At 34.3% G+C, this 72089-nt stretch overlaps 1 pseudogene; it reads right to left on the bottom strand.

Moving 5' to 3' along the window:
• Positions 1 to 14000: 14000 nt before the first annotated feature.
• On the bottom strand, positions 14001 to 70755 carry LOC110197094 (ubiquitin carboxyl-terminal hydrolase 49 pseudogene; annotated as a pseudogene).
• Positions 70756 to 72089: the final 1334 nt, after the last annotated feature.

The raw sequence follows: 72089 nt of genomic DNA, 5'->3' as shown, positions 1-72089 counted from the left end.
GTTCCTCTTAAGTCTTATATTTGAAAGTTCTATTTTCTATTCAGCTCTGGTCTTTTCATTAAGAATGCTTGAAAGTCCTCTATTTCACTGAATGACCATTTTTTCCCCTGAAGGATATATCAGTTTTGCTGGGTAGGTGATTTTGGTTGTAATCCTATCTCCTTTGCCTTCTGGAATATAATATTCCATGCTCTGCGGTCCTTTAATGTAAAAGCCGCTAAATGTTGTGTTATCCTGATTGTGTTCCACAGTACTTGAATTGTTTTTTTTTTTTTTCTGGCAGCTTGTAATATTTTCTCCTTGACCTGGGAACTCTGGAATTTGGCTACAATATTCCTAAGAGTTTTCCTTTGGGGATCTCTTTCAGGAGGATATCGGTGGATCCTTTCAATTTCTATTTTGCCCTCTGGTTCTACTATATCAGGGCAGTTTTCCTTGACAATTTCTTGAAACATGATTCCTAGGCTCTTTTTTTGATCATGGCTTTCAGATAGTCCAATAATTTTTAAATTCTCTCTCCTGATCTATTTTCCAGGTCAGTTGTTTTTCCAATGATATATTTCACATTCTATTCTGTTTTTTCATTATTGCAGATTTGTTTTACAGTGTCTTGATTTCTTATAAAGTCACTAGCCTGCAATTGCTCTATTCTAATATTTAAGGAAGTATTTTCTTCAGTAAGCTTTTGGACCTCCTTTTGTATTTGGCCAATTTTTCTTTTTAAGGCATTCTTCTCCTCATTGGCTTTTTGGACCTCTTTTGCCATTTGGTTAGGATATTTTTTAAGGTGCTATTTTCTTCAGTATTTAGCAAGCTGTTCACATGTTTTTTCATGATTTTCTTGCATCACTCTAATTTCTCTTCCTGGTTTTTTTCTCTGCCTCTCTTACTTGCTTCTCAAAATCCCTTTTGAGATCTTCCTAGGCCTTGGACTGATTGACATATTTCTTAGAGGCTTTGGATGTAGGAGCTCCTACTTTGCTGTCTTTTTCTGGTTGTATATTTTGATCTTCTCTTTCACCAAAGTAAAATAATATACTCTGACTCTTTTTTGTGCTGTTTGCTCATGATCCCAGCCAATTACTTGAGTTTTAAACTCTTTGTTAAGGTAAGAGTCTGCTTCCAATGTGGAAAATGTACCACTCCAAGCTTCAGGGGTTTATATAGCTGTTTTCAGAGACATTTTTAGGGAGATGCAAATTTTCAGTTCTTGCAAGGTGGTATGATAAGTGGTGAGGTGTTTACTCCTTTCCTGACCTGTGCTGTGGTCTGTTAGTGACCACAAGCACTCCTTTCTTTCCTGGAACTGTAAGGAAGGTTTCCTGTCCACAGCCACTACAAACTCCATAGTTTCAGTGCTCCTCCTTACCCCAGGAACACCATCCAGTATTGTGACCCAGATCTAAGCATGGGGAAAGAAAGAGATTCCTGCCTCAGAACCAGCAGAGAGATCCCTGCTATCCTCCTCTGATCAGCCAGTCCATTCCCCCTTAGTCTGTGGGCCGGAAGCTTGGGAAGCAGCTGCCCACCCCATGGCCATTCTCTTGGCTCCTGGGGAACTGGATCTGTGACCCTGCCTTCCTCTCTCAACACCACAGAAACAGACTTTTCCCACTGACCTTCTAAGTTGTTTTTAGCATTCATGGATTGAGAATTCTGAAAACCACCACAGCTGCCCATGATTCAGTCCTCTGAGGCCTGCTTCAGCTTCCATGTGGCCTGTGCGTCCACACCTCTCTGTGCTCCACTCCCAGCGCAGAAAGATATACCTTTCTGATCATTCATCCAGGTTGTCTTGTGCTGGAAATTTGTTTCACTCTGTCTTTTTGTGGGTTCTGCTGCTTTAGAATTTCTTTAGTGCCATTTTTATTGGTATTTGGAGGGGTTTGGGGGAGAGCTCAAGCAAGTTGCTGCTTTCACTGTGCCATCTTGTCTCCATCCTAGTAAGGAGTATTTTAAAATAACAATCTGTCATCAAAGTGCTTGTCAATACCCTTACCAACAATATTCTTCAAGATTTAAGCATACTAAAAAAATAAACATTTTAGAGAATGCAAAATCAAATCCGAACACATCTCAGCGATCTGAGGAAAAAATTACTGTGTGAACTGTTTCTGTGTAATTTTTAGTGGTATTGTAGTGAGATACACTATAATCACAAAGGGAGAGCTTAGTTTCTGGATTATCCATAAAAAGTAATGATTTGTCTTTTGGTTTTAATAATTCCATTACCATGTTGAAAGCTATTTCTAAAAATGCTACTATTGGAACTCTCTCAAAAGTTTGAGGAGTAACCAGAGTTAAAGTGGATGGATACAATGTACATAAAACAGCTAGTATTACTTTTTTAGTACAGAATTAAAGAAAGGCTTTTCTAAAAACATTGAGCTCTTTTAAAGGGAAAGAGTTTTCTATCCTAAGCTGTACATATCCTTTCAGTATTTTCTCAATCCTCAAATTCAAATGAACACTTCTGAAGCTACTTTAAAATAAATCTGAGATTAAAAAATATTTCACAATAGTGTGACATATTTGCTTTACAGGAAGATATTATCAAGATAGATAATTAGTGTTTGTATACACACAAAAATATACATATCTCTGTACATCTTATACTATATTATCTTCATATGCTATAATGGCATAAATATTTGAAGAAATGCACAGGAAATCAGTTACTTACTATGTGAATGGAGGTTTTGCAGATCCTGAATTTACCATTTTCCTTATAAGCGATCCCATATGAAACATAGAAAAGTAAAGACACTTTTAATTAATTTATATTTTCTTATATTTTTTAGGGAAAAAATAGAAAATATATCAAGGCCCACAGAATTTAGAACTGAAAAGGATTTTAGAAATTGTGTGGTCATATTTAATATAGGTAGTAGAAAGAGGGATGGACAATAGACATTTGGTTGTATGTAATTATCACAAAATGCATTTGCCCATTTTTTTTAGAGTAGTAAAGGCATCTTTATTTACTTTACTTTATTTACATTACTCTGAAATGCAAATTCTGGGATTTCTATATTTAATGTGACCTATTATTTTTATGAATGGGTGGACAAACTTTATTTTAACAGATATATTAGCACAATTGTAAACTGCATGAGCAGAATTATGTAAAATAAGACCAAATAAATTTAATTTCTCTGGGGAGTTTCAGATTTTCTGGAATTGCCTATTATGAAAAAAGGATAAAAAAATTCTGTAATTAGACTGAGGGCTGCTTCTCTACTCCTACATGCACACACACTCAAGAGACACATGCTTTTTATTCAGAAGTGATATGTAAAAGTTGGCATGGCTAGGGGCAAAATGCATTTAAACTCTGTGGTCATGCTGTTTGGAAGAAAAGGAAATCAGCCTTAAAAATGAAGCTCTTAATATAACAATATCTTCCAGTATAGCTTCAACAGTTTTCTCATGCTTTTAACTGCATTTATGGCTACAAATATATAAATCATGAACTTTAAGGATGTTCTATTTGGGATTTTGAAATGAAAGGTGTAAGTAAAATGTAGATTGGGGAAAATGCTTCTGGGGAAAATGCTTCTGCAGTCTGTGATTACAATAATGCTAAAGGAAAACTGGGTTGGCTCTTTTTCAAGATTGTACCTGCTAAATAATTTTCAATGACATGAATTATCTGCTCTTTTAATAGATGTCCTAGGATATAGTGTGGGTAAAAGAATTATGGTATAAATCATTTGTGTCATGCATGATGGGGTGATCATGGAATAAATGAAATATAAAATATTTTGTCTGATTAGATTATCTGTAGCTTCATCACTTTTTCTGTCCAACTTGATTAAAGGCTAGTGTAGAACCTGTTTATTGAAGAAATAAGAGCTCATCTTAAAGACAATTTAAGTAGGTTGACATTCAGAGTCATCAGCAAAGAGTAATTGGTTGGTGATAGAATTTTATAAATTCATTCATTTTACTTAAAATTTTTAATTGGAAAGAATTTTTCAAACTTGGTCTGACATGTATGATATTAGTTTGATGATGGTTAGATGGCAAAGTCATCTAAGAATTTTTAATGTGACCTTCAAAAAGCAGACAGAACCTCTTCAGGCCTCAAATTCTTTACTGATAAATTGAGGGGATTAGACTAGATCAGAACAGTGACAAACACAAAGGCTTAGTTTGGCCCACAATATTGCTGAATGTAGGACTGATCAAGATTAAAATATAATTGAGAAATATTGAATGCAATAAATAAAAAATACAAGAAAAGATAGCTAATATTACATTTTAAACTAAAGTTAATATATGAACTACAGGGGTACTTATGTGCAAATTAATGACACATTTCTCTTCGAGTTTTATACCACTGGACTAGATGACTTCTCTTGTTCCCATGTAGCTGTTGATCATTATTTTATGTCACTACCCATTTGTGATTACTGGATAGCTACACCTACAATTTTAGCTGTTCTAAATCAGTTTGGGATGGGCCTGTTATGATAAGGAACAAATGAATGAAGGATGAATTTGTAGTGATGAAATCATTCAAGGTAAGGCATGGAGTTCAAAAGCTATTTGATTCAGAAGTAGCTTACCACATGTTTTAATAGTTTTTGAGTTGGTAAAGAGGTTTGGGGAAACTTGGAGTGATCGGACTCTACCTTGAGGCTCTTAAGGGATGCAATGGCAGGCTATTAAAACTTCTGTTTATAAATGCTTTGGTTGCCTATGGGTTGCAGTACAGTTCAGATGAATAAAACTCTAATTTCTCAAATAATCATCATGCAAGGAAACTTCAGTGAATGGTAATTTAAAAAGTTCATAGCATCATAGTGTCATGTATTTCCCTTTAAGCAGCATTTCTTAAACTTTTTGTGTCACAAATCTCTCTGGCAGGCTAATGAAGCCAACTGACATATTCTCAGAATGACATTTTTAAATGTATAAAATAAATACCATAGTATTACCAAAAAAAATTATGTTGAAATAAAAATGTGTTTTTCTTGTCCAACTTCATAGAATTTAAGTTAGGAATCCTTGTTAAATGTTTGTTTCTGGAATGAGCTTACTTAGAGTTTGAAGGCAACATTCTTTCTCTGAGAGACATTCCCTAAAGTAGTAATTCTCTGACGGTTGACTCTACTAATTTGAATATTACAAACTGTAGTGAACTGAGGAGATATAGACCTCAGACTTGTATGATTTCAGAAATTATAAGGGAGAAAATGAAAATTTGACTACTAATCATAAAGTAAGGTCAAGTTGCTCATATCAAGGTTTGAAATGTGAAGGCAAAACAAAATAAGAGAAAGGAGAATGAAAATTGAATGAACAATTTCAGAATTTTATAATTAGCTTTGATAAAGATGTTGGTAAGTTCCGTCAAGTGTAACATCTGAGTGGAAGCTGAAAATAGTAGAAATAACTCAGTAAATCAAGTAAATAGAAATAACCCAGCAGATCAACTAATTTCATTGAGAACTTATGCCCACTGAGGTGATAATCAAATATATTATGGATCAAAGAAACACATTGGCAAAAAAAAAATGTCCAATTAACATAGAAGTCACATTCACTAAGTAATTGTTATGAATACTTCCTGAAATAGAATGAGGTCAAAATTTACAGAATTTTGTCACTTGAGTACATGAGTTTCTGTGTGTTTCCATTTATAAAGCATGAGAGGATAACCCTCACTCTAACAAAACCATTGTTGTTTAGACGAAGGTTCAAAATGGTGACCTAAATAAACACTTAAAATCATTGATTATACTTAACATTTCTAGTGTTTAATGAAAGTTTTAGGAATGTTTCAACATGTCTATGAAAAGCAATGCCAGAATGGAAAACCTGAAGATGTAGCAGTAATAATATCCTACAAAATTTAGAAATTCAATACATATATTTTACCCATACAAAAGTTCCCTCATGTAGTATGTCTTCCATACTTCATGGATCCATACATATTTTCTACAAGCTTGTTAGTGCTCAGAATTTCTTTCTCTCTAATATATATTTTTCCAGTTTGGCAAATCCCCAATATTGTCAACAGTGGAGGATAGCCTAACTAATATGGCATGCTAAACAAGATGGCAGGAGTAGGTGAGAATACCATTAAGATAATGTCCATAGCAGTATAGTTGGTCTTGAGATATATAGCTCATTAGCCTCTGAATGACTGCATTGGGAGGTAGCATAATAGAAAAGAAAGAATGCTGCACAAGAATCCAGGGGATCTAGATTCAAAATCCAGCTCTGCCGCTTATTATTTCTGTGACTTTGTACAAGTCACCTAAACTTATACTCTAACATCCTTTCTGGCTAAATTTATGATTCTGTGACAATGGAAACATTTCATGAATAGGATAACATAGTGCAGGAGACATGCAAGGCATGGTGTATATGAACTGGTAGGATAGACAAAGGACCAGATAAATATTTTTGACATTTTTTCCCAGAAACAGCTGCTGAATCATGATCTTGGATATGATTAGTGAGTAGATCTGAATAGTCAGAATTTATGTCTTGATTCTAGTTGAATATATCAATCATAAGGCTGATCCAGGGGTAATAAGTTACTTTAAACTGTATTAAATAATGGTATTACAGGATGTAAGAGTTTGGAACCTCTGGTATGACAGCTTGCCGTGCTACTCATACACCTTTGTTGTACAACTGCACTGAACTCTCACCTGTAGCTCCAAGAAGTTGTAGCATGCACAGCAGCCACACTTCCAGCAAACCATCTGGGCAGATAGGCTAAATCAGGTTAAGGATAAGTGATGGGCATCTATTGGTGAGTTAGGGAAGCATCTACCTCAAGCATGTAGAAATTTTCTCTGGAAAAATGGATGGATGAGAATAATTTGTTACAAAATCCATGAAGGTAGCTGGAGCAGTGGTTGTGGGTCACTTAGAGCTTACTCATACATCAAAGATGCCAAGTCATCCACTACATTTCAGTCTATTGCCAGTCATCCTGACTTTTGTCATGCCACTGGACTTCAATGACTCTAGAAGAAAGAGTGAAGCTGATGACTTTGTGTAACTCTGCCTCACTTAAATTCAATTCACACACGAGTGTGAATGAAGACATTGGTCCTTTTTGAAATACTAAATCTTTACCATATGCTGGGAGCTGTGCTAAATGCTGGGGATACAAACACAAGCAAGAAAGATAGTCCTTGTCCTCAAGGGGTTTATATTCTAACTTAGGAAGAGAAGATGTATAAGTGAGCTAGAAAGGGAGCTGAGGTGATGGATGTACATATTAGCATAAGGGTCTGGTTATGTTAAATAAAAAAGTTGAAAGCTCACCTATCAAAAACCAGCTTTTCAGGGACAGAATTCACAATTCCAGAGAGAAGATGAGTGCGGTGGCCAAGATATCAACAACAATAAAATTTGTGTAGTATATTTATTTTGAAGATTTTAAAGTCTCATAAAAACTCATTCTCATCTCTCTTCAGCCAGTGTTTTTTCCCTCTGCCTCTGATTTGGAATTAATTAATAACAAGGGATCTCAGTTTTTCATGACAAAATTGATGAATTCTCAGTACCAAAAGTTCTATGTTTTTTTTTTTTGTGAACAGACTACAATTATCAAATTGAAAATTATAAATATATAAAAATGAATATCAGTACTGACAGAAAGATAGAATAAACCACATATTGTTCCTATCTCTAAGTAGTTAAAACTGTGGCTTTACAACAAATACATATAGTAAACTTAAGGCATACCTATAGACAATATTGGCAATGAGGAAAGATATTGCCTGCTGCTGTATTATCTTACACGGATTTTTCAAATCCTTATGTACCAGGAATCCATATTATTCCTTCATTTTTTGAATATAAGCATTCACCCACATAAAATATGATTCTCATAAGCGATAGTATAGTCACTGGAAACATAGACATTCAATTATAATGGATGAAGCATATATATTCATACTATCACAATGATATCATTTTATTAGTAAACTTATGAATGAAGCATGCTGTAACACATGAGAATGCATTTTATCACATGAAATAAAGGGAATGAAATAGAAATTTAGTACTTTTTCAGATGATGGGAATAGTGACATTTGTGACTTTTGGGGATAATTTGATGAATTTAAAATAACAATAACAACAATAATGATTAATGCAAATACTTAACTAAGCTCCGTCAGTGTTGGATTACAAAGAAAACCAACAAAATCCCAAAATTATAAAATAATTTTGATGGATACCACTGATGCAGACTGGTTGTCTAGGCAGTAAGAATTATTGAAATCTGATAAAGTAGCCATTATTAAAGAATTATACTTTATCACAGTTTTAAAAATATTATCAGATATGGGTCTTGTAAGATTTATATTAACAAATATATACTATTCACTTGAAATTAGATTATGAAGTACAGATAGTCATTATTATGATATTTGAACACAATCTGTTCTTTTTAAGGAGTTGAACAATCCCATTTCAATTTGTTTAGAAAACTATTATTTCCTGGAAATTTACCTTTACATATATACATATACATATACACATATATACATATATATATACACACATACATACATATACATATATATACATACATATACATACATATATATACATATATACATACATACACACACAAACACACACAAACACACACAAACACACACACACACACACACACACACACACACACACACACACACATATATATATATATATATAATTTTTCTCTCTAGAATACAATCCAACAAGGTATAATTTAGACCCTGACATATTCTTTCTGTAGACATTTCGGGAGGCAGCTAAGTAATTTGAAGTACCTCAAAAACAAATTTAGGTACTAAGAGAGTGTGCAATACACCTAGGCCACTAAACCTATGAAAAGTATGCTGCCTGGGCCTTGGAGGAAAGAAGAGGCAAAATGTGATATTACCATGATTATATTTGCAAATAGGGAGAGAAATATGCTTATAATGTGTAAGGGGAAATAGCACCTATAAAATCCCTTAGAAGACCTATTTGTAGCCATGATTCACAAGAACCACAATATGCAAAGGTTTCAGAAATAAAATTCTCTGGAACAGTGTTTTTGAACTATGAGACAGATGGGTGAGGGAATTTGGATTCTGAGAACTGATTTCCTAGGAAGAAATAACAGCCATGATCCACTAGGAGTTGAGGGGGAAGGTAGGAAAACATGGACAGATATGAGAAACATCGTAGTGGTAGAAAACAATATTTGGTCACTCATTAGATATGTGAGGTGAAGGAAATTTTAGTGTCAAGAATAATGCAAGCCTGCAAATATCTGTGATTGGAAGGATGGTGATAGTGCCATCAACAAAGAAAATTTCAGAAGATATGCATATTTCAGAAAAAAGGTAATGATTTTTGTTTTGAGTGTATTGGATGTGAGATGTTTAAGGAACATGACAGTTGAAAGGGCAAAAGAGCAATTTGTTATACAGGATAGGGTTCAGAAGATAGAAGAAGACTGGATATGGGAATGGATTCATTGGTGTGTTGGTAAATATTCAGAAATAGACTCTCTGAGGGAAAAAATATTAACAACACATTTTTAAGTTTAATCTACATTATTCATTTTTTTCCATCACATTCTCATGTAAAAAATAAAACAAGTTAAAACTTGATTTGTATCTTGTATTTGTATTTATATTCTTCAATTTGTTGGGTATTAATATATATACTGCAATATTTAACAATATACTCTCATAAACCAATAGAACTTGGTTTAGTATAGTTCTGAATGCATACATGGATCATCTGCATAGGAATGTTAATTACATCCCTAGGAAATGAAAAAAATCATAAAGTGAGATTAGAGAAGGGTGCTTAAGATAGAACTTTGGGGAACACTCTAAATTAGGGTCAAGATATAAGTTATAATTAAAGAAAGAATTCTTTGAAGGAATAAGTAAACAGGTTGGTGGAAAACAAAGAAAAGGCAGCATCAAAACAACCCAGAAAAAAAGTAAACATCCAGGGAAAAAGAATAGTCAAATACTATGTAAAGTTTGAGAAAGACAGAAATGAGAAAAGTTCAGATTCAGAATTTTTTTTAAAAAAGGTAAAATTAAAGAAAAAAATTCAATTGAATGAAGACTCAACACAGACAGTGAGAACTTTGGGAAATGGAAGTTAAGTTCATTCTCTCAGTAGAACGAAGGAAATTTGGAAGGATAGATTTTCAGGGAAATGTACATTTAACTGTAACTCAGCCATGCCTACTTATTTGGTGTTACTCTCATTTAAAAAGTGGTGTGTGTGAGTGCGTGTGCATGTGTGTTGTGTGTGTGTATGTGTGTGTGTGTGTGTGTGTGTGCATGTGATGGTGGGTGCTACTCTCAGGTCACTGCCCTGTAATAGTTACATAGTAATCATGTTACACGGTTGCATAGTAATATAGTTACAGGAAAGTGACCAGTGTCCTGTTATTGTCCACTGAAAAGCACTTATAGAAGCCAAGGAATGATAGAGTAAACAGGGTATGAAGACACTCATGGTAGTAGGCAGGAAAAATTTTGACTATAGGTGTTGTTGGTGTTCAGATTATGCCAAATTAAAACAGGGGCAGGGAAAAATGACTATGAACATGGAAGCCATATGGGGACCAATGATGGGAAAGGGTTGAAGGGGTTGTGTACTTGTGCTAGAGAGAAGACCACGATCAGGTTAGCGAAAGGGAGGAGGGAATATGACCCATATTGCTTTCTTCTAATTGCTTGATAACTTTTTTTGATCTTGTGATTGAATCATGACCCCTGTGGACTCATTCCAGAGTCTCCATTTTGAAAATCCTTGTACTAAAAGAAAATACGAAATATCAGTAACTGGTGCTATATGCTGGACATTTTTGAGGTGAATTGTAGAGGATGAAAGCTGAAGAAAGAGAAAAGATATGAATTACATCTTGTTGGACTACATACTAGATAGGGAAATATAGGTGTTTTCCAAATTTGGTACCTCTGGTAGATGCACTGAAGATCTTTTATGGATGTGAATTTTCTTCAGAGCAAACCTTCTCCAGCCTCAGTCAGGTTTGTGAAAAGTACTAAATAAATGGTTGTTATCAGAATAGCCATAGACATGAGCTTCAAGAAAAAAAAAACTATGTTGCATGTAAAACTAGAAAAACTTCAGAGAGAATTTGGACAATTTCTAGGCACTCTCTTTGTTCTTCATACTGTAAGTAGATGAGTCTGTAGAGTCTTTCAGTGGAAAAGTTACACGTATCAGAATTTTGCCTGAACTTTGACATGGGGTCTATTTGTTTTTCTTGCTCTTTCAAATAATTCTGTTCAATTTTGAAACCTTTTGTATGTATATGCTTGTAAGAGGAGTTTGTGACTACATTCCTGGGGGAGGTATCAGATGCTAAAGATCTAGATTGTTGGTAATAATTAGCTGTACAAATTAGAAGTTCCTTGAAGTATATAATCAATTTTCTTGTCAATAGGAATCTTCTGACACAAATGGTCAGACAAACTTTTAAGGACGTCAGAGAGGAAGATGAGTACTATGCATATATACATACACACATGTGTATGTGCACACACACACACACACATATGAAGACAAAAGAAGAGAAAATGCAATGTTTGGTTGTAATTAAACCATCCCAAATCTGCAAAATTTTCTTATATAACAAGACACAAAACACTTTAGAGTCAGGAAAGAAGTGGCTTATGGAAAATTTTAGGAGGGGAGTTTTAAAAAGAAAAAGACAAATCTGTGAACCTGAGGAAGGAGAGGAAGTGAATAAAAGAAAGTTTAGGAATCCCACTGTGAAAACACTAGTAAGATTACTACAAATTTAAAAGAAAGAACAATGCAAATTTCACAGAACCTTCAGAAAATTAATAGGGCAGAATATTGCAGTTCTTTAATACTTAAATGGATCTGTGAACTCCCTAATGTGGATATTCCTTTCATATGATGCAAATTACAACCCACTGATACCTCTTTACCTGGTGTTCTTATTCTCTCTCAAACTTTTGCAAAGAAGATACATCCTCTGACCTGGAGGCTTTATTCTGAACGTTCCAAGGGTATAAATTTAACACTCTGACTCAGACTACTTTTTTTAAAAATTCTCTTAATCTTGTTATATGAGTAACTCATCTCTAACATATGTATCAAATGACTATGTCAGTACTGTATTCTTTCTAAGAAGATGGATGATTTGGAGCAGGGAGTGAGGAAAGATAAATTTCAATAAAATTGGAGCAAAAGTAATAATGTATTTAAGTAAATGCATAAATTGTCTTATTCTACACTGATAACATTCCCAACATTAGAAAGAAAACACACATATGCACACAGAGACACAGAGACACACACAAACACAGATAAACACCAAACAAACAAAACCCACAAATGCTTCCCACTTTTAAGCGTTTTAATGTATTTTTATTATCAGCAATCCTATATCAATGTGTATGGAAGAAGTTTTCAAATCCTAACCATTTGTTTGGCCTGTTATGTAGAAAACTATAATTTGATTAACACTTACCAAAATAAAGGTTATTTACTTTGCTCACATTTTTATGACTTTCATGGGAAATGTTAATACATATAGGTTTGGGGAATGGTATATTTTAATTATTTGTGTTGGCATCTTTTTTTTAACTGTTTATTGCATTATTAACTTCAGTAATTAACTGTGAAATATTCAAGTGAATCTTTTAAGTAAAATTGGCACTGTATCTGCTGAAACAGATTTTGCCAATAATTGTATAGTGACTTTTTACTTGAACTATCTGTGTCTAACTGCAGCATATTTAAGAAGTATCATATGTGGCATTCCTTTGTGCTGACAGGGGGAGAGAGAATAGAATAATTTAAGAACATTTTATCAACAAAATACATGACTCAGTTTAATATTAAATATAAATAATGCTTCTTTTTACGTAAATGTTTTCAGAACTCGATATGAGTTTTAGAATCCTATTTCTCAAACCATATTAGGATCTAATTATTGCACTCCTTCTAGAAATAAAAAAAAACCAGAAAGACAGTAGGTGTCCATTGATTGGAGAAGGGCTGAAAATACAGTTATATACATGTAATATATTATTATTATAGAGTAAGAAATGACTGAGGAATTTGGAGAAACATGGGGAGATTTGCACTTAATAAAAGAAGTATGAAAAAACCACATATCTGACCCAAACAACATAAAAGAAAAGATCCCTAGCAGTAAGCTAAACTCAATTTTTGGATAACTAATGAAGGTTTCAGAAAATTGTAAATGAAGGACATATCCCTTACAGAGACTAGGGGCTATTACAGCAGATGTATTTGTGGTTAGATAAATCAATCACTCTTTAGTAGTTAGTAAGTTTGGCTTAATTTTGGAAAGAGTGATGTAAGAAGTTATAGCAGATTCTAGTTATCCTAAGAAACTACCCAGGAAAGAAAAAAAAAAGAGTTGGGGATGTCAAGTGAAACTATAATCAATAAACCAAAATGGAAGCATCATTAAAGTCCTCTGTCCAGGCCGGATCTGTATAAGACAGTTAGAAACCTATTGGCACTTGTATTTTAGATCCTCTAAAAAGTTTGAAGCCAGACCACTTGGGGATCAATGAAATTTAGCTAGGGGTTCAAGCATGGTCCCAACTCAAGATTCAATTTCCTGCTCTACATTGGAGTTAAAAACAAGGGCAAGAAGGGAATCTGGGAACTAGCCACCCATCTAGAGCTAATGCAAGGCAGTAATGGAGGTATACAAAACTCAGCAAGGAAAAGACAGGACCCAGCCACCCAGGCAACAGTGTGAAAGAACAAAGAACCTGACACTGACGTAAAGTCCCAATCTAAGACTAGAGATATGAGTAAACAGAAGAAAATCTCTTAAATAACGAATACTAGGAATCAAAGGAAACTGATGAATGGATTTGGATTGAAGTATATGGAAGAAATGAGGCAAGGGGTTTAAAAAATAAAATTAAATTTCTCCAGAAAAAAAATATTAAGAGAATAATCTACTGTTCTAATGGTCACATTCATTCCAGGGCTTCCATCTTTGTGAATTTGGCCAACATCTCCATAACTTGCACTCAGTCTGATTAAAAGGTACAACCCCTTTTTCTATGCAATGAAAACACTCAGAGAATTTCAAAGACAGATCACAGAAGGGTAAAGTGGTAGTGGATTTGAAATTGCATGTTATGCATGTAGCCTGACTAATCAGTTGCCCATGAAACATTGTGCTCATCAGCTTAAAACACAGGTTTGTGAGTGTTCTCTGGGAGAAGACAATGAGAATCCAATTCTTGGTTGGTTTCCTCTAATTCCACTTCCTTCTTTACTTCATCCAGTAGTTCACAGGGAAACTACCGTACATCTTGCTAGTCATGCATAGCCCCAAAAGGTAGCAATCAGGCTCCACACAGAACTGAGCATGGCAAATGTGTCCCCTTCACTTGAATATGTAAGAGAGTGTGTAATTTATGTCAGAGAGAAACGTGCATTGAACTTATCTTCTTCACTTGCATTACTTCTAAACTCTTATTTAGGAAAGACCCACAGTTAAACACAGCGGATGAACCCTGCCTACCGCATGGCTCAGTTCTATCATTTCTAAATGACTCATTGTCAGCAGATCCATTTACTAATTTACTGACATTTGAGACTTCCCATTGCCTGTTTTGGCAAGTAATTCCTCTGTTTCCCAGAGAAGGGTCAAAAAACATTCTCTGAATTTCTGGAGGTGATTGAGCATTTGAAGGATAGATTTCATGGAACAGGTATTATGCAGGTTCCACAGACCAGTCATAGAAGGAGTCATTATTGGCTTGTGGCAGATGGGGAAAAAAAGATTGAATTTGCTGCTTTGCATTCATCTTGAGTAGGGATATTGTTGCTATTTCACTGAACTTCCTAGAAATCAAGTTCTCTTGGTGAATATGAGGCAGAAGACTTTCTCTTTTTTGGGGGAGGGTATTCATTTCCTGACTTCACTGACTTGCAGCATCTTTCCTCTCCTTTAACTCCTCAATTAACTTTCTTTGCTTCAGTTTCAGTTGGCCTCTAGTGCCCTTTTCAAACCAGGTCCTCAGTGCATTAGCCAGTAGACACTGGCACCAATAAGTCAAAGTCATCAATATGTGGAGGTGTCCCTGAGGAGCCTACTAAGCTTGGAACACCTTCTCTACTGAAGCCATTGACTGAAGCTTCCTACCACTTCTCACAGACCAATCCTGCTTCTAGCTTCTAATTGCCAAGATACTACTTCTGACAATTTCAGATCCCCTTCAGGGTTATCATTGAAAACATAGTATTCACAGAGGAAACAACATACAGAGACTATTGATTTCCATAGCAAATATGTATGTAAATATGTATCTGGTTTCTTTGAAGTGTTTAAGTACATGTTCCACAGTGTACCATCCATAGGCCACATGAGAGCACTCCCACATGCCCAGACAGATTTGTATTGCTACTGCATCCAGAAGTACCACTTCTGAGGATTCAAGATAGAATGGTCCTAAGTGAGTCATAATATCTCCATATGCACCTATTCATCTCTTACAGAAGTCTCAACTCCTTTCATTGAATTATATTTGTATATAGTCTTTTTTGTAACCCAGAACGTGGGGTCTGGCAAATCCCTATTTTAACCAATGGCATCTAGCAGGTCTTCAGAAATTTAATTGGTACTGAAATTTTTATTCAATGAAAAACAGCACAGCTTCACAAATTCATCTTTATTTTCTTCCATGTTATTTATATTCGTGGGTTCGTTAGATTTCTTTTAATCTAGAACACATAGCTTAAGATCTCAGAGTATTCCTGGATATCAGTTGTGATTGGGACAGCCACTATGCCAGATAACTGGAGGAAGTCACAGAATTTTGCAATGGTAGAACTATACACTCATATTGGCTTCCTCTGTTGGAGGTCCCTGTGTGATAGGTCTCACAGAATATTCCCTGCTTCTCTGCTCCTAACAGTTACAACTTCCTGGTCATGAACTTCATGTTCTGGTGGACATTCTTAACCTCAGCCACAGAATTCTGATACACACAAGTGACTCCTATGTTGTCAGGTCAGAAAGAGTGTGTATTTTCCAGGATTCTAACTCAGTAGCCTTGCCTCTCCCTCTACTCTGCCCATACAAAATCCCACCTTCAGGCCCCAATGGGTGGTGGTTGGATGAAGAGTTGGGGACTATTTCAAGAAACCTTAAAATTACATGGGTTATTTAGACCTAGAGGGAAAAAATGAAAATTGAGATATGACCTACTTGCATCTTAAAGGAATACACAAATTGAAAATATCCAGAAACATTATAACCAAAATTTGTAAAGAAAAAAGAACAAAAAACTATGGCAATGAGCCAGAAAGAAAGAGTTCATGTGCCAGGGGACTACATCCAGGATCACAGAAACCAGTGGTTCATTTACTATGAAGAAAAGAACTAAAAGGAAAATATACCTAAAACATAAGGCAAACAAATCTTAATAAAATCTCCTTCAAAATTGAATATAATATTATTGGGGAAAATGGATCTTTACTCTCATTACAATATACATAAATTGTCTCAAAAGCCTTATTGCAGTTTTAAGCTTTAATATTAACTAATTGATTTTTTACATAAAATGGTGGAGAAGAGACAGCAGCTCAGTAGAACTCTCCCAATATTGCCTCCAAAGAACTTTAAAGTAACATCTGAAGTGGAATTTTGGGGTGGCTGAGACAACAAAAGTTTGGGGTGAGATATTATTCCAGCCAAAAAAGAATTTAGAATGTCAGCCAAAGAAGTCTATGACATGGATTGAGGGCCAGCCTGGAGCACATGTGTAAGTAAAGGTTTTGAACAACTAGTCAGAAAGAGATCACAGAGGACCCTCTGCTGTCACTGGGCACAGAATCCTCTTGCCTTGCCCATACACAGGTCCTCATCTTAGTTCTGCATCACAGTTCTGTGGTGAAGAGAACCACTAGCACTTGTGGCCTCAGAAGGCTCTGAAACTGGTCACAGTTCCAAGGCAGAAAAGAGTTCTTGTGATCAGTTACCTTGGTCTCAGTCTTAAGTCAGAACATAACACTACTACTTGGAGGCATAGGAAATTGTTGTAGATCTGGTAATAGAAACACAAATTACCCAACAGGGAAGCAGGATGGGAAGTGGATAAGAGATATTTGGATATAAAAGAGAGGGCAGATGAAAGAAGGCAGGGGTCAGAGGCAAAACAGACCTTAAAGGAGGAATAAGATAAAAAGAAATAGAGGTGGATAAACAGGAGAAAATAGGATAGAGAGAAATGCACAGTAAGTAATCTTAACTGTGAATGTGAATGGGAGGAATTCTTCAACAAAAAGGAAAGGATAGCAAATTGAATTGGAAAACAGAGTCCAATAATCATGTTCTTTACAATAAACACACTTGAAGCAGAAAGATATACATAGAATTAAAATAAGGGATTAAAGTAGAATCTATTTTGTTTCAGATGAAGTAGAAAAGACAGGAATAGTGATAATGATCTCAGACAAAGCAAATGGAAAAATAGACCTAATTAAAGGAGAAAAAGCAGGGAAATTTCCTTTCAATAAAAGGTAGCTTAGACAAAAAAGTAATACCAAACTAAACATATATGCGCCAAGTGGCATGGAATTTAAATTATTTTAAAATATTTTTTTAATTCGCTTTAAACACTAAAAATCAAATACACAGTGATAAAAGAAAAAGAAACATTATAAACTGAATTACTAAAATAAATACAAAAATAGGGGAAAAAAGCATTTCATGTGCACAGCACAACATAAAAGGGGATTCAAAATATACAGCAATAAAATTCTGTTCCAAGAAAGCCTCTGTAATAAATACTAAACATTGTGTTCCAAGCTATTCAGCTTTCCTTTGCTTCCTTGTAAGTTTTCTTTTGTTCTCTGCTATGCTCTTTCCTTCCCCATTCCTTCACCTCCCTCCAAGAAGGCTACAATTGACCATGCATATATTTGTATAAGGATAGATAGATAGAAACACATGCATGTACATTTATGTACACATACACACACACACACACACACACACACACATATATACATACACTTGTATACACATACATATGCTTGGATATCTATAATCATACTAATATAGAGACATATACATATATAAGCATCTATGTAAGACTGTGCCATAATTGTTTGTCCTCTGTTTCTCTGGGGGTAGATAGCATCTTACTTCATAGTTTCAAGTCTTTCCATACTTTTCTAAGTCCACCAACTCATTGTTTCCTATTCCACATCAATATTCCAGGCTTATACTGTATAGTTATTTTAAATAGTTTAAAATAACATTGATTAAACTGGCTGACATATAATGTAATTTCCCTATTTTTTCTTTTGATTCAATGTATTTTAGCATTAATTTTGTACGAGATCATGATTACTACCTTTGCTTTTTTCCCTTATATGTTCTACTCTTGATCTTTATTTTATGTTTGTGTGTATCTCTTATTTCTTATCCCTCCTGACTCCTCTGCTTTACTTCTACCCACTAACTTGCCCTCCTGTTATTTAATCTAATCTGCCACCTAAGATCCCTTCCTTACTCTTTCCCCACTACCCTAAAATCCCTCCCTTATCTCTACCCATTCCCTGTACTCTTAGCCTTTTATTTCTTTCTAAATTTAGAAGAAATTTATGCATATACACACACATATATAGGCATATGTATGTGTGTATGCATTGTTCCCTTTTAAAACCATTCCTGATGAGAGTACAGTTCCAGAACTACAAGTCCTGCCTCATCTAATTCCACTGTTTCAGTTCTTCCTCTCCTACCTCATTTTAATAAGATAGTTACTCTTTTTACCTTTTTCCTAAATAGTGTACTTTTTAGTGTCAGATCATACTCTACTCTACCTCAATCTTTCTTTTGAACTACACAATTGTTAAAAATCTTAGACATATGATTTACATTTCCTTATAAAAAAAAGTAAAGAGTCTGTTCTTTTTGATTCATTTATAATTAGTCTTAAATGTTTACCTTATATTTGTCTTGGATCTTGTATGTCAAATTTTATATTAATTTCAGGTTTTTTTGCAACAAAATTTAAAAGTCTGATAATTCATTGAGTTTTCATTTTTTAAAAAAATTCAAGAGCATGCTTAACTTTGCTGGGTATGATATGCATGGCCACAACCTCAGTCCTTTTGCATTTTAATATGTAGTTTTCTAAGACCTGCAGTCTTTTGTGTGGCTGCTAATAGGTCTTGTGTGATTCTAATTGTGGCTTAGCCACATTTGAATTTCTTTTTCTTGTTGTTTGTAATATTCTCTTCTTGAGCTGGGGGTTTCAGAATCTAGCTATGATATTCCAGTAGGTTTTCCTTGCAGTATCTCTTTCAGGTGGTGATCAGTGGGTTTTATTTCCCTACTTCTCCTTTCACCTGTTGTTCTAATACTATAGGACACTTTTCTTTAATTATTTCTTGCTTTATTGTATCAACATTCTTTTTCTGATTTTAGATTTCAGGTAGTCCATTTTTCTTATTTTTTTTTCTTCTTGATCTCTTCTACAGATCAGTAGTTTTTCGTATGAGATATTTCACACTCTTCTATTTTTTTATATTTTTTATAATTTGTTTTATTTCTTGGTCTCTTATAACTTTGCTAGCTTCCTCTTGCCCAATTCTAATTTTCAAGGAGTAACTTTCTTCCTCAAGATTATGGATCTCCTTTTCTAGTGGTTGACTTTCTTTTCATAATCTTTTTGTTTTTCTTGGATTGTTCTTAGTTTTTAATTTTTTTCCCTCAATTTCTCTCATCTGATTTTTAAAGTCTTTTTAAAGTACTTGTATGAATTCTTTTGGGCAGATGATCACCTGCAATTTGACATTACTCTTTTGGATAAGAGAGGCTTTTTTTTTTTGCTTCAATGTCCTGTGAAGAAGAAATCAATTCTTCTCTATTCCAATAATAACTTTTTAGGATTGAGTTCTTTCTCTTTTGCCTGCTCATAGGTTTTTTTTTTAATAGAAGCTTGTTTCACATCTAGTCCTGGGTTAAGGGGAATGGTGTCTCTGACCTCACATCCTCTTTCTGTTCTCCCTTCAAACGTGGAACAAAATGAAAAGTTATGCTCTCCTGTAAATGCCCACAACCAGCAGCATTCCCCTGCCCCACTGCTTTTGTACTCATTCAGGGCCCTGTCTCAGTAGCACAGCTTGGCCTGGCATCCCTTATCAGCAGATTTTCCCTCCATCTTCCCCTGCTCAGAGGCCAACTCCCCACAGTTGCACCACCAATGAAGATAAAACAAAAGTAATTATCGGGAGTTACTTTGCCCAATTGTATTTCAGGAAATCTGATAATCTAAGTGAAATAAATATATGTTAAGGGAAATATACACTGCCCAGATAAAGAGAAGAGGATAAAAAATACTTTAATGATTCTATCTTAAAAAAAGAAATTGAACAAGCCATCAATGAGATTCCTAGATACTACCAAGCAGACTAAAAGATCATATATTATAATAAATGGGATTTAAAAAATAACAATGCAGACTCATTCAATATTAGTATATTTATCAGCGTAGTTATATGGATCAAAACAAACAATAAAAATAATGTGATTATCTCAATAGGTGGAGAGAAAGCTTTTTAAAAAATACAACACTCATTCTTCTGAAAGGCAATTTGGAACTCAAAATTAAAAGAAAACACAGTTAAAATAAATAAATAATTATTTTTTAAAAAAAGTAAATTTATTTTTGCACAACTAAAATCAATGCAGCCAAAATTAGAAGAAAAGCAGAATAATGGGGCAGGGGAAGTATTTGCAATAAGTATCTCTTATACAGGCATCATTCCTCTAATATAGAGAGAACTGAGTTAAACTTAGAAGAATACAAGTAATTTCCAAATTGATCAATGGGATAAATTATGAGAGGAAATGAACAGGTGGCTTTCAGATAAATAAATCAAAGCTATCTATACTCCCATGAAAAAATTCTGTAAGACACTATTGATTAGAGAAATGATAATTAAAACAACTCTGTGTTACCACCTCACATTTATCAGATTGGCTAATATAGAAAAAGAAAAGAAAATGATAAATATTGGAGGGAGTGTGGGAACATTGGGACAGTAAAGCAAGGTTGTTGTTCACAGGAGTTGTGAACTGATCCAATCATTCTGTAGAACAATTTGGAACTATGTATACAGGGTTATAAAACTATGTATAACCTTTGATCTAGTAATGTCACTGCTAGGGGTATATCCCAAGAAGTCATAAAGAAATAATTAAAATATCAAGGAGCCAGTCAGGATTACACAAGACTTAGCAGCTTCTATAGTAAAGGATCAGAGGCTTTGGTATATAATATTCTGGAAAACAAAGGAGCTTGGAATACAAACAAGGATCAACTACCCAGCAAAATTGAACATAATCTTTCATGGGAAAGTGGACAGTCAATGAAATTGGGGGACTACAAAACTTTCCTGATGAAAAGAACAGAGCTGAACAGAAAATTTGATCTTCAAATACAAGATTAAAGACAAGCGTAAAAAGATACAAAGGAAAGGAAAAAAAATGTTATTCCATAAGATTAAACTGTTTACATCTGTACATAGAAAGGTGATACTTGTAACTCTTCATAACTGTATGTCTATTAGGGGAGTTGGAAGGAGTACACTTAGAAAGAAGTTACTGGTGTAAGTCGACTTTGATGTGATGGTATAAAAAATAAGGGTAAAAAGGAATGAACTGGGAGAAGAGGGAAGTGGGAGGTAGAATGGTGTAAATTTTATAACATAAAGAGGTACAAAATAACAATTTCAGTAGAAGGAAAGAAAGAAAGTGTGCAGCATTGTTTAAATATTACTCTCATCAGATTTAGCTGAAAGAGGGAAGAAAATAAACACACAGTTAAGTATTGATATTTATCTTACCCTATAGGGAAGTAGGAGGGGAAAAGGGAAGGGAGGAGTATGAAGATAAGAGGAAAGGCAGAAAGGAGGGTAGTGGTAGAAGGGGAAAGGAGAAAGAAAATGAGGTCTGATAGAATGGAGGGCAGTGGTCAGAAGGAAAGCACTGGGGAGGCAGGACAGGGTGAAAGGAGAGAGAAAAGTATAAATGGGGTGATAGGATTCAGGAAAAAAAGACAGTAAACCATAACAGTAAATGTAAATGGGATGAAATCTCCCATGAGTGGAATTGGATAGCAGAGTGTATTAAAAATCAGAATCTTACCAAGAAAAAATATGTTGCTTACAAAAACAGAAAAACAAAAACAAAAACAAAAACCAAACAAGACAAAAACCAACACACACACACACACACACACACACACACACACACCACACACACACACTCACACAAAATTTGAAGCAGAGAGATACACACAAAGTAAAGGTAAAGGGCAAGAGAAGGGTATGTTATGCTTCAGCTGAAGTAAACAAAAAAGTAGGGGTAGCAATCCTGATTTAAGATAAAGCAAAAGCAAAAATAGATCTAATTTTAAAAGATAAGAAAGGAAACTAAATTTTGCTAAAAGGTACCATAGACAATAAAGTAATATCAACACTAAATATTTATGCACCAGAAGGTATAGCATCTAAATTCATGGAGGAGGAGTTTAGTAAGTTTCAGGAAGAAAGAGACAGGAAAATTATACTAGTGGGGGAACTCAATTTCCTTCTCACAGAACTAGATAAATCTCACCAGAATATAAATAAGAAATAAGTTAAGGAGGTGGATAGAATTTTAGAAAAAAGGTAAATATGAAAGACCTATGGAGAAAACTGAATAGGAATTGAAAGCAATACACTTTTTTTTTTTAATGATACACAACACCTACACAAAAGTTGACATGTGTTAGGACATAAAAACCCCCAATAAAATGAAAAAAAGCGGAAATATCAAATATATTCTTTATGGATCATGATGTAATGAAAACTACATGTCAAAAGGGCCATGGGAAGAGGAAAGTAATTGGAAATTAATAATCTAATCCTAAAGAATCAGACCACACAAGGAATAAATCAATAAATTTAAAAAAAATCAGTTTTATCAAAGGAAACCACAATAATGAGACAAAATACCAACACTTATATGATGAAGCCAAAAACAGCTCATGGTGGAAATTTTATTTCTCTAAATACTTATATGAATGAAATAGATAAAAAGAAATCACTGAACTGAGCATTTAACTAAAAAAGCTGGGAAAAGAACACATTAAAACTCCTCAGTTAAATACCAAATAAGAAATTATGACAATCAAAAAAGAGATTAATAAAATTGAAATTGAGAAAAGTATTGAACTAATAAGTGAAATTAAGAGCTGTTTTTTTTTTAAAGATGGGTCTTTGGTTAATTTCATTTAAAAAAGGAAACAAAAAAATTGTCAATATGAAAAATGAATAGGGTAAATTCACCATTTAATGAAGGGGAAAGTAATACAATAATTAGGAGTTATTTTGTCCAACTGCCAACAAATAAATTTGACAATCTAAGTTAAATGGAGTAATATTTTAATAAAACATAAACTGCCAGGTTAACAGAAGAGGAAATAAAATACTTAACTCTGTTTCAGAAAAAAAGAAATTGAAAAAGCTATCCATCAATTCCCTAAGAAAAATATCTCCAGGGTCAGATGGATTTACAAGTGAATTCTACCAAACATAGAAAGAAAAATTTATTCCAATACTACGCAAACTACTTTTGAAAAATGAGTGAAGAAGGAATCCTACCAAATTCCTTTTATGACACAAATATGTCACTGATACCTAAACCAGGAAAAGCCTGAACAGAGAAAGAAAGTTATAAACCAATTTCCTTAATAAATATTGATTCAGAAATATTAAATAAAATATTAGGAAAGAGATCACAGCAATTTATTACATGTATGATACACCATGACCAAGTGGGATATAGATGAGTAATGAAGGCCTGATTTAACAACACTAACAGTAATCATATGATTATCTCTATAGAAGTAGAAAAAGTGTTTGACAAAATATGGCACCAGTTTTATTGAAAACACTAAAGAGCATAGGAAATAAATGGAGTTGTTTTTAATGATAAGTAGCATATATGTAAAAGCATAAGCTTGAATTATCTGTAATGGGGATAAGCTAGAAGCACTCCAAATAAGATCAAGGGTAAATCAAGGATATTCATTATCACCACTGCTAACCTATACAGAATTACATGAATTTATTTGAGCAGAACCAGGAGAACATTGAAAAAAGTATTGGCAATATTGTAGGATGAAGAACTATGAATGACTTAGCTATTAGCAATATAACAATCCATGACAATTCCCAAGGAATCATGATGAAACATGCTATCTACCTTCAGAGAAAGAAATGATATTGTCTGAATAAAGACTGAAGCATTCTTTGGTTCTTTCATTCTTTTCATTTTTAATGTTCATGTTTTCTTATTCAAAAAGACTAATAAGGAAATGTTTTGCATGATAGCACATGTATTATCTATATTAGATTACTTGCCATAATAGGGAGGGGGAGGGAAGGGATCGATAATATTTGGAAACTAAAACTTTTTTTTCTTTTAAAGATGCTAAGAATTTTTAAACATCTAATTGGGGAGAAATAAAATATTATTTAAAATAGTAACATTTGAATTTTAAAGAATAAGGGCAATTACCCAGCAGATAAATGGTCAAAGGATATGATTATGGAAATTTCAATAGTTATATGATGAAATGTTCCTAATCAATGATGTAATTGAGACTCCATCTCACATCTCTTGGCTTGGAGATGATGATAACACAAGTAATTACAAATGTTAGAGGACTGTGGTAGTACAGGCACACTAATGCACTGTTGGTGAAGCTTTTCTCCTGGAACAGGTATTCTGAAAAACAACTTGCAACTATGCACACAAAAACATTTAAGTGTGAATATCTTTTAATTTAAAAAATTCATTATTAGGCCTCTTCCCCAAGGAAATGAGAGAGTGAGGAAGTTTACTCATATTTGTACCATTATTTATGGTAATTATTTTTGGACTGGCAAAGGAAAAGCATGAGCTAATAAGGACATAATATGAACAAAATACTGAATTTATAAAAATAGAGCAATTTGAAAACTAATAAAATGTGCAAATTTAGCCATTTTTAAAGAGAACATTTACTGAGCACCTATTATGCGGCAGACACGATGCTATGTATTTTACAAGTATTTAAATTGATCTTCACAACAAGATTCAGAGGTAATTACTATTATTATCTCCATTTTCAGGTCGAGAAATATGAAGCCACAAAGGTTATAAAGTTTGCCAAGGTTCAAAAAGCTAGTAAATATTTGAGAGTGAATATAGACTCAGATTTTCCTCATTCCAGGCTCAATTTTCTATTCACTGTACCACTTAATTGCCTCAAGCATCAGAAAAAAAATACTAAAAGAAAAAAAAAGGAGAATTCACAAGAGCTGAAAAGAAAATAAAGTGAACTATTATAAATGATTTTGCCCAAATACATGCCAGCAAATAGATAATTGAATGGCATTGCTGAATATTAACAAAAATAAATAAATCAAAATTAACAGAACAAGAAACAGAAAATTTACAATGGCCAATCTGAAAAAAAGAGAATAAATTGAACAAGTCACAAATGAATTTGAAAAGGGTAGAAATTAGGACCAGATAGATTTACACGTGAATTATATCATTCTTAGAACAATTATCTCTAATATTGTTTTCTTCCAAAACAGAGAAAGAAGTCATCCTATCATTCTCCTTCTATGAGACAAATAAACCCAAAATTAAGAAAGAAAACTACTGACTAATATATCTAATGGGTATTGTTGGAAAACTTATATTAAATAAAATTTTAGCAAAGAGGCTACAGCAATATCATGAAAAGACTATACAAAATGATTAGTTTCAAATTTCATTTCATACATTAGCTACATAATCATTTCAACTCTCTGCATCTTAGTTTCCTCCTTTATAAAATATAGGGGTTGAACTAATGGCCTTTCAGGTTCCTTTCATTTGTAAATCTATGATCTTATGCTTGAGGGGTGACATGTGATAACTCTTTTCATGTATTTGAATCATGGTCATGTAGTATGCCTACTATACTTTTTCTATTTGGCTTCAGAAAACAGCTTTAGAAGCTGGAAAGGTTGTTAAAAAATTGCTTAGTGGAAATGACAAATTCCTAATGATTGGAACAATACAAAAGTAGAATTGACTATGTCAATAGCTGGGGATCTTCCTCTCACTATAGATTTTCAGGAAAAGCCTACACAACCCATTATAGATTTACAATATTTTGGCAATTGATATTCATATATAGATTGGATTCATGATCTTTTCCTCTAAAATCCACCCTCTTTCTGTACATCCTAGTGCTATAGTAGGGACTACTCTCCTTTTAATCAATAATCACATGAGGAAAAAAAGTGCAAGAGAACAAGCATTTATTAAGTGGTTTCTAAGTACAAAGCACTTCACAAATGTCTCATTCGATCCTCACAACAGCCCTGTGAGGAAAGTGCTATTATGAACCAACTTTTACAATAGGAGAAACTGAGACAGATAGAGATTAAGTTACTTGCACCAGGACTACACAATTAACAATTATCTGAGTATGGATTGAAATCAAGTCTTCCTGATTCCATGTTTGGTACATTATCCACCACAAAATAGCTCAGTTATCCTCACACCTTCAATCTCATTCACACCTATATTCAATTTGGTACTACTCTTGTTGATTGTAGTTGTAAAAGTCTTATGTCTACTCCTCTGCATTCAAAAGACCAATTCCTAGTGCTGTGCCCCATCCATTATTTCCTGCTTGATTAATGGAATAGGCTTCAAATTATTTTGCCTCCTCCCATTCTTTCCCTCTATGACTCATACTCCACAAAGCTACCATATTAACAATATGAAGCCAAATTTCTGCTCAAAAAGATGTAGTGGTTCCCTCTTGCCTCTAGGATAATATATTAATTGCTCTGATCACATATGGAAATAACCTACCTTCCCAGAACTATTACAAATTAGATAATTTTAAACATTCAATAGTTGATCTGGGGACTTCCAGGAGCCAAGATGGTAGAGTAAGCAGTAAATCACTTTCACTCTCTCATACTGTCCTGTGGGGGGAAAAACAAACAAACAAGCAGAAAATAGCATCCCAGGAAAAATCCTGGAACATCAGAGACAGCAGAAAGTTGGGGTGGAGCAATCTTTCAGGCTGGGAAACTTGAGTATCTGCCAGAAAGGTTTGTCTCTCTAAGGTAGGGAAGCTCATTCCAGGACAAGAAGTTTCCCAGCAAGTCTTACCAGAGCAAATGAGCAGGAGATCCTGAGCCTCAGGGTGATAAAGCAGAAAAACATCAACACAAGGATGCCTCATATGCCTTAGCACAAACAGGGGAATTGTCAGACCCCAGCTTGGAAAATCACCAACTGTGATTGTGAAGCCCTGGGTGGGTAGGCATCCTCTAGTGGCCAGAACTCCACATATTTCAGCACACCCCAAAGTGGGCAGGCATCCTCCATCAGCCAGACCTCCACATACTTTAGTTAGCCCTGGGAAAATGCAGAAAAAACCCACCTGGCCTCATCAAATTCCAGACACCACCACTAGGACAGCAGATCAGCACCAGGTAAGCTGCCAGACATATATAGCCTCCAGCTGCCAGCAAACAAAGTCAGTGATGAAGGTCCTGGCCCCCAGAACAAGAAGCTTGGAATAATGTCCCCTGTATCCCAGAAGCAGAAATCAACTTTGAAAGCCAGAAAATATGCAAATAAAATGGGTTAAAAGCAAAAACAACACTGACCATAGACAATTTCTATGGGGACTGGGAACATCAAAACACAAATTCAGAAGAGGACAACATTGTGTATATGCTTATATCTGAAAACCCAAAGGGAAATAAAAATTTGTCACAAGACCAAAAAACATTCTTGGAAGAGCTCAGGAATGATTGGAAAAGTCAAATAAGAGATGTATAAGAGAAGTGGAAAAAAGAAAAAAAAGAAAAAAGAAATGAGAGGTATTCAAGAGAGAGTCAAAAGCTTGGAAATGGAAGGAAGAAGTTGACTGAAACAACCCATTCCTTAAAAAATACAATTGGCCAAATTGGGGGGAAAAAATGGGGAAAACAACGCCCTAAAAAGTAGAATTGGCCAAATGGAAAAAAGTTACAAAAATTCACTGGAGGGAAGAACTCCTTAAAAACTAGAATTGGCCACTCATTCCACAATTGAGAAATGGTCAAATGATATGAACAGGCAGTTCTCAGAGGAAGAAACTAAAGCTATCTATAGTCATGTGAAAAAAGTTCTAAATCACTATTGATTAGAGAAATGCAAATCAAAACCAGTCTAAGATACCACATCACACCTATCAGACATGACTAAACAGGGCAATGATAAATGTTGAAGATGTGGGAAAATTGGAACACTAATACACCATTGGTGGAGTTATGAAATGATCCAAACATTTTGGAGATCAATTTGGGATGATGACCAAAGGGCTATAAAATTGTGCATATTTGACCCAGCAATAGCACTTCTAAGGCTGTATCTGAAAGAAATCATAAAAATGGGAAAAGGACCCATAGAAATATTTATAGCAGCTCTTTTTGTGGTGGTAAAGTATTTGAAATTGAGAGGATACCCATCAAATGGGGAATGGCTGAACAAATTGTGGTATATGAATTTAATGGAATACTTTCATGCTATGAGAAATGATGAGCAGGTAGAATTAAAAAAAAAACTTGGAAAGCCTTACATGAAGTAATGCAGAGTGAAATGAACAAATTCAGGAGAACATTGTACACAGTAATAGGCACATTATGGGATGACTGATTTTGATTGACTTGCCTCTTCACAATAATGCAAGAATCTAAGACAACTCCAAAAGATTCATGATGGAAATTGCTATACATAGGCAGAGAAAGAAATATGGAATCTAATGCAGATGGAAGCACACTATTTGCTCTAATTTTCCTTTGTTATTTTGTTTCATTTCTTCATTCTCACTGTTTCTCCCATCAATTCTAACTGTTCTTTACATCATGACTAAAGGGAAAATATATGTAACATGAGTGCATATGTAGAGTCTATGTTGGATTGTATGTCATCTCGGGGTGGAGGGGGGAGAAATGGGAAGGGGAGAAAGTTTAAAACACAAAATATTATGGAAGTAAATGTTGAAAACTAAAAATACATAAATTTAAATAATAAAAAAGAGGATGCATATTAAACTTCACTATATAATGTGGGACTTCAACAGAAGTTTTGCAATTTTTTTGTTTCTTTTTTCTCCATCTACCAATTACAAAATTAAAAAAAAAAGCACAGAATTGGCCAAATGGAAAAGGAAGTACAAAAGCTGACTGAAGAAAGTAATTTCTTAAAAGTTGAAATTGGGCAAGTAGAAACTAAAGACTCTGTGAGACATAAAGAAATAATCAAACAAAATGAAATGAATGAAAGAAAATAGAATAAAATGTAAAATACCTCATTGGAAAACAAAAACAAACAAAGAAACAAAACAAGGGATCTTGAAAATATATCCAGAAGAGATTAATCACAGTCAGGATTACTCGGGATCTAGGAAAATCTACCTTAAACGATCAGAGGGCTTGGAATATAATATCCTGGAAGTCAAAGAAGTTTGGATTACAATAAAGAATCAACTGCCCAGCAAAATTGAGGATAATCTTTCAGGAGAAAAGATGGATATTGAAATAGGAGTCTTCCAAAATTTCCTGATTTTAAAAAAAGAGCTGAATAGAAAATTTGATCTTCAAATAAATGATTGAAGAGAAGCATAAAAAAGTAAACCAGAAAGGAAAAAAGTGGCATTCAATAAGGTTTAACTGCGTACATCCCTACATTGGAAGATTAAACTTATAACTCTTGAGAACTGTATCTTTATTACAGCATTTAGAAGGGGTGTGTGTACAGGTTGACATTACAATACTGGGAAAGAAGGGAGGAAGGTCAGCATTGAACCTTTTTCTCACTGGATTCGGCTGAAAGAGGGAATATGATACACAGTCAGTTTTATGCAGAAATCTATCTTCCCCTATAGGAAGTAAGAGGGGAAAGGGAAAAAAGAAAGACTAGCATAGATAGAAGGGAGAGCAGAATGGACATAAGAAGTAGAAGGGGAAGGGGAAAGGAAAGGTAAGGAGGTTGATAGAAGGGAGGGCAAACAGTGAAAGGCAGTGGACAGAAGCAAAATAATAGTGAGTAAGAAAAGGGAGAAAGGAAAGAGAAAAGTATAAACAGAGGGGAAATAGGATGCAGAGAAAGACAGAGTTAGTAATCATAAGTGTGAATGGGACAAATTCATCCATTAAATGGAAGCAAATAGCAAAGTGGATTCAAAACCAGAATTATATAATCTGTTGCTTACAAGAAACAAATTTAAAGCAGAGAGATACACACAGAGTCAAGGTAAAAGGCTGGAGCAGAACATACTATGCTTAAACTGAAGTAAAAAAAAGTTATCAGGGTTAGCATTTCTGATCTCAGACAATGCAAAAACAAAAACGGATCTAATTAAAAGAGATTAGGAAGGAATAGATCTTGCTAAGAAGAACCATAAAGAATGAAGGAATATCAATGCTAAGCATACATGCACCAAATGATATACCATCCAGATTCTTAGAGGAGAAGCTAAGAAAGTTATAGAATGCAATAGATAGAAAAATTATACTAATGGAGAACCTCAACCTCCCTCTCTCAGAACTAGACAAATCTAACCACAAGATATATGAGAAAGAAGTTCATTTTAGAAAAGTTATGTATGGTAGATGGCTGGAGAAAATTAAATGAGGATAAAAAGAAATACATTTTTTTCCCCTCAGTGGCACATGGCACCTACACACACAAAAAAAAAATGTATTAGGGCATAAAAACCTCATAATCCATTGCAAAAAAAGGTAGAAAAATTAAATGTATCCTTTTCATATGATGATGAATTGAAAATTAGATATAATAAAGAGCCATGGAAAGATAGACTAAAATTTAATTGGCAACTAAACAATCTAATCCCAAAGAATGAATGGGTCAAACAAGAAATCACAGAAACATCAATAAATTCCTCCAAAAGATTGAAAATAATGAGATGACATACCAAAACTTATGGGATGCAGCCAAAGCAGTTCTTAGTAAATATTTTATATCTCTAAATGTATACATGAAAAAAAAATGAAGAGGAGATCAAAGAATTGGGCACATGACTAAAAATAGCTAGAAAAAGAACAAATTAAAAATCCCCAATTAAACACCTAATTAGAAACTCTGAAAATCAAAGTAGAGAATAATAAAGTTGAAATTAAGAAAATTATTGAACTAATAAATAAAATTAAGAGCTGGTTTTATGAAAAAAGCAATAAAATAGATAAAACTTTTGTTAATTTGATTAAAAAAGAAGAAAACCAAATTACCAACATAAAAAATGAAAAGTGTGGAGTCACTACCAATGAAGAGGAAATTAAAATAAAAATTAGGAGCTATTTTGCCCAACTGTATGAAAATTAATGTGACAATCAAAGTGAAATGGATGAAAATTTTCAAAAATATAAATTGGCCATATTAACAGAAGAAGAAATAAAATTCTTAAAGAAGCCAATAATTAACTCCCTAAGAAAAAAAATCTCTAGGGCCAGATGTATTTACAAGTGAATTCTACCAAACATTTAAAGAAAAAAAATAATTGCTATATTATATAAACTATTCAGAAAAACAGGTGGAGTCCCCCTGAATTACTTTTATGACAAAAATATGATGTTTATACTTAAACCAGGGAGAGCCAAAAGAAAGAAAGAAAATTATAGACCAATTTTCCTAATAAATATTAATGTAAAAATTTTAAGTAAAATAATAGCAAAGAGTTTGCAGCAATTTATCTTGAGGATGATACACTATGACCAGGTGGGATTTATAGAAGGAATGGCAGGGCAAGTTTAACAAAGGTAACAGAAATTATATAGTTATCTCAACAGAGGCAGAAAAATCTTTTTTTTAAGGCAGTTGGGGTTAAGTGACTTACCCAGGGTCACAGAGCTAGTAAGTGTCAAGTGTTTGGTCTGAGGCTGGATTTGAACTCAGGTCCTCCTGATTTCAGGATTGGTGCTTTATCCACTGTGCCACCTAGCTGCCACCTAGAAAAAGCTTTTGACAAAATATATCACCCATTGCTATTAAAAAAAACACTATACAACATAGGAATAAATGGAGTTTTTCTCAAAATGATAAGTAGCATCTATATGAAATTGGTTGCAAGCATTATCTGCAATGGGATAAGTTAGTTCCTTTCACAACAAGATCAAGAGTGAAATAAGAATATCAATTATTACCATTGTTATTCAATATTATAACAGAAATGTTAGCTTTAGAAAAATTAGAAGAAAAAGATATTAAAAAACTAAAATATGCAATGAAGAAAAAAAGCTATCATTCTATGAAGATAAGAATGGTAGAGAATCAACTAAAATTACTTGAAATAGTTAACAACATTAGCAAAATTGCTGGTTACAAAATAAATACACATAAGCCATTGGCATTTCCATATTTTACTAACACAGTCCAGTAATAAGGAATAAAAGGAGAAACTTCATTTAAAATAATTGTAGACAACATAGAATATTTGGGAGTCTACCTGCCAAGACAAGCCCAGTAAGTATATGAACACAATTACAAATCACTTTTCAAGTAAATAAAATCAGATTAAAAAATTGGAAAAAATATCAATTGCTCTTGGATAGACAGAGCTAATAGAATAAAAATGATAGTTGTAAAGGCAGCTAGGTGGTACAGTGGATAGAGTACTGGCCCTGGATTCAGGAGGACCTGAGTTCAAATCTGGCCTCAGACAAATAGCACTTACTAGCTGTGTGACCCTGGGAAAGTCACTTAATCCCATTGCCTAGCCAAAAAGAAAAAGAAAAACAAAAAGAACAAATGATAGTTCTACCTTTATTAAGTCTTTTTTTTAGTGTGATATCAATCATGCTACCAAAGTATTTTATTGATCTTTAAATAATTATAACAAAATCCATCTGGAAAAAAAGAGGTCAATAATATTAAGGAAAGTAATGAAAAAAATGCAAAGAAAGATGACTTATCTCTACCAGATATAAACGTATATTAGAAAGCAGCAAGCATCTAATGTATTTGATACTGGTTAAGAAAAAGACTGGTGGACCTGTGGAATAGGTTAGGTGCACAAGACGCTGTATTCAATGACTGTAGTAATCTATTGTTTGATAAACCCAAAGATTCCAGTTTCTAGGGCAAGAACTCAGTATTTGACAAATTTGACAAAAACTGCTGGAAAAATTGGAAAATGGTATGGCAGAAACTAGGCATAGACCATCTCATATGTATCTCATATGATATCCCAAGATAAAGTCAAAATGGGTACATGATTTAGACATAAAGGGTGATACCATAAGCAAATTAGGAGAGCAAGGATTACTTTACCTATTAGATCTAGTGAGAAGGGAAGAATTTATGACCAAACAAGAGATGGAGGACATTATGAAATGCAAAATGGTTAGTTTTGATTACACTAAATTAAAAAGATTTTGCACAATCAAAGCCAATGCTGCCAAGATGATAAAGAAAGCAGAAAACTAGGAAACAATTTTACTACTACTTTTTCTGATAAAGGCCTCATTTCTAAAATATATAGAACTGAGTGAAATTTAGAAGAAAATAAATCATTCCTCAGTTGATAAATGATCAAAGGATGTGAACAAGCATTTGTCAGATGAAGAAATTAAAGCTGGGCCATCATGGTGGCTCAGTGGATAGAGCACTGGCCCTGGAGTCAGGATGACCTGAGTTCAAATTCGGCCTCACACACATAACCCTCACTAGCTGTATGACTCTGGGCAAGTCACTTAACCCCAATTACTGTCAGAAAAAAAAAGAAATTAAAGGTACCTATAATCATACAAAATATTCTAAATCACTATTGATTAGAGGAATGCAAATTAAAACAACTCTGAGGTACCCCATCTCACCTCTCTGATTGGCTAACATGACAAAAAAGGAAAATGATAAACATTGCAGAAGATGTGGGAAAATTGGGACAGTAATGCATTATTGGTGGAGTTGTAAACTAATCCAACTATTTTGCAGAGCAAGTCAGTACTATGGCCGAAGGGCAACCAAACTGTAGACTTTGGTTCCAACAACACCATTACTAGGTTTGTATTCTAAAGTGATCATAAAAGAGGGAAAAACGTCCACATGTACAAAAATATTTATATCAGCTCTTTTTGTGGTGGCAAAGCAGTTGAAATTGAGGGGATGCCCAGCAATTGGGGAATGGCTGAACAAGTAGTGGTATATGAATGTAATGGAATAGTATTGTGCTATAGGAAATGATGAGCAGGCAGATTCAGAAAAAATCTGGATAGGGTTACATGAACTGATGCTGAATGAAGTGAGCATTACCAGGAGAACCATGTACACATGAACAGCAACATTGCACAATAATCAGCTTTGACAGACTTAGATCTTCTCAGTAATACAATGCTCCAAGATAATTTTAAAAGAGTCATGATGGAAAATGCTATCCACATCCAGAAGAAGAACTATGTAGTCTGAATTCAGAAAAAAATATATTATTTTCTCTTTGTTTGGTTGGTTGGTTGTTTCTTTTTCCTGGTTTCTTTTTTCCTTCTCTACTGATTCTTTTTTCACAACCTGAAGAATGTGGAATTGCTTAATATTATTAACGTATAGCCTATATCAGATTTCTTGCTATATTGGAGAGTCAGTAGTGGAGTCAGGAAGGAAAAGAAAACATTTGGAACTCTAAATCTTTTAAAAGTCAATGTTGAAAACAAGAACAACAACAAAAAAATAGAACAGAAAAGATCATAAATCCAAAGAAAATTTTAAAATAAAAAACCTAATAAATAATTTTTAAAATTCTCCTTTGTGTCCAAATTTACTTAGAGTACAATTTGGGTTATTTAATGTCTATTCTTAGGTGCTAAATTTACTGATAATCCTCAAATATTATCTTTCCTTATCTGAATGTGTTTCTTTAACCCTAGACAATTTGTTTATATTAATTAAAGAGCAGAGACAAATGGTAAAATAGTGTGGCTGTTACAATGATGGAAATAGATGGATAGTTAGCTTTTTCTAAATCAAGAATCTTATTTCGTAGGAATAAAGAAAATAAGTATTTAGGAAGCACCTAATATATGTCAGATACTTTGTAATGCTATTTCCAAACATTACCTTATTTGATCCTAACAACAACCCTGGGAGATAGGTGCTCTCACTCTTTACTCATTTCAGGTGTTTCTGATTCTTTGTGACCTCATTGTGGTGAGGGGGGAGGTTTCTTAGCAAAGACACTGGAGTAGTTTGCCATGTACTTCTCCTGCTCATTTCACAGATAAGGAAAATGAGGCAAATTGGATTAAATTATTTGCTCAGAGTCACACAGCTAGTAAGTGGAAGAGGCCAAATTTAAACTCAGGCCTTCCTGACCCTAAGTTCAGCACTCTATTCATTGCATTGCCTAGTTGCTTATAATTAAGCAAATCAATTCATTCCCAGAAAAGTCAAATAACTTTCCAAATTCATATTTGACTGAATTTCATGCTGAGGATGAATCAAGGTCTTTTGACTCCCTGTTGAGGGTTCTTTCCAATACAGCATGCTATGTATACGCTTTATCAAATTCCTTGCCATCTAAAGAGTACTGGAAAAGAGAGGAGAGAATGAGCGGGAGAATATGAAAGTCAAAATAAAAAAAAAAAGAATGGTAAAAATTGTTTTTGCATGTACTTAAATATAAAAATATTATCCAATAATACATGCTAGATAGCTTATTTTTCTTTCTTTTATTAAACAATATACAAAATGCACTACAGCTAAACTGTCTCATTATGCCATCAAAATTTCCATATGAGGTAGATAATGCAAATTTTATTAGCTGTATAGTCTAGATGAGGAAAGTAAACCCTTACAGGGCTTAAGGATCTTCCTTCAACTTCACACAGTTGCAGAAGTTGAGTGAAAACACAGCTGTTCTGATGATAAATACCATATGCTTTGAACTATATCATTGAAAAAATGTCACAGGAATGTGGGGAACTAATATTACATAATTATCTTGTTCCCCAATATTTTGTTTTATGTTACTTTAAAAGTATACAATGACCCTAGACATTTTAAATAAAAAGAAATCTTTATATTCTTTCATACTCAAATGTTTGCGAAATGGCCAAATACTGACTATGTAGAGAAGCATCTGTCACCTTCTTTTAACAACTTGCCTTTAACAATAAAATTTGTATTTCCTTTTTTCATTTGTGCAAAAGCTGTGATTTCTTTCTCATTCTATTGGCTTAATATGTGCTATGCATTTGGACATCTGTTTGAAGACATGGTTGATATACTGTAGAAAAGTTGTAGGTGGATTTATGACTACATTTGGATGGCTTTTACTACATAATAGGTAAATCTAATAAAATGAGAAGAGCACAAGACTTGGCATCAGAGGATCTTAGTTCTGGTTCCAGCTCTGGGACTTGCTCACTGTCTGACTCTAGGCAATTCAATTTATCTTTACTTATACCAATTTCCTTATCTAACAGAATGGGAAGAAGCCAATGAACCTGAAAGTCTGGATTTTTTTAAAACTAAAAACCCAACAAACAAACCAATATGTAACCACATATATGCACAAAAAACAGCCCTACCTCATGGGAATGTTGTGACAAAATGAGATAATGTGCTGAAAATATATTGTAACTCTAAACCAGACCTGCATAACACACAGCTCACCAAAGGATTTTGGGTTGATACGGGGGGATGAGAGTGACTTACTTTTTATTCCATCATCTTGGCTCCCAGAAGTGGAACTCTATAATTTCTTTATTTCATTGCAGGTTCACCTGCCATCTTATTTTTCAAATGCAAAATGTTAAAAATACTTGTTTATTTAGTATCATGGAAATCACCAATAAACATTGTAAAATGAATTTCATTCTTTAAGACAACAATTATATCATTATTTTAGCTAGACATGACTGCATACTATTGAACTGCCATAATTTACCTCCCACCGATAACTGATATTCAACCTCTTGACAATCCATACCTGTAATAGGAGCCTTGTACATCAGAGAGATGCCAATCACCAGTATGGCCTGTTTACTTCTGTCCCATTCATGAAAGTTCAACTTAAATGTCATCTATTTCACAAAATCTTACAGGTGGACCCCTGTAAGTCATGACCTTTTCTCCCCTCAAAACTTATACAGCATGCTGTTTTGCACCTGTCTAATACACTTTCTGTAAAATATTTTTGATATATCTGTGAATGAATCTCAATCCTTTTAACTGACATGAATATGGGGAACATATTTGGACTTGAATCTTGCCCAGTGCCTAATACAGAGCTCTGCACATAGTAAGAACTCAATATAAATATTTGTTGAAATAAAATGAATTAAAGAGTAACAGAACTTATATTTGGGTGAATCTGTTTGGACATAGCAGCAAGACTGAAGGTGATGCTTAGTTATCCAAACAAGTGCATTTTTTATCTGATAAATTCTGTGAAGGTAGTAGGTGCTTAATAAATATTAATCTAATTTAATTTAATAATGGACTATAAAATCACATTTTTTTTAAATAAAAAGTATCTTAGCTTTTCTTTCTATTGTTTCCTGTGAAGACATAAAGCTAGGAGAGAATGATCTATTTAAAACATTCTCACTTGAATATATTTTAATTTAGTTAATCTTCTGTCCATTTGTTACACAAATCAGATATTAAAACACATACATTATTGCTAATGCTTGTTATACTTATCTTAGCAAGAACTCCTTCTAATACAATATTTATAATGTATTTTTTCACTGAAAAAAAGATGAAACATGACACCTGTTTGTATATCATACCATCTTTATATTTCACTGTAATCCCTGTAAGACATAGTAAGGGCTCATAAATATTTGTTCATTGTAATTGAAGTATTGCCCTCTTTAAAAGATTTTGCTTTAACTTTCTTTACTGCAACATGCTTTTATGAGAAGAGGGCAAACTTAAATGAAAATTGAGATGTAGAAAAACATCTCAATGCATTTTTAGGCATCACACTTCTTAAAAACAAAGTATATTTAGTAGGAGTCTATGAACCTATTTATAGCCCCATACAATAATTTTAAAAGAGGAAAACAAAGGAGATTCATTTCTTTGCAGTTCTTGAAATAAATGGTTTTGTTTGGTAATTAGGATTATTCCATCAAATTATGAAATCAATATAACTCAATCTACTTAAGTAACAAATACATATCCAATTCCTCCAAATCGCCTCTCTTTTGGAATAGGTAATTTTACCAACCTTCCAAGAAGAAATTAGCTCCCTTGAAGTGCAACACACACACACACACACACACACACATAAACACACAGAAATACACATGCACATAAATACACATACATATATATGTATATATATATATATGTCTATGCATATCTGAATATGTGTATACATATATATGCACACATGTACACATTTATGTGCATGTGTATAGATTATAGACATATAATTTAAAGGGAAACTAATTTATCATAAGAAGGAATTTTTGAAACAAAATAGAAAGAGTTTAAAGAAAAAAGTTATATTAGAAATAAGCGGTGGTGATACAGCAAATATCTTTAAGTTCTCTAGCATAGCTATAGACAGGAATTCAGTCACTAGCTTAGGGGTCAAAAAGAATGCAGAGGTTATATTTTTGAAGCTGCAGTTCAAATTAGTCTGTCTCATGGGGTGCTCAAATGTTTTTTTTTTTTCTGGGATATTACTGAATTTTAAATTTTGATACTTTAGGCATTTCATCCTCAAAAAAGAAAAAAATAAGCATGTATTATTCACTTCTTTAGGGATTTTCAGAACTCACTCACTTCCAAACCACATTTGGTTTTCAAAAATTTATAGGATTCCCTTATTTTCCTAGAACTTTGTTACATAGTCTAAGACAAAGTATTTTTCAGGGAAAATAATTAATAGATTCCATTTTATTCTTCTTTAAACTCCTCAGAATCAAAGAACACCAAAATAGGCATGAATGAAGTAACAAAAATAATACTTGCAAAATCTTCATAGGCCTCCTACAACCAATTAAGTCAAGTTGACACTTAAAAATCCCAGGTGGATAAATTGAATCTTTTATACTAGAAAAATGTGTTTTGCTATTTTAAAATAACAAAAACAGTATAATTTTATATATCATTTAGTGAAGACCTGCACTGGGTCTTCACACATGGGGGAAAGTGAGAGGGAATGAGTGAATCTTATTCTCATAGGATTTGGCTTAAGGAGGGAATAACATACACAATGGGATATGGAAATCTATCTTACCTACAGGAAATTAAGGGGGGAAAGGGAGAAGAGAGTAGGGGGTTGATAGAGGGGAAGGAAGATTGGGGAGGGGATAATCAAAAGCAAACACTTCTGAGGATGGACAGGGTCAAAAGAGAGAATAGAACAAATAGAAGATAGGATAGGATGAAGAAAAATATACTTAGTTTTTCACAACATGACTACTATGGAAGTGTTTCGCATCACTACAAATCTATAACTTATATCGAGATGCTTGCTTTTTCAACGACAGTAGATGGGGAGGGAGGAAGGGAGAAAATTTGTAAACCAAAGTTTTAAAAACACATCTTAAAAATAAAAAAATAAAAAAACCCAGTTGCTACATTTTCAATGTGAACACCTCAGAAATTTGCAAATCTTAGAAATCAGCACTTGATTTATTGTTTGATGTTAGAAAAAAATGTTGCAAAATACATTTAAATTTAATATTAACTTGCAAGTGTCATGGGCATATTTTTTTGGAAATGGTGGTCATTATAAAGATTTTATTTCTTAGTTTCCTCATATATAAAATACCTATAATAATAACTTTTTAGCCTACTCTGAATAGCTGATTTGAGATGGAAAAGAAAACTGTAAAGGATATTTGAAAAAGTTAAAAAATAGTAATATCATATATATTTACAAATTATTATAACTTCCATAGCTGTTATCTCCAAAGATGAAGATCATCACCAGCATCTCCAAGAAAAAAAAATGATGTAAAAAATTAGGTACAGAATATAAGGTCTCTTGTGCTTAATATATGCTAGTTTATACAACTAATGATAATATTTTCTGACTATTTTTTTTTACTAATTTCAAATGAAAGCTTAGGAGAAACCTCATTATTGATTGTTTCAGTGAGAAACTAGCAACTATTAAAAGCATTGGTTAATTTCCCAAAAGCCATACAGCTTTCTCTCTTCCTCCTAATCGATTCTGAACCATGTTCATTGTCTATCTTCAATGTTGCTGTCAATATGACAATTTTATGAGCTGTCCATCTTGCTCCATGGCATTATCTTATTAATAGTCTTTCTTTATATCTTGCATTTTTCCTTGAATTTTATATTTGTCTTATATACTTATATAATTATTTGATTAATAATTATTATCTATAGTAATTGATTAATAAGCACAGTATTAAGTAAATTTGTATTTACATTGCCGATAATTGTCTAATCATAGCACATGTATCAAAAAAGGCTTTTTTGGAGTTTTAAAAGATTCATTGTTCTCATAAATCAAATGTCTGTTTTATGTGTTCCACATAAATAAGTGTCACATATACGTACTGATAGTGAGCTTCTTCAGATGATTTTTCAAGAATATCCTCGATATAATGTAAATTCTTTTCATACAATAGTAAGAAAGTAGATATATGGATTGACATTTTATGGATAGTTTTAAATGACAATATTCTGAGAAATAATAAAGGCCAATAATTTTTTTTCAAGTATCTTGAATCCAGTCTTCATTTTGATGCCATTGATAAATTTCCTTGATTTCTTTTTCTCCCAGTATTGACGTATTCTGTTTCAATGCTCTTCCACCTTTATTTGTTTAGAATTATTTTTTAATTACACAAGTTGCACATTGAGAAGCATTCAGATGAAGAAATTCCATTGTTATTTATGGGAAATTGTTCTGTAGAAGCTTTATAGATCATTGCCAATTTTAATCTCTTTCTCTTCCTTCCACTTTTGAGCTTAAATTGTATTTTCACAGTCTAATTTAATAGACTATCTTTTCAAACTTCTATAAACTCATTTTTTTCATTGCTTCACATTATTTTATGATTGGTGCATAATTTTTAGAAACATGCTTAAATTGTAAATTGTTATTATTGTCCTTGTCTGCCATTTTTTGCTTACTAAGGCAGTTTCTATTCTCCTGTGGTAATTTATTGATCTAGGTTAAACGTCATTAGGAAAATATGAAAGCATACATTTAAGTATCTGCTCTTTCATTAATTTCCCCATTAAAAGTCATTAGTAGCATATCTAAATGAGTGAAATGTCAATTATCTCAAGTACGTAACCTACTTTTTCATTTTTATTCTTTCTACTAATGTGATAGTGATTTAAAACCTCATAGATAACTAATTCAGAAATGACTTCCGCAGTAGAATCTACACTTCCTATTGTTGAAGTAGAATCAATTCAATTTTAAGACTGTCATTCAGTGCTCACCATATTAGTGTTTCCCAGCTCTCATGTTAAAGAAAATATACTTGATATAAACGTGAGGCCTCTACACAATATATACTGCTTTTGTTTCTTAATCCTGAGCTATGTTTTTAATAGTATTTTATTTTTTTCCCATTTACATGTCAAGACAATTTTTGACATTCCTTTTTATGAGATTTTCAGTTCCAAATTTTTCTTCCTCACTCCCTTCTACTTTTACAAAAATGGTGGGTAAGTACAGTTTCTACATGTGTTATCATGTACTATATTTCCATATTAGTCACAATTGTGAAAGAAGGAACAAACCAAAAGAAAAAACAAAAGAAAAATAATGAAGTAAGTGAAGTAAAAAATATGCTTCCATTTGCATTCAGAGTCCATAAGTTCTTTACCTGGATGTGGATAGCACTTTCCTTCACGAGTTCTTTGTATTTATCTTTGATCATTGTGTTGCTAAGAAGAGCTGAGTAATTTATAGTTGATCATCACACAATGTAGCAGAAGCTGTGTACAGTGTTTTCCTTGTTTGGCTCACTTCACTTTGATCAGTTTGTACAAGTCTTATCAGAATTTTTTTTTCAGAAATCAGCATCTTCATCATTTCTTATTGCACAATAGTATTCCATTACATTCATACAACACAGCTTGTTCACCCATTCCCCAAGTGATGGACATCCTCATAATTTCCAAAACTGTGCACCACAAAAAGGGCTGTCATAAACATTTTTTCACATGTAAGCCTTTTTCCCTTTTTTATGATCACTTTGGGATGCACTAGTGGTATTGCTAGATCAAAGTGTATTCACAGTTTGTTTGAGCTTTGGGCATTGTTTAAAATTGCTCTCCAACATGGTTGGATCACTTCACAACTCCATCCAAAGTCAATTAATGTTGAAAATTTCCCACATCCTCTCCAAAATTTATCATTTTCCTTTTTTGTCATATCAGCCAATATGATAGCTATGTCTTATTACCCCAGAGTTGTCTTAATTTGAATTCTTGTAATTAAAGAGATAGCCTTGATTTCTTTATCTGAAAACTTCCTTTTCATATTCTTTCACCATTTACTGATTGGGGAATAGCCATTCTTACAAATTTGACTCAGTTCTCCACATATTTGATAAATGAAATCTTTATCACAGACACTGGCAGTAAAAATAAAATAAGTTTCCCAGCTTTCTGCTTTGCTTGTAACCTTGATTGCATTGGTTTTAACTGTGTAAACGCTTTTTAATTTAATATAGTAAAAAAACCCTATTTTACATTTTGTAATGCTCTCTGTCTCTTGTTTGTTCATGAACTCATAACTTGCTAAACTTTTCCTTTAAGAATTTGGCTGCTATACAACTTGGTGCATATATGTTTAGTATTGATGCAACCTCATTGCCTATAGTACTTATTAGCAAGATATAGTTTCCCCTCCCTCTTTTAATTAGGTCAATTTTTTGCCTTTCCTTTGCATGAGATCAAGATTGCTACCACTTCTTTTTCTTTTTGATTTCACCTAAAGCATAATGGATCTTGTTCCAACTTCTTGACTGTACTCTCTGTGTATGTCTCTGCTTCAAATGTATTTATTGTAAACAACATATTGTAGGTTTCTGGAGTTTGATCAACTCCGCTATCTGGTTCAGTTTTATGGGAGAGTTCATTCCAATAACATTCACAGTTATTATTACTAACAACGTATTTTCCTCCATCCTATTTTTTGTTTGTCCTCTCTCTCCATTCATCCTTTACCCCCTCAGCAGTATTTTGCTTCTATCTACCACCACCCCCTTTCTACCTTCTCTTCTGTCAATCCCCTCTGATTTCACTTAATCTCCTCCCCTTTTGCTTTCCTGTCAGTTAAAATAGATTTCTATATCCAACTAATCGTGTATATTATTCCCTCTCTAAGACAATACTAATGAGAGTAAGGTTCAAGTGATGTTCATTACCCACACGGGCTATAAAAATTGTTTCCCAGCTTACTGTTTCCCCTCTAATATTGGTTGCATTTGCTTTGTTTATGCAAAAACTTGTCAATTTAATGTAATCAAAATGATACATTTTGCATTTCATAATGTTTTCTATCACTCATTTTGTCATAAATTCTTCCCTTTTCCATAAATCTGATAGGTAAACTATTTCTTGCTCCACTACTTTGCTTATGTTATCAGTTTTTTTCCTAAATCTTGTACCCGTTTTAACTTTTTTTGGTGTAGGGTGTAAGATGTTGGTCTATGCCTAATTTCGGCCAAACTATTTTTCAGATTTTCCAGCAGGTTTTGCTAAATATTGAGTTTTTAATCCAGAAGCTGGAGCCCTTGGGTTTATCAAACAGTAGGCTACTACAGTCATTGACAACCTAACATATTCCACGAATCCACCAATCTATTTCTTGCCCTCTACCAAATAGTTTTGATGATTGTCATTTTGTAATATAGATTTAGATCTGATATGGCTGGGTCAGGTTCCTTTGCATTTTTTTTCATTAATTCCTTTCATAATCTTAACCCTTTGTTCTTCCAGATGAATTTTATTATTTTTTTTTCTGGCTGTATAAAGATAATTTGTTGGTAGTTTTATTGGTATGGTACTGAATAAGTAAATTAGTTTAGGAAGAATTGTAAGTTTTATTACATCACCTCAGCCTACCCAAGAGAAATTGGTATTTTTCCCATTATTTAAATCTGACTTTATTTGAGTGAAAAGTGTTTGTAATTGTGTTCATATGGTTTCTGGGTGTGTTTTGGTAAGATAGACTACTAATTATTTTATAGTGTCTTCAGTAACTTTGGATGGAATTTCTCTCTCTATCTCATGCTGTTGGGCTTTGCTGGTAGTATATAGAAATGTCAATGATATATCTTCCAACTTTCTTAAAGTTGTTAATTATTTCAATTATTTTTTGAGTTGATTCTCCATGATTCTCTAAGTATACATCTGCAAGAAGGTACTGTCTTGTTCTCTCATTATGTATTCTAATTTTTTTAATTTATTTTTCTTCTTTTATTGCTAAAGCTTATATTTCTACTATAAAATTAAATAGCAGTGGTGATATTTGGCATCCTTACTTCACACATTATTTTACTTGTAAAGCTTCTAGCTTATCTCCATTATATATAATGCTCACTGATGGTTTTACTTACATACTACTTATCATTTTAAAGAAAACTCCATTGATTCCTATGTTCTCTATTGTTTTTAACAGACATGGGTTCTATATTTCATCAAAAACCATTTTTTTATCTATTGAGATAATCATATGATTTCCATCAGGTTTTTTTTTGATGATATGATCAATGACGCTCATAGTTTTCCTAACGCAGAACCAGCCCTGAAATCCTTGTATAAATCCTACCTGGTTATAGAGTATTATGCTCATGATGAGTTGATGTAATCTATTTGCTAATATTTTATTGTTTGCACATTTATTCATTAGGGAATTTGATCTATTAATTTCCTTTCTGTTTTGAAGCTTCTTGGTTTAGATATCAGTGCTATATTTATATCATTAAAACATTTGGTAGGACTCCTGTTATGGCTATTTTTCCAAATTGTTTGTACAGTGTTGGAATTAAGTGTTCTTTCAGCATTTGGGAGAATTCACTTGTAAATCCATCTGTCCTTGGACATTTTTTCTTAGGAAGTTCATTGATTGTTGTTTCACTTTTTTTTCTGAAATTGACTTACTTAAGTATTTTATTTCCTATTCCTTTAATCTAGGAATTTTATATTTTTGTAAATATTCATCCATTTTACATAGATCGTCAGATATGTTGGAATACAGTCAGGCAAAATGGCTGCTAATTATTGTTCTAATTTCCTTATCACTGGTGGGAAAGTCACCTTTCCATTTTTTATATTGGTAATTTGGTTTTCTTCTTTTAAAAATCAAATTAGTCTAAGGTTTATGTCATTGGTTTTCTCATAAAATGAGGTCTTAGTTTTATTTATTAATTTAATATGTCTCACTTTCAATTCTGTTGATTTCTCCTTTTATTTTCAGAATTCCTAATTTGATATTTGATTGTGCATCTTCATTTTGTTCCTTTCTTGCTTTTTCACTTGCATTCCCAATTCATTGATCTCATCTTTCTCTATTTTATTCATGTAGGCATTCAGAGATGTAAAATTTCCCATAAGAACTGCTGTAGCTGAATCCCATAAATTTTGTATGTTCTCTTATTCTTGCTGTCTTTGATGAAATTATTATTTCTATGATTTCTTGTTTGACCAACTTGTTTTTTTATATTAGAGTATTTATTTTCTAATTAAAATTTAATTTATTGTTCCATTTCCTTTCATTATATGTAATTTTTATTACATCATAATCTGAAAAGAATGCATTTAATATATTTGCCTTTCTGCATTGGATTGTGAGGATTTTATGCCCAAATACATGGTCATTTTTTGTGTAAGTTCCATGTACTACTTTGAAAAAGGCTTAATCCTTTGTATACCCATTCAATTTTCTCCAGAAATCTATCATAGCTAACTTTTCTAAAATTCTATCCACCTCCTTAACTTCTTTCTTGTTTATTTTTTGGTTAGATTAATCTAGTTATTAGAAGGGGAGGTTAAGGTCCTCCACTACTATAGTTTTGCTGTCTATGTTTTCCTTTAACTACTTAACTTATCCTCTAAGATTTTGGATTCTATTCCACTTGATGCATATGTATTTAGTATTTATATTACTTCCTTCTTTATGGTTACCTTTTAGAAAATGTAGATTCCTAATCTTTTTTAATTAGATGTATTTTTTGATTTTGCTTTGCCTGAGATCAGGATTGCTATCATGTCTTTTTTTTTTTTAAATCATTAACTTCATTGCTTCAGCTAAAGCAAAATATATTTTGCTTCAGCATTTTACTTTTACTCTGTGTGTATCTCTCTGCTTCAATTGTGTTTCTTGTGAACAGCATATGGCTGGAGTAGTTTTTAAATCTACTCTGCTGTCAGCTTCTATTTTATGGAAGAGTTCATCCCATTCACATTCACAGCAGTAGTTAATAACCACATATTTTCCATCATATATTCCACCATATATTCTCCCCATTTATACTTTTCTCTCTCCTTTCACCCTGTTCCTCCTCACCAGTATTTTGATTCTGACCACCACCTCCCTCGATCTGTCCTCCATTCTATCACCTGCCTCCCTTTTCTTTTCCCCTTCCCCTACTACTTCTTCCTTCCCTTCTGCCCCACCTTCTACCCCTCCCTTTTCTTCTCCCTTTCACCTCCTACTTTCCTATAGGGCAAGATAAATTTCCATACCCAATTGAGTGTGTATGTTATTCTCTCTCAGAACCAAATCTGATCAGAGTAAGGTTTAAACAATATTCACTCCTTCCCTTCTTTCCATCTAATTCAGTATGTCATTTGCACTTCTTCATGTCATGTAATGTACTCTATTTTGCCTCCTCTTTCTTCTTCTCCCAGTACAATTGTTTTTCTTTTGCCTTTTATTTTTTCTTACATTATCATTGCACAATTAGCTTATAGACAAACCCTCTGTCTATGTATACCCCTTCAAACTACCCTAATAAAAATAGCTATCAAGAGTTACAAGTATTGCCTTCCAGTATGGTGATATAAACAATTTAACCTTTTTTTTTTCATAAAATGTCTTTTTTTCTTTCTAGTTTACCTTTTCACACATATATTTGAAGTTCAAACTTTCTGTTCAGTTCTGTTCTTTTCATGAGAAATAATTGAAAATCCCCACATAATTCAATGTCCATGTTTTCCCTTGAATGTTAATGTTCTATTTTGCTGGGTATTTTGCTCTTGGTTCTAATCCAAACTGTTTTGCCTTCCAAAACATTATATTCTCAACCCTGATATTTTAAGGTAGAAGCTGGTAAGTCCTATGTAATCCTCACTGTGGTGCCTTGATATGTGATTTTTTTTTTTTCTGGCTCCCTGTAGTATTTCCTCCTTGAACTGATAATTCTAGAATTTGGCTACAATGTTCCTTGGATGAAATGAATATTTTGGGATGTCTTAAGGAGGTTATCAGTGGATTCTTTCAATAACTATTTTGCCCTCTGGTTCTTGGGTGTCAGGGAGGTTTTCCTTGATAATTCCTTGAAAGATGCTGTCCAAGCTCTTTATTTTTCATGACTCTCAGGTAGTCCAATAATTCTTGAATGATCTCTCCTGAATCTGTCTTACAGGTCAGTTGTTTTTCCAACGAGATATTTTACATTTTCTTCTATTTACTCATTTTTTTGATTTTGACTGATTCTTGATTTCTCTCAGAGTCATTAGATTCCATTTAGCCAATTATAATTCTCAAAAATTGTTTTCTTCAGTTAGTTTTTGTAACTCCCTTTCCATTTGACCAATTCCATTTTTTAGGAGTTATTTTCTTCAGTGGATTTTTTCCCCCTTGGCTAATTATATTTATTAAGGAATTGATTTCTTCAGTCAATTTTTGTCCTTCCTTTTCTAAACTGTTTACTCACTCTTGCATGCCTCTCAATTTTTCCCATTTTTTGCCTTCTTTTATTTCACTTTTAAAATGCTTTTTGAGCTCTCCCAAGAGGGATTTTTGAGCTTTAGACTAATTCATATTCTTCTTTGAAGTTTCACATGTAGACATTATGGCATTGTTGTCCTTTTCTGAGTTTGTGTTTTGGTCTTTACTTCTATCATAAAAGCTCTCTATGGTCAATGTTCGTCTTTTCCTTTTTTTTTTTTCCTTCTTGCTGTTATTTTGACTTTCTCATGGCTTGTAAACTTGAGCTTTGTTCCTGAGGAACAGGGACACTGACCCAAGGTTTTTGTGCTTGTGCTTGATCAATGCCTTTGTGCACCTAGGCCTCAATTGCTGGCTGATTTTTCACTGCACTGGGGTGGCCTGGACTCATCTCATTTGTTATTATCTGGTTTCTGGGGCTGGCAATTGGCTTTCTGTACTGTGGCTGAAGGCTTCAGAGTTGTCTTCCTGCGCCTCTGGCTGAGCCAGAAAAGAGGGACCTCAGTTGCTAATCTCTGTTGTGGCTCAGAGCCTCCCCCTGGCTTCCCCAGAAACTGTCTTTGCTAGGCTGAGCTCACCTTTTACCCAAGTGAAACAGACCTTTCCTGAAATCCTTTTAAGTCATCTTAAGCTAGAAAATTCTTTCACTCCATCTTTTTTGTAGGTTCTAAAACTTCAGAATTTGTTTAGAGGCTTGGTCTAATGTTTAGAAGGGAAACTGGGGAGAGCTCAGGCAACTTCCCACCTTGTCTCTGCCATCTTGGTTCACTGCCTCCCCCCAAGTATTACTTTTAATGAATTGTTTTCTTTAGATTTTGAACTTCATTTTCCATTTGGCCAATTCTGCTTTTCAAGGAGTTGTTTTCTTTGTCCAAGCTTTTGACTCCTTTTTTTTTCATGATTCTCTTTCATCATTCACATTTCTTTTCCCAGTTTCCCTTCTACCTCTCTAATGTCATTTTTGAGCTCCTTTTTAAGCTCTTCCAGAAGTCCTTTCTGGACTTGAAACCACTTCCCACTTTTCTTTGGCATTTTATCTATAGGTGTTTTGACATTTTTGTCCTCTTTTGAGTTTTCATCTTGATCTCCTGTTGCCAAAAACCTTTCTGTGGTCAGATTATTTTTTTGTTTGTTTGTTTTTGGTTGTTGCTCAACTTTTTTAGTCTTTTTCCTTTCTTTTAAATTTGAGTTCTGCCCTGGGGTGAAAGGGGCACTGGCTCAAGCTTCTTGTGCCAGGAGCTATAGATCATGACCGTTTACCTGGTGCTGTGTGATATTGCCTTGAGACCCAAGGCGGACCCTTGTTTCAAGTGCTATGCTGAGGGGGTCCAGTGGAGGATGTAGCTGGAGTTGTATAAGGCTGTATTTATCTGGCAGCTTTCCTGGAGGTGAACAGAGGTCTTAGTGCTGGTTTCCGGTGTGTACTGAGGCCAGTAATATATTTCTGCATTTCCCTGGGGCCACATTGAAGCATGTGCCAGTCTGGCTGCTGGTGGCTGCCTATTTGCCCAGAGCTATATTGAAGCACAAGGCAGATCTCAGAGATGTAATCTTCCAGTTCTCCTGGCTTTGCTGAGGCATGTGTGGGATCCTGGTGTTAGTGTTTGCCTGTTTCACTGCACTGAAGCTCAGGATCTACAACCAAATTTTTCATTAAAGTCATAGAATATAAAACTATATGTCAATTTAATTTTGAGGCTCCTTTTTTCTGTAGAATACTTCTGCCTCCTAATTCTCTATAACAGCAGCTAATAAATAAACTGTAATTATTTCTGTAGTTGAAGTCGATGAATTAACAATCCTCTAAATGACATGTTTTGTTGCTTTTGGTGCATAATAGAGTTGTCTCCCAACTCTCTCTCCCCTTTATACCACTGACAGATAAATGGAAGGTGGAACAGAAATAAGGACCATTTTATAGGTCTCTTAAATTTAGTAATATTAAAAAGTAGTACTGTGTAGTGCAGAGGTGGGGAACCTGCAACCTCTAGGCCACATATTGCCTTCTAGGTCATTGGGGTGAACTTTTGACTAAGTCCATCAGTCAAATGGCCAAATTTGAGCACCTGGAGGGCCACATGCAGCATCAAGGCTACAGGTTCCCCACCCCTGGTGTAGTGGATAGAGAGCTGGCCTTTTCAAAGTCAGGAAAACTTCAATTCAAGCATCTGAAGCTTACTGACAGTACAACTTTGTGAAAAATTCTTAACTCTCAGTTGTTTCCATGAAATTTTCTTGAGGATGTTATTTGTTTTCCATGTCATGGAATTTTTTGCCTGTTCAATTAAGCTTATGACTACTCAAAATGTATTTTTTTAATGCATAGAATATATATGTGTGTGTGTGTTGTGTGTTTATGCACATGCATATATGTATATACATTGCATATGCAACTAATCCTATTAAAATATAGCTATAAAATTAAAAAGAAAACAAACTTACAGATCCTACATTAAGAACTACTTTCTTTTTATTAGTAGTTATTTCTTTTTTAATATTAACCTATATATTTTTAATTTTCAACATTCACTTACACAAGAAGTTCCAAATTTTCTCCTCACCTCTACCTTCCCCCATTCCAAGATGGGGAGCATTCTGAATAACCCTTCCTCTGATCTCCCTTTCCTTCTATCAAAGCCCTCCTTCTCTTATCCCTTTCCCCTTCCATTTTCCAGTAGGGCAGGATAGATTTCTATACCTCATTGTCTGTATACTTTATTTCCCAGTTGTACATAAAAACAATTTTTAACATTTGTTTTTAAAAGTTCAGGTTCCAAATTCTCTCCGTTTCTCCCTGCCCACCCACCCTCATTGAGAAGGCAAGCAACTCCATACAGATTGCGCATGTGTATTCGTGCAAAACACTTACATAATAGCCATGTTGTGAAAAACTAACTATATTTCCTTTCATCCTATTCCACCCTCCCAGTTATTCTCTTCTGTCCTTTGACCTTGTTGCTCCACAAAATAGTTTGCTTCTGATTACCCCTTCCCCCAATTTGTCCTCCCTTCTCTCATCCCCCCTCTCATATCCTCTTCCCCCTTATTTTCCTATAAGTTTTGATAGATTTCCATACCCTCCTTAAGCCAAATCCAGTGAGAGTAAGATTTATTCATTCCCTCTCACCTTGCCCTTCTTCCTTTCCATGGTGAAAGCTTCCCCCCCTCTTTTATGTGAGAAAATTTACTCCATTTTACCTCTCTCTTTCTCCTTCCACTGCAATCCTCTATAATCCATTAATTTTTTTTTACATATCTTCCTTTAGTATTCAACTCACCCTGTGCCCTCTGTCTTTATATATTCCCTACAACTACACTAATATTGAGAAAGGTCTCATGAGTTTACAGATATCATCTTTCCATGTAGGAGTGTAAACAGTTCAACCTAAATAAGTCCCTTATGGTTTCTCTTTCCTGTTTACCTGTTCATGCTTCTCTTCAGTCTTGCTTTTCAAATTCAAATTTTCTATTCAGCTCTGATCTTTTCATCAAGAATGCATTAAATTCCTCTATATCATTGTATGTCAATTCTCTCCCTGCCATTGATTACACTCAGTTTTGTTGGGTAGGTGACTCTTGGACCTTCGTACTAGCTCCTCTGACCTCCAAAATATCATATTCCAAGCCCTCCAATCCCTTAAGGTAGAAGCTGCAAAATCTTGTGTTACCCTGATTGTGCTTCCACAATACTTGAATTTATTCTTTCCGTCTCCTTGAATAATTTTAACCTTGACATGAGAACTCTAGAATTTGGCTACAATATTCCTAGGAGTTTTCCTCTGGGAATCTCTTTCAGGAGGTGATTGGTGGATTCTTTCAATTTCTATTTTATCCTCTGGTTCTAGAATATCAGGGCAGTTTTCCTTGATAATTTATTGAAAGATAATATCTAGGCTCTTTTTTTTGGATCATGGCTTTCAGGTAGTCCAATAATTTTTAAATTATCTCTGCTGGATCTTTTTTCCAGGTCAGCTGTTTTTCCAATGACATATTCCACATTGTCTTCTATTTTTCATTCTTTTGGTTTTGTTTGACAATGTCTCAATTTCTCATAAAGTCATTAGCTTCCATTTGCTTCACTCTAATTTTTAAGGAAGTATTTTCTTCAGTGAGCTTTTGGTCATCCTTTTCTATTTGCCCAATTCTGCTTGTTAAGGCATTTTTCTCCTTGTTGGCTTTTTGGACTTCTTTTGCCATTTTGGTTAGTCTATTTTTTAAAGTGTTATTTTCTTCAGCTTTTTTATTTATTTATTTTTTGGGGGTGTCCTTTAGCCAGCTCTTGACTTGTTTTTCATGATTTTCTTGCATCACTCTCATTTGTCTTCCCGGTTTTTCCTCTACTTCTGTTACTTGCTTCTCAAAATACAGTTTGACTTCTTCCATGGCCTGGAACTAATTCATATTTTGATGTAGGAGTTTTGACTTCTTTGTCTTCTTCTGGTTGTATGTATCTTCTTTGTCACCAAAGTAAGATTCAATGATCTGAGGGGTTTTGTGTGTGTGTGTGTGTGTGTGTGTGTGTGTGCTGTTTCGCTGTTCCTAGCCAATTACTTGATTATTAAACTCTCTGTTAAGGTAGGGGTTTGCTTCCAGTGTGGAGAATGTACTGTCCCAAGCTTCAGGGGTTTTGTGCAGTTGTTTTCAGAGATACTTCTAGGGACCTGTAATTTTTCAGTTCTTCCAAGGTGGTTTGATCCAAGGTGAGGTGTTTATTCCTTTCCTGTTCCATACTCTGATTTACCAGTGACTGCAAGCAATCTTTTCTACCTTGGAACTATGAGGAGGATTTCTTTTCCAGTGTTGCCACAATCTCCACCATGCCAATGATCCTCCTTTACCCAGTACTACCATCCAGAGCTGTGACCCAGATCCAAGCATGGGCAAAGCAAGAGAATCCTGCCTCACTGCCAGGAAAGAGATCCCTGCAATCCCCCTCTGATCAGCCATGTCATTCCACCACTGTCTGTGGGTTGAGAGCTCCTGAAGCAGCCACTGCAGTGGGGCTGTGCCAGGACTGGGGCCAGACCAAGCTCCTTTCTCACCAAGGTGTAACACACCTTTCCTACTGACCTTCTAATTTCTCTTTGGTATCTGTGAGTTGAGAAGTCTGGAAACTGCCACAGCTGCCTGTGACTCAGTACACTGAGGCCTGCTCCAGATTTGCTTAGGCCAGATCTTTGCCTGCATGGCCCATGCTGAACTGCACTCCTCTCCCAGTCCAGCACAGCAATCCTTTCCTGCTGACCTTCCAGAATGTCTTAGACTGGAAATTTGTTTCACTCCATCTTTTGGTAGGTTCTACTGCTCTTGAATTTGTTTAAAGCCATTTTTATAGTCATTTGGAGGGTTTAGTGGGAGAGCTCAAACAAGTCACTGCTTTTACTCTGTCATGTTGGCTCCACTCCCAGATTCAGGGGTTTTGGGCAGCTATTTTCAGAGATACTAGTAGGGACCTATGAATTTTTCATTTTTTTGAAGGTGGTATGATGAAAGGTGAAGTGTTTACTCCTTTCTTGGTCTATAGTCTGATCTATGAGGGACCACAAGCACTCTTTTCCATCTTGGAACTGTGAGGACAATTCACTCTCTACCACCACCACAAGCTCCACCAAGACTGAGCTACTACTCCCCCCAGAACTACCAGCCAGGACTGTGACTCAGATCCAAGCACAGGAAAAGTAACAGAATCCTGCCTCAGCACCAATAAAGAGATCCCTGAAATCCCCCTCTAATCAGCCTCTCAGTCCCCCCGCCATCTCTGGGCTTAGAGCTCTGGAAGCAGCTGCTGCCCTGGGGACACACCAGGACAGGGGACTGATGGAGCTCCTCTCTCAACGAGGTGTAACATACCTTTCCTACTGACCTAAGTTTACTTTGGCATTTGTGGGTTGAGGAGTCTTGAAACTGCCATAGTTCCCCTTGTTTCAGTCCTGTGAGGCCTGCTCCAAGTTTGCTGAGGCCTGGTCTTTGCCTGTGTGGCCTATGCTGAACTAAGAACTACTTTCTTACAGAGTATAAATTGCTCAGTAGGTGACTGTTTGCTTTGGTTAAAGATGTTTCACTTCAGGACTTTGCAAGAAAAATGAAGTAACAGATTTAATGTGATCCTACGCATTGACAATAAGGACCCTAAAGATCACCATGAGACATTGATTCAGCACTTTCTTCAACTTGGATATCTCATGCTAGAATAAAATATTTAGTATGATATACCAAACAAAAAAGCAAAAATCCTCAAATCTGCCCTATCGTCGCTAGAAAGCAGTCTTCTAACCTTAGAGATGCTTCTTCCCTTTCTTCTGATTTGTGTCAGGCCCAAACAACCATTTCATGAAGTTCCCCATGTCTTCTCTTTTTACTCCAAGCACCACTTTTTACTCTCCAGATTTCTCCAACAGCCTTGCAATCCTGAACATGCCACTATCCTCTTCCCATCTCTTCTAGGTTGTTGTTTTTTTTTTTATGTGTTGCATTAACTATATGTACTAGCTTCTTTAGGAGCTGTCATGAGAAACAAAATTGTGCAGATTAACAGAAAAGGAAATAAAATACTTACACAACCCCATTTCAGAAAGAAGAAATTAAGCAAGTCATAAACAAACTCTCTAAGAAAAAATCTCCCTGGTCATATGGATTTACCAGTGAATTCCATTAAACACTTAAAGAAAAATAAACTCCAATACTACATAAACTTTTTGGCAAAACAGGTGAAGAGTCCTACCAAATTATTTTTATGATACACATATAGTACTGTTACCTAAGAATCAAAGCAAAGAAAGAATACTATAGACCAATTTCCTGAATGAAAATAAATGTTAAATTGTCATATAAAGTATTAGCAAAGAGATCACAGCTATTTATCTCGAAGATAATATGCTACCACCAGGAAGACTTTATACCAGGAATGCAGAGCTGGTTCAATATTAGGAAAACTATCAGCAAGATTGACTTTATCCTCAACAACAATAAGAAAAAAAACTGACAAAAATAATGTAATTATCTAAAAAGATGCAGGAAAAAAACTTTTGAAAGACTATGGCACTCATTCTTATTAAAAAAAAACACTAAAGAGAATAGGAATCAATGTGGTCTTACTTAAAATTATAAGTAGTGTCCATCTAAAACCATCAGCAAGCCTTATATGCAATGTTAATAAGATAGAATCATTTCCTATAAGATTGGGGGTGAAACAAGGAGGTTTATTATCACCACTGATATTCAATATCATACTAGAAGTGTTAGTTGTAGCAATTAGAGAAGAAAAAGAAATTGAAGGAATTATAAAATGTAAAGAAGAAACAAAGCTATAACTCTTTCCAGATGGTATGATGGTATACTTAGAGAGTCCTAGAAAATCATGTATAAAAGACGTGAAATAATAAACAACTTTGGCAAAGTTGCAGGATATTAAAAAAACACATAAATCTTCAACATTTCAATATATTACTAACATAGCTCAACAGCAAGGTGCAGAAAGAGAAATTCCATTTAAAATAACTGTAGACCTTATAAAATATTTGGGAGTCTACCTGCAAGACAAACCCAGGAACTATGTGAATGCAATTACAAAGCATTTTCATGCAAATAAAGTAAGATCTAAATAATTGGAAAATTATCATTTGCTCGTGGGTAGGTTGAGCTAAAATACCAAAAATGACAATTCTATCTCAATTAATTTACTTATTCACAGCCATACCAATCAACCTACCAAGTAATAATTTCATAGAAGTGGAAAAAGAAATTGTAACAAAATGCATCTGGAAAACAAAGCCCAATGGAATTAATATAAAGAAATTAGAGGGAAGGTGACCTAGCTGTAGCAGATCTTAAGTTGTATTATTAAGGAGCAATCATCAAAACTACTTGAGAGTAGTGAAAAAATAGAGTAAATTAGTGGAATAGATTAAGTAAACAAGACATAGTAGTAAATGACTATAGTAGTCTACTGTTTGGCAAACCCAAAGACTCCAGCTTCTGAGAAAAGAATTCATTATTTCACAAAAAGTGCGAGGAGAAAAGGAAAATAGTGTGGCTGAAACTAGGCATAGACCAATATCTTACATGACATGCCTAGATAATGTCAACATGGGTACACAATTTAAATGTAAAAGCTGATACTGTAAGTAAACTAGGAGAGCAAGGAATAGGTCACCTGTGCCATTTATGGAAAAGTAAAGACTTTATGACAAAATAAGAGATAGGTAACATTATGATATGCAAAATAGATGATTTTCATTACATCCAATTAAAAAGTTTTTGCATAAAGAAAGCTAATGTAACTAAGATTAGAAGGGAAGCAAAAATCTGGGAAATAATTTTTGTAGTCAATGTCTCTGTTAAAAGCCTCATTGGTAAAATATATAGCGAACTCTGTCAAATGTATAAGAACAAGTCATTCCCCAATTGATAAACGGTCAAAAGATATGAACAGGCATTTTTCAGATGAAGAAATTGAAGTTATCTATGGTCATATAAAAATACTCTAAATCACTATGATTGTCAGTTAGAGAAAAGCAAGTGAAAACAATTCTGAGTTACCATATCATACCTATCAGTTTGTCCAACATGAGAAAACAGGAAAATTATAAATGTTGGAGAATATGTGGGAAATTTGGGATACTAATGAATTGTTGGTGGAGTGGTGAACTGATCCAAGCATTCTGGAGAGCAACTTGGAAGTATGCCTAAAGGGCTATAAAATGTGCATATCTTTAACCCAGCAACATCACTTCTACGGCTGTATTCCAAAGATATCATAAAAATGGGGAAAGGACATACTCGTACAAAAATATTTGTAGTTCCTCTTTTTGGAGTGGCCAAGGTTTGGAAATTTAGGGGATGCCCATCAATTGGGGAATGGCTACAGAAGTTGTGGTATATGAATATAATGGAATGCTGTTGTTCCATAAAAAATGGTGAGCAGGCAGACTTCAGAAAAACCTGGAAAGACTCGTATGGACTGATAGTGAGTGATGTGAGCAGAACCAAATGAACATTGTACACAGTAACGGCAACTTTGTGTAATGATTAACTTTGACAGACTTACCTTTTTCAGCAATGCAAGGATCTACGACAACCCCAGAAAACTCATAATGGAAAATGCTGTCCATATCCAGAAATAGAAATGTGGAGTCTGAATGTGCTATTTGTTCTCTCTCTCTCTCTCTCTCTCTCTCTCTCTCTCTCTCTCTCTCTCTCTCTCTCCTTCCCTTTCTTATTATTCCTCTTCTTCTTCTTCTTCTTCTTCTTCTTCTCTTCTTCTTCTTCTTCTTCTTCTTCTTCTTCCTCCTCCTCTTCTTCTTCTTCCTCCTCCTCTTGTTCTTCTTCCTCCTCTTCTTTTTCTTTCTCATGATTCCTCTCATTGATTCGAATTATCCTTTACTACATGCAAAAATATATTTAATATGAGTGAATATATAGAACCTGTATCAGATTGCAAGTTCTGTTGGGGAGGGTGGAAAGGAATGAAGGAAAAAATTTAGAATTCAAGATGTTTTGGAAATTAATGGTGAAAACTAAAAATAAAAAAGAGAATAACAGACTTTCAACAACATATAGAGTTGAAAGAAAAAAAATTGGCTGATAGAAGGCAATAATCAATTACTTAAAACATTATATGAATTTATATAAAAATCAAAATGATTAATCTTGAAGGTAGAATTGTAGAGGTAATTTCAAAACAATAAGTGTATCAGCTAAATATAGCAAATTAAAAATAAGACTTCAATACAATGTTTCAAGAAAGAATTTTTTAAAGAGAGAAACATCTCTCCGGAATCTTCAAATTCAGACAAAAATGTGAATATCAGAAGCAGAACCAAGATGGCAGAGTAAAGCAAGAAGTCACCTGAGCTTTTCCCCAAACCTCTCCAAATATTTAATTTTTATTTATTTTAAATAATTAATTTATTAATTTATAGTTTTCAACATTCACTTTCATAAAATTTTGAGTTTTAAATTTTCTCCCCTTCCTTTTCCTCCCTCCTCCCCATGATGGCATGCAATCCAATATAGGCTGTACTTACACTTTCATATTAAACATATTTTCAGATTATTCATAACATAAAGAGTAATTAGAATTAGTACTACTGGAAGGAGCCAGGAGAAAGAAGAAACAACAAAACAGCAAAAGAAAAAGCAAACAAATAGTATGTTTCCATGTACATTCAGAGTCCAAAATTCTGTCTTTGGATGTGGATAGCATTTTCCATCATGAGTCTTTTGGAGTTGTCTAAGATCCTCACAACATTGCTGAGAGGTGCTAAGTCTATCAAAGTCAGTCTTCACATAATGTGGCTGTTAATGTGTACAATGTTCTGGTTCTGCTCACTTTATTCAGGATCAGTTTGTATACTCTGTCCAGGTTTTTGAAGAAAATACTGTAGAGTTATTATTCTTACCACACTCTGCTATCTGCTTCTGTTGTATAAGAGAGTTCATCCCATTCACTTTCAAAGTTATGATTCCTATCTTTGTCTTTCCCTCTACCTTATTTCCCTCATTTATACTTTTCTGTCTCCTATTTCCCCTTCCTCCTCACTAGAGTTTTGCTTCCAAACACCACCAGTTGTTTTTTTTTCTTTCCTGTTTACCTTTATATGCCCCTCTTGAGTGTTTCCTTGCAGATTACATTTTCTGTTAAGCTCAAGTCTTTTCATCAGGAAGGTTTGGAAGTCCCGTATTTCACTGAATATCAATCTCCTCCCTTGAAAGATTATGCTCCATTTAGCTGGGTAATTGAACGTTGGTTGTAATCAAAGCTCCTTTGCCACACAGAATATCATATCCCACCACTCCTCCTGATTTTTTGATGTAGAAGCTGTAAGGTCCTGACTTATCCTGACTGTGGTCCCATGGTATTTGAATTGTTTCTTTCTGGCTTTTTGCAGTATTTTCTCTTTGAGTTGGCAATTTTGGAATTTGGTTGCAATATTCCTCAGTATTTTCAATTTGGGATCTCTTTGAGGAGGTGATTCATGAATTCTTTTGATTACTTTTTTTATTTTACAATTCTAAGACCTCAGGGCAGATTTCCTTGATGATTTACTGAAAGATGTTGTCCATGCTCTTTTTCCCATCATAATTTTAATGTAGACCAGTAATTATTTTTAAAATTATCTTTCCTGGATCTATTTTCCAGGTTTTTTTTTTTGCCAGTGTGATTTTTTTTTTCCTCTATATTTTTTTCATCAATTTTGTTTCTGTTTGGCTGATTCTTGGTATCTCATAGAGTAATTAACTTCCACTTGCCCAAATCTAATTTTTAAGAAATTGTTTCCTTCTATTAGATTTTTTTAACTCCTTTTCCATTTCACCAATTCTACCTTTTAAGGAGCTGATTTCTTCAGTGTGCTATTTTTTTTTCTGTTTCACCCATTGAAGTTTTTGAGTGCCCCTGGTTTGCCAAGGTATGGTTTGCTGAGATCTTCCCATGTCAGACTACTCCCTTTCTGCCAGAGTGACAGGAACCTTTCCTGTTAATCACCCAAGCTTCCTGGGCTATGAAACTGCTGAACCCCATGCTTCTGTTGGCTAGGCTATACCATGGTTTTTCCTGTGGTGACATTTTCCAGGTTTTCATAGGTCAATAAGAAAGAGTGACACTAACTTTCTAGGCCATCTTTTCTCCCTGAAGTCTCTTTCCAAATACCTTTAAAAATGACTCCAAAGAAATTCTAGAGCAGCAGAACCCAGAAAAATACAGAATGAAACAAATTTCTAGACAAGACAAACAGGAAGGTTGACAGGAAAGATCAGTTCCACTAGTTTGGGAGAGGACTGCAGCCCAGCACAGGCTATACCTGTGTAGACCAGAACCAAGTGAACTCAGAGCAGTCCTCAGGGTACTGGATCACTGGCAGCAGTCAAAGTTTCCAGTCTTCTAAGCCCATAGACACAAAGACAACTTAGAAGCTTAGCAGGAAAGGTCTGTTGGATCTGAGTGAGAGAGGAGCAGAGTCCAACACAGGCCACACCAACACAGCCCTGGCCCCAGCATGGTTCCAGCCCTGAAAACCAGGAGCAGGCCTTCAGAATGGTGAATTGGCAGAAGCAGTGGCCACTTCTGGAGCTCTCATCCCACAAGTGGTAAAGGGATCAAACAACTGATTAGAAAATTAGAGTCTCTTTACGACCAGGGAGGAAGACTCTGTTGTTTGCCCATACTTGGATCTGGGTCACCTACTGGGTGGCAGTCTTGGAGTGAGGACCATCACTTGCACAGCAGAGCTTGTGGCAGCAGTGGAGAGGGGACTTTCCTCACAGTGATAAGGTGGGAAAAAATGCTTGTGGTCACCCACAGACCAGAACATGGGACAAGAAAGGAGTAAACACCTCTCCTTAGATCATAACAACTTGGAACAACTGAAAACATACAGGTCCCCAGAAGTATCTCTGAAAAAAGCTGCACAAAACCCCTGAAGCTTGAGACAGTGTTTGCCTTCCACACTGGAAGCAGAGCCCTACCTTAACAAAGAGCTAAAAGTTCAGGTAATGGGTTGGAAAATGAGCAAAAAGCAGAAAAAAAAAACCTCTGACTATAAAAACTTACTTTGGTAAAAGAAAGATCAAAACATACACTCAGAAGAAGATAGCAAAGTCAAATCTCCATGTCCAATGCCTCCATGAAAAATATGAATTGGTCTCAGGCCAATGCAGAGCTCAAAAAGGATTTTGAAAATCAAGTAGGAGAAATAGAGGAAAAATTTGGAAAAGAAATAAGAGTGATGCAACAAAATCATAAAAAAAAATGAATCAACAGCTTGGTAAAGAGACTTCTAAAATACTGAAGAAAATAATACCTTAAAATAGACTAGACAAAATGGCAAAACAGGTCCAAAAAGCCAATGAGGAGAAGAACATTAGAAAGCAGAATTGGCCAAATGGAAAAGGAGTTCCAAAAGCTCACTTAAGAACATAATTCCTTAAATATTAGAATGGAGCAAATGGAAGGTAATGACTGTATGAGAAATCAAGAATTTATAAAACAAAGCTAAAAAGAATGGAAAAAAAGAAATAGAAGAGAATGGGAAATAACTCATTGGAAAAACAACAGTAGATCCAGGAGAGATAATTTTAAAATCATTGGACTACCTGAAAGCTATGATCAAAAAAGAGCCTAGACACCAACTTTCAAGAATTTATCAAGAAAAACTGCCATGATATTCTAGAACCAGAGGTTAAAATATAAATTGAAAGAATCCACTGATCACTTCCTGAAAGAGATCCCAAAATGAAAACTTTCAGGAATATTATAGTCAAATTCCAGAGTTCCCTGCTCAAAGAGAAAATTTTTCAAGCAGCCAAAAAGAAAAAAAAATCAAATATTGTGGAACCACAATCAAGATTACACAAGGTTTATCAGTTTCTACATTAAAGGATCAGAGGGTATAGAATATGAAATGCTGGAAATCAAAGGAGCTAGGATTCAAACTATGAATCACCTACTCATCAAAATCCATGAAGGGAAAAAATGATATTCAATGAGGTAGAGAAACTTAATACATTCTTGAGAAAAGACCTGAGCTAAATAGAGAATTAAACTTTTAAATACAGAATTCAAGAGAATCATGAACAGGTAAACAGAAAAGGAGAAACATGGTGGACTTATTCAATTTAAACTAATTACATCCCTACGTGGAAAGATGACATTAATAACTCACAAGACATTTCTCATTATTAGGGTAGAAGGAATATTTATATAGAGAGGGCACAGGTGTGAGTTCAATATGAAGGGATGATATCTAAAAAATAAAATTAAGAGTGAGAGAGGAATTTACTGGAAGAAAAAGAAAGAGAGAGGTAGAATGGATTAATTATTTAACATAGAAGTGGCAAGAAGAAGCTTTTAAAGTGGAGGGGAAAAATGGGAAGGTGAGAGGGTAATGAATGAACCTTACTCTCACCAAAGTTAGGTCAAAGATGGAATAACATACAAACTCAACTGGGTATAGAAATCTAACTTGCCCTACAGGAAAGTAGGGGGGAAGGGGATGAGAGAAGAGGGTGTGGTAGAAGGGAAGGTGTATTGGAGGAGAGTGTAAATAGAAGGAAACACATTTGAGGAGGGACAGGGTGAAAGGAGAGAATGGAATAAATGGGGGGATTGGACAGAGAGAAATATAGTTATTCTTTTACAACATAACTAACGTGGAAGTGTTTTGCATTACTACCCATACATAAGTTATTTCAATTTGCTTGCCTTCTCAATGACAGGGAGTGGATAGGGAGGAGGGGAGAGAATTTAGAACTCAAATTTTTCTTTAAAAAAACAATGTTAAAATTGCTTTTATATGTAACTTGCAAAAAAACCCCAAAATACTAAATTTTAAAAAAAGTATGATAGTCAAAATCTAGCTGTATCATTAATATAGGAACATCCCTAAATGTAAAACTATACAATATATAATAATTTAATTTCACAATTTTATAGCAAACAATAAACTTTTCATGCAGAAAGACCAACTCTGATGGAATTCTCTCCTGAAGTGTGTATAACTAGAAAGAAGACTGGATTAGGATATTCCAAAAAGTTAATAAACTGAAACTGCTCTCCCAATTTTTTTATGTAATAAATTTTCCCTAATCACTAATGGATAAGATTAGACCTTCAGTAACAAAGATGCTTTGAGGCATTTGTTGAAAAATAAAAGAGAAAATCAGAGAACAATAATTAATTGACCAAAATGGTATGCATTATCAGTATGCAAAATCTTCAGTGATGAAACTAAATCCTCAAAGGAAAGATTATATCTCTGAAAACATATTTAAAATGTTTTAGAAAGAGAAGATTAGTGAATTTAATTCACAATTAATATTCAGAATCAAAAACAAAATAAAAGCCAATGAAGAATTCTTGAATGTTTGAGGAGAAATAGATACAATAGAACATTAAATAACTAGAAATAATGACCAAAAATAAGTGCTTTAAAATAATTAGCAAAACCTTTAGCTATCCTGATCAAAATAAAGAAGAAATTAAAATTATCAAAATAAAAATTTAGCAAGGTACAAAACCATAGCATTAATTACAAAAATAAAAATAACAAGCAAAGTTTGAAATAATGATCTCAAACCAAAATCAATAAACAAAATTGAAGAAGGTATCAGTAAAATGAATTTACTGGTGAATTCTATTAAACATTTGAAAAACAATTACAACTTATTGTAGAAGTCAGTAAAAAGGCTGTTAATAATTACAATCCTTACTGAGAAGCGCCAATTTGCCAAGAGTGAAGGGAAATCTCTAAGGGGGAAAAGGGTATCTGACCATGAGTCATTTTTGCTTAGGTACATATGAAACAGAAAATACCAAATCATACTGGATTCAAAACTGGTCACCGAAGGAAGTTTGTTCTGTTTCTGAGGAGTGACTGAGCACTCTAGTTTAGTATTAGCTTCAGGGGTTGTAATAGGACAGACACCTTTTTTTCATTGATCTTAACCAAGATCAAGGGAAGACAATTTACAAGCATTTAAGTTCCTATTAAGTCCCCAGTATTCTGCAAGGTGATAGAGAGATAAAGAAAGGTAAAAAGAAAACAAATTAATTTACATTCTTCAGGAGCTCACAAGGCAATGGACAGAAAAACAGGGGGTTTGCCTGCCTCTTTACACTGAGATGGAAGCTTACTTTAAAATTCCAAATCAAGAAAGAGAAACACGGTACAATCTCTTCCCTTCAGCAGCACAGTATCCATTAGAGAAGTTATTTTTAAGTAATGGAAATAAATTATGCAGTTTAATCTCTTTAAGAGACAAATATGGTCCTATTTCCTGAAACTGGGAAGGGTAACACTACTGGTTTCTTTATCTGTCCTCACAAAATATTGAGAAGGCTTCCTGAGGTCTGCTCCTATGGTCTCCTTATATCTGAGTTATTCCCCAGAACTATAATTTAGGGGAAGCCTCAGTTGAGCCATCTTATGCCTGTTCATGGATATTCTTTCCCCTCTTATCAGTTTCTCTTTTATGTGTTTGCTTTCCCTTCCTCCATTCCCACTATATTATCTACTAGTGGGCAGGGACTATCTTTTCTTTTTGTTTGCATTTATATCCCAGGTGCCTTAACACAGTGCTTAGCTCATACTCATAAAAACTTGACTGAATGATTGATATTCTTTATAAATTATAAATTGCTATAAATTTTGTCTGTTAATATTATCATTTACATGGTATTTTAAAATTTCCAGTCATTTTATATGCAATCTTATTTGATACAGCACTATTGTTAGAAATAGGTTACATTATGCTCATTTTATATATGAGGAAACAAAGGTTGAGAGAAATTAGGTGACATAGCCATGGTCATAGAGTTTGTGGATAAAGCAGGATTTGAACTTAAGTTTTCCTGACACAAGAGGAAAGAAAGAAAGAAAGAAAGAAAGAAAGAAAGAAAGAAAGAAAAAGAAAGAAAGAAAGAAAGAAAGAAAGAAAGAAAGAAAGAAAGAAGAAAGAAAGAAAGAAGGAAAGAAAGAAGGAAAGAAAGAAGAAAGAAAGAAAGAAGAAAGAAAGAAGAAGAAAGAAAGAAAGAAAGAAAGAAAGAAGAAAGGAAAGGAAGGAAGAGGAAGGAAGGAAGAAGGAAGAAGAAGAAAGAAAGAAAGAAAGAAAGAAAGAAAGAAAGAAAGAAAGAAAGAAGGAAAGAAAGAAAGAAAGAAAGAAAGAGAGGAGGGAGGGAGAAAAGAAAGAAGGAAGGAAGGAAACTCTTCAAGATGCTAATTATCTAATGAAAGGGACTAATGATCTGAGGCCATGATTAAATATTACCCATTTGCATGGTATTTTGCTTATCCATAATAAGTAGCAGCAGCTTATATTGTATAATTTCATAGATACTGCAATATCCTGCCTGACACCAAATATTTCCTCTTTATTCCTTCCTTTATCCCTTTCTGCCTTGACTAGAATCCTCACCAGTAGATGCCTGCTCCACATTAACAGATATATATATATTTAAATTACCTTCAGTAAATCACTATGTGTGTCCCCTAGGAGATAAAGGTAAACAGCTACCTGCAAAGATTTCTAAGTATATCATATGATCACCTTGAATATCTCACAGAGACATCTACACTGAAACTTCTGCCCCACTTTTGCTGACTGGTTCCATACTCTCCCAGCTCCCTCTTGGCAACATACACCAGAAGTGTTCCTCTCCAACATCTCTGTGTTGAAATCCCACCTATCCTTTGACACTCAGTTAAAGTGCCACTTCCATGAAGCTGGATTTCTGACCTTTACCCTCACCATTTCAACCTCCCATTTGTGAGTCTCTACAACACTTGTCTTGGCAGAAATAATTTTTTTTCTCTTTTGAACTTATGTACTATTAATATTGCCTAACTTAATGTGTGTTTAAGTCTACTTCCACTAAACATATACATTTTGGAGTCAATACCACTTTTGTTCTTCCCTTGAACTGCAAAAATCACTTTATGCAGTTCTTTGTAAGTATAGATTGTATAATATTCAGTTGTTACTGTTGCTGCTGCTTGTGGTCTATTTGGATTATAGTTGAGGGTTGTAGAATATCAGTATGCTTTGGATCCCTGGGGAACCACATGAAGCACTGAGCCAGAAGGAGTGGTACATTGAAAAGAGGAGAAATTCTGAAGAAAAACTTTGTCTACTTCACAGTTTTGCCTAAGGCCAGCCTGAGGAAGTATTTGCTGCAAGTTTTTTTTTCTAAATGGTGTTATTTTAGTGACAGTTATATTGTTGCTATTTTGTACATTTTGAGTCTAGCTATTCTCTCCTTTGCTGAAAATAGATTCTTAATGTTAATCTCAGATTTCTGTAAAAAAAGGTTGTTGATTAACAGTAGTACATGATTAGATTTTTTCCTCTGTTATTCATTTTCTTCATTCTTATTTTCTCTTCAAAAACATTATTTTGGTTATTAAAAAAGGTATTTGTTGAAGACTTCAAATGACTAGGCAGTTAATTTTCTCTTGCAAGGAATGCTGGAAAACTTAAAAACTAAAATCTTATCCTAATTAATTTTTTTCCACTAAAGAGTGTTTCACAAAGTCATATAGGAGAATAGAATGAGTGTCTGAGTAATAAATGATGGAAAATGATTTCTTATGAAAAAAAATCTTACATTTTTGTAACATTATCATTATTATTTTTATATCTCAATGATCCTTTGTTGTTGTTGCACAGTGTTTTTTAGAAACCCTGTGTTTCTATCTCTGTTTTTCATAAGTATCTAACATCACTAGAGGCCCAACTATGAAATAAAGCTTTCCAAGAAGAATCCAATTGAGAAGATTCTATGTAGGTTTCTAGAGAAATGGGAAATAAGACCATTCCATTTGGTTCTGAAAATCATCTAAAACTACTATTTCATGGCAGACTACCAAACAGAAAATCATGAAAATTCACAATTTTCTATTTGTTAACCTTTGGAACACTTTACCCATTAAAGGAAACCATGTCTATGTATATTTAAGCAATGCTCAATAACTGTGCTCTGATGCAAATTGTGCATATTGTGCATCACATCCTTGTCAATAGTAAAACTGTCAAAGAATTAAACAATCTCACTGCAGATGAAAATGTGATTACCAGTTCATAGTTTGACTTCAATTTTCAGAAAATATTTAATACAAACTTTTTATCTTTTTTTGTAATCATCTTATCTATGAGGATCAAGGATGAAAGAGGTAGAATAGTTTCATTCTGACTTATGTGAATGTGTAGATGTCACCAAAATTTTAGTTATTCCTATTTATTTTTTCTTTCTTTTTTTTCAATTTTATATTCAAACACCAGAACACAAATACAGAAAGAAAGAAAAAAGAAACATCATAAACATAAATATTGAAACATATCTACAAAGTAAGAAAAGAAAAGAAAAAGCAGCATGTTATATGCATAGCAGAACATGAGAATATTCAAAATAAGAAGTGAAAAATTTTCATTTCAAGAAAGGCTGTATGGTAAATACTACACATGGTTTTGAGAGTTACCTATCTTTTCTTTGCATCCTTAAGAGTTTTCTTTTGTTCTCTGCTTTGCACTTCCTACTTTGTTCTTTTCCCCCCCTTACTACCCCTCAGAAGGCTACAATTAAATGTGGAGATATATATATATATACATATACATATATATATATATGTATATGTATATATATATATAATGCATGTGTGTGTGTATATATATATACACACATATATGTATATACATATATACTTAGATATACACACATATATACATACATACATAAGTATGTACCTACATAGACATATGCTTTCCTTAACAAATTCTACTCCTGATCTCTATTTTTATATTTGTATGCATCTCTTATTTCCCATCCCTCCCTACCTTACTTCTATCTGCTATCTCACCCTCCTATTACTTAGCCTACCCACTTTTAAGAATCTCTACCCCCATCCTTCCATTCCAATAAATCTAAACACCCTTCTACAGCCCCCTGTAACCTATTATGTCACCCTCTCCTCTAGAGATCCCTCCCTTATGCTCTCCTCCCTCCCTATACTCTTTCTATTTTATATCTTCTGAATTTGGAAGACTTTTGTACTTTTCTAGATGTATATGTTTGTTCCCTGTTAAACATATTCCTGATGAAAGTCGTTTACCAGAACTACTATTCCTTGTACCTCATCTAATTCCACTGTCAATTCTTTTTCTTGCTTGTCATTTGCATAAAATAATTACTCTTTTTAGCTGTTCTTAAGTAGTTTTTCTTTTTTAAAGTCATATTATACTTAGGTCTACCTCAATCTTTCTCTCTTAAGAAGTAACCAATCACACAGGGCAATCTTAAACATACCTTTACATTTTACATATGCAAAAAGTAAATGGCCTTTCCTTATTGAATCACTTGTAATGATTCCTTGGTACATAAATTATGTTTGTCCTGGCTCTTGTAGGTCAAATCTTCTATGAAGTTCAGGTTTTTTTCTTTTGTTAAACAAAGACCGGAAAACTTGACAGTTGATCAAATGTACATTTTTTTTTCCCACTCAGGATTATGCTTAATTTTCTTGGGTTTAATATTTTTGGCCAACAGGCCCACCTCCCCTCCCCATCCTTGGAGTAAAAGTTACAATGGTTGGGGTGGGGGAACCTCCCAAAACAGGTAACCCCAAGCCACGTGGTTTTCAAATGGCTTGAAAGTTGTTGTTGACAGGGACTCTAGCCTAGAGGTATTTGCTCTTAGCAGAGACAAAACCTAGTTCTGAGATTTTTCTTCTAAACTTGGATTGCCCAAGGAGGACTCCTGTTGTGTCCCTATTCTTGTTTTCCCCCTCATTTCTTTGCCCTGAGGTGTTATTTTATCTCTTTTGTGTTGGAAAATCTTGAGAGCTGGGAATTTTCTGACCTACTCCTCCATCTTCCCAGATTCCTCTTTGTTATTCCTATTTAACATCTAATCTATATTTTATCCACTTCTCTACAAGTTCTTTTTCTTAGGCAATTGGGGTTAACTGACTTCCCCAGGGTCCCACAGCTAGTAAGTGTCAAGTGTTTGGTCTGAGGCAGGATTTGAACTCACGTCCTCCTGACTTTGGGGCCGGCGCACTGCCCACTGTACCACCAGCTGCCCCCAACAGTTTTTAACACACACACACACACACACACACACACACACATATACACATACACATACATACATACATACACACACACATATACATATATACATATGTTGGTTGTTTGGTTGTTGTCTTTTCTTCTTGAAGGGACCAAAATGACTTCACTATGCTAGAATCATATTTTAGTGTGTATGACTGCAGCTGATCACACCAATATGAGCCCAGAATGTTCTACAAATAGTTGGGCACAAATAGTCCATGTGAATATTTAAGGCAGATTCTCTAAATTTGCAAATCTTGCATTTCTTTTGAACTATGTCATTTCTCCTTTGCTTATAGAGCACAGAACCTTCTCTGCTGTGCACATGATATGCTAAGCAGTCCTGTGCTAGTGTCTCCCATTTCACACAACTGGTTCCTGAAGTTCTTAAGAGAGACCTCAAGAGTGTCTTTTTTATTGCTTCTTCTGACCACCATGTGAGTGCTTTGCCCTATGTGAATTTTCCATAAAATAATCTTTTTGGCAAAAGTACATTTTGCATTCAAACAACATGGCTAGCCCATCGGAATTTGAATGCTTGGCAGTTTAATTCAAGAAAGTATCTTAGTGTGTGATGTCTATCCTACCAGGTGATCTTCAGAACTTTCCTAAGACAATTCAAATGGAAGTTATTTAGTTTCCTGGTACAGTGCGCTGGTATTGTATGGTCTAGGTTTCACAAATACATAACAAGGAGTTCAGCACAATGGCTTTGTAAACTGTCAGTTTGGTAGTCAGTTTAAAACCTCTTCTCTCCTGCACTTACTGCCAGAGCCTTGCAAATAATAAACTATCTCTGGCATTGTGTTCATCAAACTCTTTATCAATGTGTACAACCCTGGAAAGTACACTACTAAGGTACGTGAACTTATCCACAGCATTCAAAACTTCACAGTTTGCTGAAACTTGTGGTTCCAAGGATGGATGGAATGGTGGTGGCTGATGGAGCACCTATGTTTTCTTGGTGTTAATTATTAGGCAAAAATTATCACAAGCAGCCGAGAAATGATCCATAATTTTTTGCATCTTAACTTCAGAGGCCGCATTGAGCGCACAATCATCTGCAAACAGAAAATCATGCACTGGTACTCCCTCCACTTTTGTATTGGCTTGTAGCCTTTTCAAGTTGAAGAATTCACCATCAGTGTGGCAGCTGACCTTCATGCCATGTTTGTCCTCATTGAAGACATTTGACAACATTGTTAAACACATCATGCTCAAAAGCTTGGGAACATGCACACAGTCTTGTTTTACTCCATTTGTGACTGGGAAAGCACAAGATCATTGTTCATTATCCAGAACCTGGGCAATCATGCCAACATGAAATTGATGTAAAATGCTGGTGAACTCTAGGCAACCAAATTTTGACAAAATTTTCCATAAGCCCACATAACTGGCAATATCAAAGTGCTTGATTAGATCTTCAAAGATTGTGTACAAACCTCTGTTTTGCTCCTGACATTTTTTCTGAATTTGTAGGGCAGCAAACCCCATATTTACCATTCCTAGGGTCTTTTGGAAGTCACAGTGGCTCTCAGGTAGCTCACCACCTTCCAGGTGAATGGTAAGCCTATTAAGAACCTTACCAGCAATGACTAAGGGAGAGAACCCCCTCTCCCATGATTGTCTTAGGGCAATCTGTTTCCTTTATCTTTTTAGAGATGGACGATGGAGGTATTTGATCTTCTTGGGGGATAACCTCTTTTATCCATATAACCTGGAAAATTTCAGTCAGCTTGTATATAAACAATGGACCCCCTACTTTGTAAATCTCAGCTGGAATAGAATCAACATCAGGTGCTTTGTCACGTGAAAGGAGCCGAATAGCATTGAAAACCTGTAATTCAATTGGAACTTCCACTAAGGAGTGACTGACTTCAACCTGAAGTAAATGGTCCATGACTTCAGAATTGATTGATGATGGTCTCTTGAGAACACTATAGAAGTGTTTAGCCCATCTCTCTAGAATCATGTCTTTATCACTAATAAATGTGACTCTGTCAGCACTGAGTACTTGAGATCCACCATAGATCTTTAGCCCATAAATAGCTTTCAGGACATCATGAAAACACTTTGGATTATTAGTGTGAGCGTAAAATTGAATTTTATCTGCCTTCTTACTGAGCCAAGAATCCTGCATCTCCCTTAGAGATGAATGAACTATCCTTCTGGTAAACCCTATGGAGTTCTCATTTTTCATTTAGCAGCTTATGAATTTCCCCATCATTTTCATCAAACTAATCTTGATTTTTTTGAATTTTCTGATCCACAGGAGCAAATGCAATGCTGTACACTGAATGTCTGAAACCTGCTCACTCCATTTCTGCTCCACTGTTGCAACTGCATGCTGGCTCAACTTTCCCTCCAAGTTAGCCACAAACTGTTCTCTCTTTCTCTCTCTCTCTCTCTCTCTCTCTCTCTCTCTCTCTCTCTCTCTCTCTCACACACACACACACACACACACACACACACATCAAAATAACACATTCAAAATAACATAAATAAGAACACAGTTTTTATGTTGTATTTATATCTGCTTCTCTTTTTTCTGATTTAAAAATTATATTACATTTTTGTGTATCTAGCCTTGTTACCGATCATCTGCTGTAACCTCATCCCCAGTAATATCCTCCTTTGTAACAATATCAATCAAACAATTTACCACATCTACATAGTTCAGATCTCCTTTTTCATTTACAACGTTATGGTTTATTTCTACATTTTCTATGGCTTGCACAGTATTTTGTCTTTGGCATGGCTGCCACCTTCTACTTGGCAACATTCAGTTACCTGGAAACATTCTGAATCTTTGTCACTCCTTCTTAAAGTATGCATTCATAGTCATCTCTAAAGGTATTCCTATTTCTCCTTTTTTTTTTACTGATCTCCAGTATGATTATTTTGTTAGATATATTCTATTCTTCTTCCTCTTTGGCCAGTTATACTAATAATAGTGCCTAATCCCATCACTTTGGAAAACATTTGTAGGTGAACTCTAATCTGTCTCCCTGTAGGGTCAATTTTACAAAACATTACCTGAGAATTATTATTTTTGGTACAATTATTCATAATATTTACTCAGAATGAAATGAGCAAGCCAGAATTTATCCATGTATTCCCTAAGACCATCCTCATTATAATCTATTTAATCATTAAATTTAATATTTTCATTTCCCCCTTTTCCAGAGAACATATCTCATTCTAGTGCCTCTACTTTGCTTTAAGAAAACCCAACATTCAAAAATCTGCATTAATAAAACAGAATATTATTAACATCAAAAGACTGTTCTGTAAGTAAAATAATTAACCACTAGGTTATTGTTTTTAAAAATATTTTCTATTGCCTTTAAAATATTATGATTAATATAAAAAGTTATACAACTTTTCAGTTTTAGTTGTATGAAATGCTATATTTTCAGAAAGTTATTTAATAAATCTTGACAGCATAAATCTATTTTTAAAACTTTGAAGATA

Source organism: Phascolarctos cinereus, unplaced genomic scaffold (assembly GCF_003287225.1).
Source record: "Phascolarctos cinereus isolate Bilbo 61053 unplaced genomic scaffold, phaCin_HiC Scaffold_7;HRSCAF=346, whole genome shotgun sequence".
Classification (NCBI taxonomy): domain Eukaryota; kingdom Metazoa; phylum Chordata; class Mammalia; order Diprotodontia; family Phascolarctidae; genus Phascolarctos; species Phascolarctos cinereus.
Note: the sequence above shows the minus strand (reverse complement) of the source record. Positions and strands in the feature narration are given on the sequence as shown.